At 38.8% G+C, this 72,089-nt stretch overlaps 2 protein-coding genes across 3 annotated transcripts; one reads left to right on the top strand and one right to left on the bottom strand.

Moving 5' to 3' along the window:
- Positions 1 to 19,683: 19,683 nt before the first annotated feature.
- LOC137738080 (beta-galactosidase 9) lies at positions 19,684 to 33,290 on the top strand. Of its 2 annotated transcripts, none has more exons than XM_068477683.1 (19): positions 19,684 to 19,962; positions 20,468 to 20,563; positions 20,675 to 20,787; positions 20,922 to 20,988; positions 21,971 to 22,063; positions 22,612 to 22,755; positions 23,006 to 23,094; positions 23,666 to 23,771; positions 24,270 to 24,357; positions 24,584 to 24,705; positions 25,305 to 25,508; positions 26,511 to 26,743; positions 27,153 to 27,268; positions 28,048 to 28,145; positions 28,897 to 29,007; positions 29,766 to 29,876; positions 31,934 to 32,142; positions 32,365 to 32,713; positions 32,839 to 33,290. In XM_068477683.1, exons 1-19 carry the CDS (start codon positions 19,768 to 19,770, stop codon positions 32,977 to 32,979), a joined length of 2,685 nt encoding a protein of 894 aa, XP_068333784.1. In that variant the 5' UTR covers positions 19,684 to 19,767; the 3' UTR covers positions 32,980 to 33,290. The 2 variants fall into 2 exon arrangements, with proteins under 2 accessions (XP_068333784.1, XP_068333783.1); XM_068477682.1 differs by having other exon boundaries at positions 28,045 to 28,145.
- A 3,746-nt stretch (positions 33,291 to 37,036) lies between these two features.
- On the bottom strand, positions 37,037 to 42,080 carry LOC137735961 (uncharacterized). Its single transcript, XM_068475312.1, has 7 exons — positions 41,591 to 42,080; positions 41,342 to 41,491; positions 40,848 to 41,249; positions 40,447 to 40,530; positions 38,945 to 39,043; positions 38,232 to 38,863; positions 37,037 to 37,734 (listed from the first exon to the last, which is right to left on the bottom strand). The coding sequence occupies exons 1-7, from the start codon at positions 42,078 to 42,080 to the stop codon at positions 37,123 to 37,125; spliced, it is 2,469 nt and encodes an 822-aa protein (XP_068331413.1). The 3' UTR covers positions 37,037 to 37,122.
- Positions 42,081 to 72,089: the final 30,009 nt, after the last annotated feature.

The following is a 72,089-nucleotide window of genomic DNA, read 5'->3' as shown; positions in this document are numbered from 1 at the left end:
TAGGGGGCTGATAACCCCTTGGCATCTTCAAAGCATCAATCTTCTTGGAGTAAGGCTTTGAGTACAGTACGGAGTCATGTGAGCTTCCTTCGTATTATGTCTTAATGGTGTTTGCGATCATCTCTTGTAGCTGCTGGATAGAGAGAGATCCCATGAACGCCGTTGTTTGGTCTATCTTCAGCTTCTCTTCGACTTTCTTCGCTGAAGGCTCCTCTTCTTCATCGACTTCTTTCTTTAATGGACCAACATTTGGGTCGACTTTCACGTCGAGCCGCGCATCTAGTTAGTTGATGAATGCGGCGATCTGCAAATCCTTCTCTTCCATAGTCGGTGTGAACTTTGCAATTGCTTCACTCACTTGAGCCAGTTGTTCTTCAATAGAGGTGACGCCGATGGTCATGACTTGTGCAACCAATAGACACGACTTTCCTTCAGACATCCAGGGTGCTGATTGATAGGAGCATATTCATGCGACTTAAAAGGCTTGTTCTCGTGCATTTACGTTATGTTTCTTTAGTTATTTTAGTACTTTAAGCTATTTTCGTGTATTTGTAGGTCCAAAGGGCTAAAGGAGCAAAAAGATGCATTTTGGAGACTTTTGGAGCACTTTTGGGCTAAGGATGGATAGCTTATGCTTGGAGCCAAAGTGTTGGACGAAATTGAAGACCTAATTGAAGACCAAAGTGTTGGAACCTTGTTCCCTTTAGTTTTAGGACATTTAAACCTTTCCTTTATCCTTAGCCGTGCATAACATTCCAACATTCCAATCCTTCATTTCAGCCACACTCCCACATATCATTACTTATCATCACCACTTATCACTTATCATTATCACTTATCACTTATCATCACCACTTATCACTTATCATAATCACATATCATACACTTATCATTATCACTTATCACTTAACATACACCCATCACCTAACACAAAACCTTGCAGCCACATGCATTCCCCTTTTGCACATGCTTTCCCATTTCATTATTCATTCACCTTAATCATTCCCTCACATGTTTTCCATAAACCATCAACACATGCACCCTAGATTCTAATCAGCCACTCCACATGCATTTCCAACCTAATTCACATGCATTCCATCCTTTAAAACATTGCACATGCACTCCCTTTAATTAGTTTAACCTAGCTGTCATTCCACTTCATTGCACTTGTTCCTCCATTAAATCAGCCACATGCATTCATCATCACAACCTAGCTGTCATTGCACATGCATTCATCATCATCCACACCTTGCAGCCACATTCATCACCCAACACCCATCATTGCCGTGCACATTCACCTTCACTTCCAGATTGTCCCCTTGCACATGCAGCCACATATTCATTGCACATGCATTTCCAACCCACATGCATCCTTTAATCATTCAAACATGCAGCCACATTCCCTCCTAGCTGTCATGTTCCCCCCATTTCACCTATAAATAAGCATCCATTGCAGCCACAATTCATACACACTCTTCCATACATTTTTCAGTCACAAACACCAACCATTTCCTTATTGCCGTGCATTCCATTCACAACACACACACTCATCCATTGCAGAAATTCATCCATACACACCAACAACATCCCCTTAGAATCCAAGGTGCCGTGCACATCCATATTCCAGCAACAAACCCCTTGTTGCCGTGCCTTCCCTATTAATCCAAACACCACTCCCCAAACCATTCACACCATCAAACTCACCTTAGACCTTGTGCTACAACAACGAGGAAGAGAAGAGTGCCTAAACGTTCATACAATTCAAGTTTGAGTTGTTGGAATGTTTAGGTGTTTCTTTGATTTCAATGTTTAAATTCAATTCTCTTTGTTTTGTACGTATGAGGAATGGAAGAGAAGAGTGCCTAAACGTTCATACAATTCAAGTTTGAGTTGTTGGAATGTTTAGGTGTTTCTTTGATTTCAAAGTTATGAGGAACTAAACCCCCCTTGGTTAGGGGGTGATTCGAAATATATGTTTATGCTTGCATTTTGATTTGATTACTTCTAATTGCGTTTCATAAGTTGTGGATTCAATTTGTTTAACCGTTTGATTGATAACTTATTTATGTATGTTTATTGAGAGTGTACGCTTAATTTTCATGCATGAATATGACGCTAGAATATAAGTGAGTTTCACCTAATAGTTACGAACTTATATTCACAAGTAGTGGAGGTTGCTTATAAACAATCGCGTTAAACGAATTCTTGGCATAAGTTTCATGCAATCATAGTAACGAATGCCTCGTCAACACTTATAATTTTCATAGAGCGTAATGATTCTTGCTTGTACCTCTTCTATGCATTCATGTTGAGGACTTGTGGGGAATGTTTTGAATTGTCGCATGCATCATCCAATTCAATAACGTTAGGAAGATTTGAAGGTTAATTAGTGCATCACGGTTAACTTGGGGTGTTGAGAATTCATGGTTTATTGAAATGCAATTGGAAATCATTTTATTATGCAAGTGTAACATGTATGGAGATGAACCCCTTAGCTAGGTTCCCATCCATTCAATTTCATCACATTCATCTTTACTATCTGTTTTAATTTAAATCTGTGCATTTTATTTAATTTCGTCACAAACCAAATCCCCCTTTACTTTATTGTCCAATTTAGTTAGAAAGTATCTTAGTTTGTGTTTATAAGTGTTTTAATTCATTTTGTTACACAAATTCGTCCAAATTCACCAAAGTGCTCAAAACTGCCCAGAAAGTGTTTTTAAGGCAGTTTTGAGTGTTTTGGGTGATGTTTGAGTCTTTTGGTTTGTTTTAGTGTTTTAAAGTTTAGTTTTGCATTCTTTGAGTCTAGTATAGTGTTTTATATTGTTATTTTACGTTTTTGAGTCAGTTTCCAAGTGATTAACAATCCCTCCTAATCCCCGGTCCAGAACGATCCCTACTTATACTTATACTACAATTGTCAAAAAGAGGGTTTAATTTATGTGCGTATAATTCACGCATCACTGATGAAGAACCCCATTGGCCATTTTGGGATGTCATCTTGTGTGCCTCAGCAACATGCTTCGGTGCCCCCAGGAAGGTCAGGTTGATGACCGACTCGCGCCTTTGATGCTCCTCTTGCTTGCTTAGCGGTATCAACTTTGCAACGACATGTTGAGGAGTGGTTGTGGCACCAATGGATGCTCCATTCGTGGCGGAAGTGCTCATGCTTCTTCCCTTAGTGCTTGCAAGAATGACTTGTCCCTTGCTTGATGCCATTGATTTTGGAGGTGTGCTTTGGTTTTCTTGAACGGAGAAAGAGATGAGAGGTAGAGATTGTCCCACCGGGCGTGCCAAATTTGTAAATACAAAAAATTCCTGAAACAAGAACATGTGTACAAAATATATTTTGTATTAATTAATGATTTTGGGGTTAAAATCTCTTTGTAATTTGATCCTCTGATTCGATCTCTGTAAGGTGTTGATTTGTGGATGTGCGATTAATCCAAGGGCCGTCGAGGCTTGATCTTGGATGAACAGTTTGAAGTTTCTTCAAGGGACCTTGGGGCTTGATCTTGAAGGTTGAGGGAAGTTTCTTCAAGGGGCCTTCAGGGCTTGATCTTTGAAGGTTGATGAACGGGTCTTCAAGGGGGCTTTTGGGCTTGATCTTGAATAATGGTTGTGTTGATTTCTTCAAGGTCTTTTGGCCTTGATCTTGAAGGTTGATGGATGAGCGGATCTTCAAAGGCTTTTGGGCTTAATCTTGAAGAACGATTGGATGTGTGGATTTGTTGAGGTTGTTGATCCAAAGGGTCGTTGGGGCTTGATCTTAGGATAAACGGATGATGAACGATGAACACTTTCTTCAAGGACCGTTGGGACTTGATCTTGAAGGAGGATTTGAGGAAGAACGAAGAGTGCTTTCTTGATCCTTTAGGATTTGCTTGAGCGCTTTAGAGTTTCAAGGCTTCAAGGTTTTGGTGTGATGTAAATTCCCCTTTTCTTCTTGATGGAGAAACTATTTATAGGCCAAGAGAGTGAATCACCACCATCCATTTTTTAGTGAATTGAGTGGATGTTGTAGGTGAAATAAATGGAGTTGATAGGTGAAGTAAGTGTGTGATGTAGGTGAAATAAGTGTGTGAGGTTGGTGAAGTAAGTGGAAGTTGTAGGTGAAATGAGTGTGTGATGTAGGTGAAATAAATAAAGGTTGTAATTTCAATACATTGGTCAACATTTATTTCACTGAAATTTCAATGTCTACAGTGGGTGTGTGGTCTTTTAGACTACTTTGTGTCTATTGGTAGTTTGGTACACTGAAGTGTGTCCAATTGACTGTAAGGAATTAGGATAAAGAAATGCGTGCATCGGTCTTTCTGGAGACAACCATTACATTACTGTAGTATTCTTAGCTAGGCTTACGATATCGGTCCTAGTGGGATCATGTGCAATCTTCTTGCATTGTAAATGCTACCTAACAGAAGCTAAAATTCTTTTATTTTTTTTTTTTATTTTTTTTTTATTTTTTATTTTTTTTTTCGTTCAATAAGATATGAACCTAAAATGTACTGTTTGATCTAAAAAATTAGAATGTTTAGTCTTCTTATGCTTTGGAGGTTAGATATAGAGATCGTTTAGCTGTTGGGAAAATTTACACATATTGGCTTACTCAATATATACAAAACATCTGTTATATAGACCATTGGAGGCTTATTTGGTTTATCAATTTAGCATTTCCTTTCCCAGTTTTGCAGTTGGCTCAACATTTTCTTTGATTAAACTTAGTTTGTGCATATGTTGTTTGATTCTTGCGAAATAATAATCTGCATTGCACATCTTCAAAGATGAAAAAACAAGTGACGTATGATTTCCAATATGAATGGCGACCGAAATTAAAGCAAGTCACACAAATTAATACACTTGTTTGGGCTGATAATTGTTTTTGGGCTTAAGTCAAAGAAAGCCCAGACATGCAAAAGAGGATTTAAAACTTGGGTTGATGGCTACTTTGGTGAAGGCGGTGGCCCACTAATTATTTAAATATTATTGCATGGTAGCTAATAGGCAACAACCCTACAATTGAGGTGACAAGCAGTATAGGGCAGTTAGACCTTGGCTGAAAAGTACTTTTCCATGGCAGAAATGGGTAAATAACCGAAAATCAAGAGGTAACTCACTCCTTACCGAAGGCAATCACGTGGGAGAGAAATGCACTAGAAAGGGGAAGCTTGGACACTTGAGCTAAGGGACTATAAAAGCAGCGAGAAAAGCAAGTGAGGACTCTCAACACTTTGACCAAAACAGCAAAAAATCCTAGAAAACCCTATTATTTTATGTCATTTCCCTTGTATCCCTTTCACAGCTAAGCTATCCTTTGTCATTTTTAGAAGCTCTGCTATATGCTTTTGTGTAGTACCGATTCCCTTTTGTAAACCTTTAGTATTATAGAAATATTAATGAAGCAATCCCAAAAGATGAATACCCTATGCCTATGGCTGACACGTCCATTGATGCAGTTGCAAAGCACAAAGTATTGTCCTTCATGCATGGAAATGTTGGCTATAATCAGATTAAAATGGCTAAAGAAGACATACACAAGGCAATATTTAGGCATCCAGGGCACATAGGAGCTTATGAGTATGTGGTAATGCCCTTCAGGCTAAAGAACGTTCGTGCACATGCCAAAGGGCTATGAATGCTATTTTTCATGATCTGATCGGGCATAATATGGAGGTGTACATTGATGACATTATGGTTAAATCTAAGTCCTAGGAATAACGCTTGGAAGATCTCAGGCAAGCCTTGCTGAAATAAGGACCCATAAACTAAAAATGAATCCCAGAAAGTGTGTTTTCAGGGTGAGGTTAGGCAACTTTTTAGGATTCTTGGTCCATCAAAGAGGTGTAGAAGTGGACAAAAACAAAGCCAAAGCTAAAATGGAATCGTCTATGCCCACTAACAAAGTGCAGTTGCGAAGACTGTTGGGAAAAATTAACTTCTTGAGAAGGTTTATTGCCAACCTGATGACAAAATCCAATCTTTAACCCATCTATTGAGGTTGAAAAATCAAGACAAGTTCAAGTGGAGACTGGAACACTAGGAAGCTTTTGATAAAGTTAAGGCATACCTAGCCTTTCCTCCAATACTCATGCCTCCCCAAAGAGGAAAGCCCTTGAAGCTCTACATTTCAACATCTGAGAGATTTATAGGGAGTTTGCTGGCTTAGAATAATGAAGGGGGAAAAAACAAGCATGATACTACCTCTGTAGAATCCTTTTTGATGTGGAGACAAGATACACCCTAATTGAGAAGTTGTGTCTAACCTTATATTTCACTACTAGCAAATTATGGCATTACATGTTGCCCTGCCACATCCACATAATTGCCAAGACTAATGTAATCAAATATACGATGTCTGATGTAATCAAATATATGATGTCTATACCAATGTTAACTGGAAGGATTAGGAAATGGATACTAGCACTATCAGAATTTAGCTTCCATATATGCCCCAAAAGGCAATGAAGGGACAAGTAATTGCAGACTTTTTGGCCGAGCACCAGGAATCCCAAGAGGAATTAATCAGCATCCCTGTTTCATTAGAGGTAGCTAACATATGGATCTCATCCAGTAAAACGCAGTCGGGCAAAGAAGAATGGATACAACAAGAAGTAAAGATGATAGCTAGCCTATGGATCATCCCCTGGAGTTATACTTCAATGGATCCTGCACACAACAGGCTATAGGGGCTTAGATAGTCATTATTGATCCACAAGGAGTCCAGCATTGTTACTCATTTTAGGAGATACCACAAACAACAAGGGCATAGTATGAGGCATTGATTATTGGCTTAGAAATCTTAATGGAGTTGGGAGCAGCTGAAGTGGAAGTGTATAGTGACTCCAAGTTGGTGTTAACCAATTAAATGGGGAATACAATTGTAGGCATATCACAATGCCAAGGTATTATATGGCTGCTACTCAACTATTAGGATATTGGGGAAATGAAATTTCAATTAACCATATTCATAAAGAATCAAACTTGGCTGCAAATGAGATGGGACAATTGGCTTTTGGAGCACAAATCCAAGAAGGAATGCGTAAATTATAAGTAGAAGTACAGAGGACAAGTCTCCCTACCATCCTTAAGAGAGGATTTAGCTTGGATGTGATGACCGAAGAGCCTGAAATGGAGCACTAGAGGACACTTATCATCCAGTACTTGAAAAACCCTTCTCTCCTCACTAGAAATAGGCTCAGATGATAAGCATCTAAATTTGTTATGTGCGATAGAACTTTGTTGAGAAAAACTCCAAATGGACTCTTATTAAAATGCATGGGTTTGGAAGAGTCAATGAGGGTAATGGCTGAAGTACATGAAGGCATTTGTGGAGCACACCAAGTAAGAACAAAGATGAGGTGGTTACTAAGAAGATATGAGTACTTCTGGCCAAAAATGGAAGAAGATATTAAGGCTTATGCTAAAGGATGTGAAGAGTGCCAGAGACATGGACCTCTTCAGCACATACTATCCATGCCTTTTAATCCAACGGTGAAACCTTGGCCTTTCCAAAGATGAGCTATGGATTTTATTGGGTGGATAAATCTAGCTTCTAGCAAAGAGCACACCTTCATAATTGTGGTAATTGACTACTTTACCAAGTGGGTAAAAGCTTCAGCTGTGAGGACCATCAATTCAGCTACTATGAAAAAATTCATTAAGACCAAGATCTTACACATGTATGGTGTTCTTGAAACAATTGTCACAGATAGAGAACCACCATTCATTTCAAGGGAGGTGGAGCAATTTGCGGCCAAGTTCAAGATAAATCTGATCCAATCTAGCCCTTATTATCCTAGTCTGATGGTCAAGTAGAAGCTAGCAACAAGATATTGGTAAATATCATAAAAAGAATGGTCGCAGAGAGCCTAGAAAGTTGGCATGAGAAGTTGGGAGACACTCTTTAGGCCTACAGAATTTCAAAAAGAACAGGGATTGGAACTACCCCTTATGCATTGACATTCGGGAAAGATGTTGTACTTCCTATAGAGATCAATGTGATTTATGTAAGACTCCAAAACCAATTCAGCCTACAATATAGTGATGAATATATTCAGGGTTTGTTAAGGGATTGAAGATCTAGATGTTGCCCGAATGGAGACCTTGAACAAGATCCAAGAAGGGAAAGAGGCAGTGGCCTGAGCTTACAATAAATAGTGAGGTTGAGATCATTTAAGGAAGGAGAATTGGTGTAGAAGGCAATATTGCCCTTGGTGGCACAAGTAAGAGGATTTGGGAAATGAAGCCCCACTTGGGAGGGTCCTTTTACAATTACCAAAGTTATGGACAAGGGAGCATATTACTTAGTAGAAAGAGATTTTAGAAACATCCAATCAATAGCAAGTACTTGAGGAAGTATCACCTAACTCTGTGGGATACTAGAGATTGCGATTTGATGTAATCTAGATTGATGAATTGCTGAACTGATAGTTGTATTCAAAGTAGTTTCATTTGTTCTCTTTTGTTTGGTTGAGATTTTAGTAGAAATAAGAATGTAAATAAATAAAAGTATTAGCTAGAGGATGGCAGCGAATCAAAAGAAGCTTTAATTAAAATTGGGAAGTGCAAGAGATCTTTATTGTAGGACTACATCCTTAGCTAAAGCATCTATCCTAGAGTGATAAGTCTGGATGATAGTAAAGATGTGGCCAGGCTCCTCCATGACAATATTGTTGTTGGCAAGATGGGATTCAAAATCCTCCACTTCTTGATACACGTTCTTGACCTTTTCAATCTTCTTGTAAAGCTTGTTAAAAAGGTGCATCTGCTTAGCCTTCAGTGTAGACAGTTATTGCTCTAGCTTATTAATCTTTAAAGCTACCACCATGATCCTATCCTCCATTGCTACTCCTCTGCCAATTGTTGTAGGTTGGTTGAGGATTGAGTGTGTTTTTCCTTGTGACATTTCACCCTCTAAGCCTGTCTCTCAACATTTTGATGTTGGCCCCTCAGAGACCTTAGGTTCTCAAAGAAGGATTAGAAGGATTCATACTACACCTTTGTCATTTGTTTGAGCTGATATAGCTCAATCAAGGCACGTTCGGCCTCTTGGAGGGATTTTAGGCTAAAGGTAGCAGAGAAGTCATGTTGGGAGCGAGGCCAAGGGAGAAGGCATCTTTGAAGAGCCTGAAGCTAAAGAAGATCTAGTAGATGTAGCCCTCCTTGGGTGAGGAATGGGAAAACCAGTGACCCCAGCAGCCCGAACAAGTTTGGAAAAAGCAACTTCACCAATGTTTGACTGATGAGTGTTGCCCGAATCACCACTGGAGACTCGAAAACCATAAACAGAACAAATCAGGATATAACTCTAATCAATAGTAAAGAAAACAAAGGTGTAGGAAGATCTCTTTACCTTAGGCTGATCCTGATCTTTGGTTGGAAGGATAGGTGATGTTGCTTCTATAGGTACAGACTTGTCCGGAGCTCCTGGGTTGATAGGGACCCTTCGAACTACTGTGGCCTTTGAGGTCACTGAATCTTGAGCACTCTTAGGACATCAACAACTGGAGTTTTGGGTCTAGTGACTTCAAGGAGAGGGGAAGACTAGCAAAGGTAGTAGATAAAAGATTAGTTTAGAAAAATGAACAACTCAAAACTGCACAAGAAAACAAGGCACTTATAGAGGTTATGCTTTCATCTTCTACACAGTGCACCATATCTCGTGTTGTAGGGTTGAATTAAGAGGTAAGAGTTGTTGAGATAATCAGGGGGACTAAGAAGAAGTAGTTAGTACTTGCCTGACCTTCGGGGGTATGGTGTTCTTCCCTGCCTGGGAAAGACAACATCATCAAAGTCAATATTTAAAACAAACATCAAGTTATCGGGCTACTAGGAAGAATGACTTACCTATGAAGGCTTAGTCCTAGGAGAAAAAGTGTGCATCGGCCGGGCAGGAGATAAGATGAGCTTAGCTTGGGGGGACCTTTCTATTTTAGAAGCCTGTTAAAAGAACAAGTAACTCATGTTTATAAAAGAATCAGAGCTTAGAAGGAATGTAGCAACAGTATCTAAAACAGAAGTTACCTTTAAATCCCTTAAGACTTTTAAGAGGACCTCTCTATCACTCTGACTTTCCTCTAATCTAGTCATTGTTTCTTTCGGAGGAGAATCAAGCTTCTTGCTGGCAGTAGGTCCTGTCACATAAATAACACAGTAAACTAACTGGTCATAATAAAAAGAAAGAGGTTGGATAGGGTTAAGATTGCTTATTGGCTGACTTCAGCTTTTTCATGCCCGCCTCTGCTTGATGAGGAACTGTTGTTTGGGAAGTTTGAGACTTGGTCATTTTCCTAGAATGGGAAGCCTTTGAAGTAGGGACATCATGTTTGGCCTTTGATCGTCTCTTGGACTTAGAATCGGAAGAAACCATAACAGAATAACTTGCTTGAGGAGAAGTTCTAGTCTTTGGTCTAGGCCCAGCCTTAGACTCTGATTCACTGGATATCTCATAGATGTTCTCAGTGTCACCGGGAGCATGGCTAGAGTTTGCTTCTTTCCTGGCTGCTGTCGTAACAACTTCTCTAAAGACCAGTTTATCTGCATCATCCTCTTCTGGCCCAACAGCTGTTTCCTTGGGATTGTCTTAAGCTGCAAAGAGAAAAAATAGTTAGTGTGCTGAGTTTTATGAGATTAATGCAGAAAGATATCAATAGTGTATACCTATCAGCAAGAGTTAATTCTTTTGGTTGATAGTTTCCTTTCAGCTGTCAAACTCCTTCTTCTTAGGAAAAGACCTGAAGAAGACTTGCCCAAAGATCCAGTCATGGTCTTCTCTGATATCTTGACCATATTTTAGAGTCCATTTGTCTCCCACCAAGTGGTGAATGTGAGGATGCACTCAAAATTTAGGGTAGTAGGTTTATGAGCTATCTTGGTCATAACCTTAAGACTTCACCAACTAGGCCGAATGGTGACTTCTAAGGGAGAGTGAAGATGGTAGGAGGTCCCACAATGAACACTGTAAAAGAAAAGGACATGGATGGCTTGCCTAAACCCTAGTTGCCTGCCATAAAAGTTGGGATGGCAAACTTCCAAGCCTCGTTCATAGTTGGAGCGGTCACCTCTTGCTACCCAAGACAAGTCTTTTGGTTAAATGCAACTGATGAAGTTTTCCTTGCATTGATTGCTGACATTTTCCCCAAATGAGTCTTAAAATAGGTTGTTTGAAAACAAAGGGTACCTCTTAAGAACAGAGGCACCTCACTCCAAAACGGTCATGGTCCTACAAATCTTAAAGAAATATAGGGAGGCCAAGGTAGAATGATTGGTGCCAAGGGTCTCTGTGAGAATTCAGGCATGAGCTGCTCCTTTTGGAAATTCTAAGTTAGGAGCCCTAAACTCTGGAAAGTACCATTATAGTTAAAGTTGGATCATCGTTGTGGCTCCATTAAGGTTGGTTTCAAAGGGCTGACCTATGGTCATCCCATAAAGAAGATGGTAGAGATGTGCCAGGATGAAGGGCCTAGCAGCAACGTCATTAAAAGAATGCAGGGCCTCCACCAAAGGGATCCATTCCAGCTTTACTCCCTTAGATTTGTTGGGAACACATGTTTGTTCAATCAATATAAAAGGAAGTACATGTGCAACTGAACTCTATCAGTAGTGGGAGATGGCGGGTTATACTTGTTCTTGGCAAATGAGATGAAGCCCGCAAATGAGGTCTCATAGCTTTTAAAGGTAATGGAGTTATGCTCCAAGCTGGTGATGGCTAAAGAGGCCACTGAAGCTTCAACGGTGGTGTGAGATCTACACATCTGCCCAACGACCTCAAACCAAAAACTTGGGCCATGTCCAGAATAGTAGAAGATATGAGACCCATCCTGAAGTCGAAAATGTTGGTCCCTATGTTCCAAAAAAACAGTGTTGTAGAGAAAAGTTCATGCTTGATAGGAATGGTGGTCTTAGTCATCATGATGAGCTCATAAATGCCATTTGACAACCATTTCTTCTTGAAGATGGGCTCTAACTCATCCACCCATTTGGACCATGTTGTATCCCTCATGGAATGAAAACCCATTTTGAAATTGGACGACTTGGATGCTGAGATTCTTGCCTCAGCGGTATAGGGGTTTGGGGCGAACCAATTTGCAACGAGCATGTTGTTCTCCACTACAACTAGTACTTTGGAAGTCCAGGCATGCTCGAATGAATGAACCCATCTTCTAAGAAGATGATGGGCAAATTGAGACCAGCTCGGGGGCAGTGAAGGCCATTTAGTAGGTGGCAGAGGTTGACAATACCTTCATAAGATTCATATGCAGGACACAATTTAGGGGCCATGGAGAAAATTGGTTAGTAAGGAATCAACTAAGATGAGAGAAAATAGAAGAAATTGAGTAAAAGAAAGCCTAAACATGCAAAAAGGATTTAAAACTTATGCTGATGGCTACTTTGGTGAAGGCAGGGACCTACTAATTATTTAAATATTATTGCATGGTAGCTAATAGGTAATAACCCTACAATTGAAGTAACAAGGAGTACATGGCAATCAGGCCTTGGCTAAAAGGTACTTTTCCATGGTAGAAATGGGTAAATAACGGAAAATTAAGCGGTGACTCACTCCTTACCGAAGGTAATCACATGGGAGAGAAATGCACTAGAAAGAGGAAGTTTAGACACTCGGGCTAAAAGCCTATAAAAGCAGCGAGAAAAGTAAGTGAAAAAGACTCTCAACACTTTGAACAAAATAGCAAGAACCCAGAAAATCTTGTTATTTTCTTTCATTTCCCTTGTATCTCTTTCACAGCAAAGCTATCCTTTATCATTTTTAGAAGCTCTGCTACATGCTTTTGTGTAGTCCCTTTTGTAAACATTTAGTATTATTTCCCTTAAAGAAAGTGTTTATTTTGTAAACACAAGAAGAGGTGCTCAGCAAGGTGACAAACCTTGCTTACCAATTTTAAACCTTGCCCGAACTTCCTTTATTTACATTTTGGTGAAGTAGATCTGCCTTTTATATACTTTCTATACTCTTTATAATGGTTTTCAATGCTTATTTCAAAGTTTCACATGTTTAGATACTCTAAACTAATTGTTTTCCTTTATCTTGTTGTTAATCAAGTTGGTTCCAAGAAAGTCGACAAACTTAATAAACATAGATCTTCCTATAACTGAGTATATGATATTTTGACCAAAAATCCTTGTTTACAAGTTAGAGAAAATAACTTTTTACAGGTTGAACCCATCTGTAAACAATCCATTTGAACTAAGAAGTCTATGTAACTTGTAGTCCAAGTAATCAACTTATTTAAATACTAAAAACTCAATCTATTATACAAAGCTAACAATGGCACACTTAGCATTTCTTTAGCTTTGATTGAGAGCCTAAGGGCTTGCCAGAGGCCTTGCAAATGCACCTTTCATACTAATTCCAAACTTATAATGCAGAAAATCAGGCAGTAAACCTTGCCTGACGCTCGACAAGCAAGACAGAGGGAGTTATGCGAGGGATATTCTAGCTTGAACAACACCATTGAGTGTTTACAAAAACAAAGGATGACACATCGAAAAAGAACCTATGCAACTTCACGATTAAAGTAACAACCACCACCTCCAACCAATAACCCACTCTTGTAATCCCTCAGGTTGCAATAAATAAGATAAAACCTATGCATCAGAACATTATATATCACATTCAAAACAACATTGCAACAACAACAACAAAGCCATATCCCACTAAGTGGGATCCGCCATATGAATCCTAGAATGCCATTGAACTCGATTTTGTGCCATGGTTTCCGTTAGATTCAAGTAGTTTAATCTTTTCCTAAGGTCTTGTTCCAAGTCTTCATAGGTCTTCCTCTACCTTTTTGACTTTGAGTCTCTGTCTCGTAATTACAACTTCTAATCGAAGTATTTGTAGGTTTTCGTTTCACATGTCCACACCATCTAAACCGATTTTCTCTCATATTATCTTCAATTTCGGCTACTCCTAGTTTACCTCAGATATCCTCATTCCTAATCTTGTCCTTTATCGTTTGCCCACACATCCAAAGAAGCATCCTCATTCCAGATAAGCTAAGAAGCCCGTGTGAGTGACCATAATACAACATATGTGAAAATAAGTACAATCAAATGATTAAACGTAAAAGTAGTGATATGTCCATGCATGACTTTTCTTTTGAATACTGTATAAACCGTCAATGTGATCATCGTCTATATTATTATGTCATTCTATTTAGATTGTGACTCATTACTCGCCTATCATCAATTCCACGTAATCACAAGGGTCCAGTTGCCATATATTTCATAATTTAACCACCATCCACCTCAATAACACGTATAGGACTGGTTATTCAATTTTGAATCTCACCACAAGTCTTTCGAGATGATTATTATTCATCACATAACCCGAAGTTGTGTAGGAATGACAGACCATCAATAATATAATCACGTGTAGGAATGAGATTGGTATCTTTTTCATCATTGCATCTCTTCACTACGAGTAGGAATGAGTCACATCTGAATTCATTCTCTTTTAGGCAACACTATCATGTAAACTATTTGATTCAAATGTCCCTTTCTAGATTGAGCCACATAGGCTTTTAATATCATCCTTTATATATGTAATAAATACGAAGTCTATGGCTATAGAGAGACACAACTCGGCCGAAGCCTACAATAGGTAACTGAATAGGATGTAGTCCCCATTGAGGATTAACCAACCAAAACCATTACCGAGAACATTGATAGGCAATGATCACCCAATGCGGATTAATTAGGCGTGATCACCCATATACTACATATGGCCATACCTAGGTAACGAGGATCGCCCAATGCGGAATAACCAGGAGCGATCCTAGGGTTGCCTAATAGGGGTAGGTGCGGTTCGGTTTGGTACGGTTTTGAGGCTAAAACCGAAATGAAACTAAACCATTTGGTTCGGTTTGATTTGGTTTTAAACGGTTTTGGTTTGGTTTCATTGTTTGAAAAAACTATTATGGTTATCTAGCTGTATCTCATTTCATTTTCCTTTGATATACACTTCTATTACTGCATTGTTCAAGTATGCATACAATATTAAAATTCAATCATGCCCTTCAATACAACATTCATCCAATTCAATAAAATAGTTTTGGTGTTTCAACTTTCTTGAATCAGAGAAGTAACCACTGTCTTTCATCAGCATTCACTTAAAGACTCGCAGGCAGTCTCAGTTGTCTATCTTTCCCTATCACTTTACTTGGATCTTTGCTTTCCCTTTCGCTTTTATCTTTCCTTGTCTTTGATCTGCACTGCAATTCTCCTTTTTTCTTCCATTTCCCATTTTCCATTTACAATTGGGAATGGGAATGGCATTGGGATCACATCCTTGATTGATTGTTTCATCCTTCACTTTGATACTTCATCTTTTCCTTATATTTATCCAATTTTAAAGAGACGAGAAATTGGTCACTAGAGAGTGAGAGTAGGAGTGAAACAAACAGAAGCAGTGTTGGTGGGTGGTGGGTGGTTCCTGGTGGCAGTCAGCGGCGTCTGCTACTCCTAATTTGCTGGCATAAGGAATGCTGGAGTAACGCAAGATTAATGAGCATGTAGTTGAAAGAGCTCAACACACACTGCTTTGATGGGGTTCGAGCAGCACAGATTCCCTCAGCAGGAGCTCAACACATACTATATGTATGGACTCAATGAAATAACCAATTAAAATTTAACATTTAATAAAGGTATGTGGTTTTAGTTTCGGTTTTCTTTCAAAAGGCCGGAATTGCAACCAAACCATTTTTACTTCACTCGGTTTGGTTTCAAACTGAAATCATTTTGAAACTGCAAAACCAAACCGTTTGGTGCGTTTCGATTTGGTTCGTGTTTCGATTTCGGTTTTTTGGTTCAAGTGCCCACCCCTATTGCATGCGGATTAACAAGGAACAACCCGTAAATTGTATGGTCCCCCTATGCAAATTAACTAGGTGGGATCATCAATGTATCACTGCTACATGGTGCACATTGCGATTCAATGCCATCACCCTATGATAATGGGTTAGCGATTCAATCCCACATGGCACACAACCAAGACCACATGTGTTCCAAATAATGAAAATGACCAAAATGCCCTCGGTGTTCAAAGCTTCGTATAGTCTTTGTTACAGCTCTAAATTACATTCCACTTCCCCCCCCCCCATGCTTTCGTATCGACTCATACTATCCAAACATGCCAAGAAATATGACGAAACATAGAAGGATCAAATACGTCCTTGTAGATTTCAAAAAAAATTCAACACCATAAATATAAATGCATCGTAACTACAATATATGAAATGTAAATTATGAAATTCAGGGATGGGATATCACATTTATTGTTATAATAAATATCTATTAAGAAATTAAATAATTAAGTTTATGTAATTACTTCTACAATTTAAAGCACGATGATAAACATAAACAATACTAAGCACATCCATTATGGATTAAAAAAAAAACTGAAAAATTGAGTTGAGGCAAACATTCAAACGTTTTGACATTAAGATAAAATACACCTCATACTAGTTCATATAGTTACATGCAAGCCACCCCAATGCTTGCATTTCCTTACGAAAACAACGAGTAAACTTCCATTTCCCCTTGAACCATCACTTCATTGTCAATTTCCCCCCAAATTAGTTTTTCAGCCAATTTCCTCTACATTACATAAAATTGGCCAATGAAACCTCTTACTGTTAAATTTGTTGAGTCCTATTCAATTTATTGTTAAAAAAGTGAGTAATCTGTTATGGATAGCGCTATCACACACCCATTTTTACCTTCCACACACCCTTGTTAATTTTTTGTCATTTGATGTTCTTCAATTCATTTTATCCGAAGACTGAAAATTGAAAGGCGTATGTGAGAAGCAAAAATGGTGTGTGGAGAACACTACCCTTCTGTTATTTACAAGGTAAAATAGTATGAATAAAAAAAAATCAAAGAATTTAAGGAAAAAAAACCCCTTGTAGGTAGCAAATAGCAAACAAAGGATTAGTTCATATATATGTAGAGAGAGAGAGAGAGAGAGAGAGAGAGAGAGAGAGAGGACATCCTCCCAGTGATTGTAGTGGAAATTAGTGACATGAATTCTAAAGCACAAACGATAAGCAGTGGTGGCATGGCAGAAAGGGAAATGAATGACGAACCTACAATTCATGTTTATGTACTTCCAAAAAAAAGAAAATGTCATTGATGAGACACATGCCCCTGAAGAGGTAGAAGTACATGAAAGCAAAGAAATCTCCATAAATTATGCGTGTACTAATGAATTGTGGGATAGAAATCAAATAATCATCGATGATATTCTCATTTGCATTAGCCATTAAAATAATATTAAGCAAAAATATTGAGCCAAACTCTATTGATGAGTGCAAATAGAGACAAGATTGTCCTAAACAGAAAGATGCAATCCAGGTGGAATTAAATTCTTTGAAAAAGAGAAGTGTTTTAGACCAGTAGTCCAACCCCCTCATGGTGTGAACGCCATAGGTTACAATTGGGCGTTCACAAGAAAGCGTAATGAGTAAAACAAGATTGCAAGATAAAAAGCACGACTCGTTGTGCAAGGTTTCTTTACATTGGGTTAAGGTCAGTACCAATGGTACAGCTCGTGGATCACCAGGATTAGCTGGTTCTGGCGGTATCTTTTGTGATCATTTTGGTTCATGCCTGGGATGTTTGCTATTTCTTTAGGGGTGACTACCTCTTTATAAGCTGAATTGCATGTTGTAATTCATTTGGTAAACTTAGCTTGTAATTCATTTCTACTTCTCATAATCGTGTTCCCTAGCATTTGAGGGTTCATTAGTTAAACTGTCGAGTGTTGCTCTCTTCTAATTACTATCAAGTACAAGATGAAATAAGCACAAAAATCAAAATTTACCAATAAACCCACATTCAATAATCACACCCTTACAATCACATAATAATTCTTTTACGTTCTGTTTTGGTTAAAACCCTAAGATGATGTCAAAGAGAAAAATAAACTCTTTTTGACGGATGGATGATGATTTTGAAGTTTTAAATTCTCCAAATAAAGGATGAATCAATTTTTTTTTTAAAATTTTTTATTTGATTTCAATTCTTTATTTTTAGGCTTTAGTAGCATTTTTATTGTGACATCCCACATCGCCCAGGGAAGTGATCCTTAAATGTATATTCCCATCCCTACCTTGTACGAGGCATTTTGGGAGCTCACTGGCTTCGGGTTCCTTAGGAACTCTGAAGTTAAGCGAGAAGGGGGCTAGAGCAATCCCATGATGGGTGACCCACTGGGAAGTTGCTCGTGAGTTCCCAAAAACAAAACCGTGAGGGAATGGTAAGCCCAAAACGGACAATATCGTGTTACGGTGGTGGAGCGGGCCGGGGAAGTGATCCAAAGTTAAGCAAGAAGGGGGCTTGAGCAATCCCATGATGGGTGACCCATTGGGAAGTTGCTCGTGAGTTCCCAAAAACAAAACCGTGAGGGAATGGTAAGCCCAAAACGGACAATATCGTGCTACGGTGGTGGAGCGGGCCCGGGAAGTAATCCGCCTCGGGCCGGGATGTGACAATTTGGTATCAGAGCCAATCCCTGGCCGGAAATGTGCCGACGAGGACGTCGGGCCCCTAAGGGGGGTGGATTGTGACATCCCACATCGCCCAGGGAAGTGATCCTTAAATGTATATTCCTATCCCTACCTAGCACGAGGCCTTTTGGGAGCTCACTGGCTTCGGGTTCCATAGGAACTCCGAAGTTAAGCGAGAAGGGGGCTTGAGCAATCCCATGATGGGTGACCCACTGGGAAGTTGCTCGTGAGTTCCCAAAAACAAAATCGTGAGGGAATGGTAAGCCCAAAGCGGACAATATCGTGCTACGGTGGTGGAGCGGGCCCGGGAAGTAATCCGCCCAGGGCCGGGATGTGACATTATACTGCCTGCAAATAGGCTTGAAATCAAGGATCATAAAGGTGGATGATGTATTTTATGGTATTTTGTTTCTCTGCCACCACTTGTTTTAGTTTTTTCAAAGATCCATATATATGGCTAATCATCTTTACCAAGGATCACCTTGGAGACAGGTATTAGTGGTATTGTCCTAGTAAATATATGTCAAAACTGAATCTTTCTTGTTAAGAGGGAATAGCCATCACTCGAAGAGAGAATTAAAATCAAATAATTGAATTGGATAATTATACTTGGTAAAATCTCATTGAAACAATAACTTGCTCAGAGCATCAGGTGTGAAAGAAACTCACACGATAAATCATCACACTCTGTACGATTGGAAAATGTTAAATTTCTTCAAACTAAAAAATATTTTGAATACCTCAAGACTAGGGTTGGTTAGGTGAAGAAAACGAGCAATGCGAAATATGCAACAAAAGAATGATTAAACATGAGACAAATATGTAAGATATATTTTATCAATGGATGCAAAGATAAACTTACACATTGAACTGAGTTTGTGAGGATAGTTTAGGTAGTAAATTTGAATTTAGAGAGATATTAATGATTTAATTAAAATTAATATGAATGTAAAGAGTAAATTAAATGTAAAAATAAATCATATGTGTTCAAATAAAATTTCTCATAAAAAATACATTACAATTCCTTGTTTGCCCAATATTTTGGCACTTGGTTAGAAATTTTCTGTTTCCCTTTTGTTGGAGCTGACACGTGTCAACATATTTGGTAGGCGACAAATATGGTACAACGACTTCTTTGCTTCCTCCGATAATACAGTCAGTCTTCTTCCCCAACTCTCTCTCCTCCATCTCTTTTCCGCGCACAGAGAGAAAGCACAGCGGAGGCAGTGAGTAGCAAATGGTTGCCCAAAGAGGCAGCCCATGGGGGCTCCGATGTCTCTTCCTCTGCCTGGCAGTTCAATTTGCTCTGGAGGCGGCCGCCGATTACTTCAAGCCATTCAACGTCAGCTACGACCACCGAGCTCTAATCATCGACGGCAAGCGCCGCATGCTCGTCTCCGCCGGAATCCACTACCCCCGCGCCACTCCTGAGGTACTACGCTCTCTCGATTCCGCCATAGCTTCTCTGCTTCTGCATGCTAATGGTTTAACACCACTGACAATTTCAATGATTGTGAGGAAGTAGGGTTCTAAATTAAAGATATTTCATTTTTTTGGATGAAATTAGTAATGATAATTTCACTAATCTGTGATTAGTTACTAATTAATTGGAACAGAAAACTAATGATCGGCGACTTACTGCATTCAACAACCTTAAGTAAACTTCCAGAATTTCCCTTACAAACACTGGAATGCTGGCGTGGCACTTTGACTAAGAGTAATTAATTGCTCTTGGGTCACTTTGAAGTGACAGAAAGACGAAATCAACAAAATTTTTCTTATTGGTTTATTGCATCATTCGCATAACCATATGGGAATTTTGGTAAAATGTGGTATCTGGCGAGCGGAAATCTTAATACGCTGCTGTAGAGCCAGACTATAGTGCTGTGTAATTATTTGTTTTGAACAAATTTTAAGCCTTTGGGATTTGATGTCAGATGTGGCCTGATCTGATCGCAAAAAGCAAGGAAGGCGGGGTGGATGTGATCCAAACTTATGCATTTTGGAGCGGCCATGAGCCAGTGAGAGGACAGGTGCCATAACGTTTTCTACGGCTAGTTTGGGGTGATTGGCTTCTGGTTGGCTTAAATAAGATCATTTATTTTTTGCTGAAAACTAATATGTGTTCTGGATAAATTGCTTAGTACAACTTTGAAGGGAGATATGATATCGTCAAGTTTGCAAATTTAGTGGGAGCCAGTGGACTCTATCTCCATCTACGCATAGGGCCTTATGTCTGCGCTGAGTGGAACTTCGGGTCTCATTGTCTCAACCATTCTTTTCTTCTGTTTTTACAAGTTCCCCTACTTTTAACATGGTGCTTTGTTTTTCTGTCTCTATTTATGCATTGCATATCATACAATAGTTATTATTCTACTGGTTACATTGCAGTGGCTTCCCCGTGTGGTTGCGTGACATCCCTGGAATAGAGTTTCGAACAAACAATGCGCTTTTTAAGGTTCAATGCCCCTAAGCTTCTACAATTGCACATATATTTAAATTTTGGAATTTTGCAGGTTTTTTTTTTCTGTTGTAATCATTTTATTTAAATATTTCAAACTGCCCTGTGTATCCAAAACTCCATCCAGCGACGTTATGCAACAAGGAATTAAATGTCTAGATTTCTTTTTCCGTCCCCTAATTGTTAAATCATTTGTACATATACAGGTGCATCCATATATATTCTAATCCACAGCATACTCCTGAGTAATACTGTAACACAGATTTGGTTGCAGCAGATAACCAATATTTTGATGTGGGCAGTTGTATGTAATGTTTTTTAGAATTGTGAATTTTCCCATTGAATCTCTTAGAGGTAAAAGCAATCCTTCCGCTTTCTCATATGCAGTCCTATTGCTCTTTTTGTAGTACATTTCCCATACTTACGATAACATGGGTGACAATGGCAGTGATAAGTTTACTTCGGTAACACCATACTAGCTGCTGCCTACCCCTTTAAGGGATACTAAACCCTTAGCACTTAAAAGTTTCTCTTTCAGTGAAGCAAACAATTTTTGTAAACTCACTAAACTTTTTTCTTCTTGAGGAAGGTATCATATTCTTGAAGCTGATAACATAGTGCTTTGAATTTCCCATCAGGTCTATTTTTTTTTTTTTTTTTTTTTACCTTCTTTTTTACCTTTATACAAAGCAAAAATGTTCCATGATAACTTTTGAAGTCGCATTTCTATAGTGATTTTGGCGTGTAATTTTCTCTTCAGTATCTTTTATGTGTTCTGTTTAATTTTAGTCTCTTAGATTTGGGTTTTCTACAGCTGAAGTTTCTTTGAGTTTCTCTAGTGTTGTAGGGGTTTATATAAATATAGCATTACAACTGGCCTTTCTTGACCAGTTAAATTTTCAAATTGAGTTACCCAGTCTGTAAACTGCAGTTTAAAGTGGTGGCTTTGACATCTTTACGTTGCTTTGATTTTCTACAGGAGGAGATGCAGCGGTTTGTTAAAAAGATGGTGGATCTGATGCAAGAGGAAGAACTATTATCTTGGCAAGGTGGTCCGATTATCATGATGCAGGTTGTAAGCAAATTTTTTAGTTGATTCGGAATATTACATAGATTGGCCATTTGAGCTTGTTTCTAGATGAGATCTTAGGGCCCTGTTTGGATCATGAGAATTGAAAGTGAAAAGATGCATCATAGAAATTATAGAATTGTTATAATTTGTGGGTATTGTATTCTGTATATCATGCATTATTCTCAGTTGGGGACCTGGGGTCATGCATATGTCTGGTCTGAAGGCCATTCTATAAGCATGACTTATATGCATGTACCTTTAAAAAAATTCAGGCAATATTTCCCACTTTTGCACACTGCGTACACGCTTCCATTACCATTTCAGTTGTTTAATTATGTCATTTCTCGATTTCTGGTTGCGCAGTATGACTGCAGATTGAGTATTTGTTTAAGTTAGCTCATCGGTGATCAGACATTCAGCCTTAATAATGTGTTTATTTTCTTACCATTTCTGTGTCTTTACTAGTATGTTCTTTTAACAGGCTGTATTTTCCCTGATATATGTGCTCTTAGCCATGTATACTGATGCTGCTAAGAAATTTTTATCAGATTGAAAATGAATATGGAAATATTGAAGGGCAATTTGGTCAGAAAGGGAAAGAATATATTAAGTGGGCTGCTGAGATGGCTTTAGGTCTCGGTGCTGGGGTTCCATGGGTCATGTGCAAGCAAGTTGATGCTCCAGGAAGTATTGTAAGGCCCTTAGCTTGTCTTATGCCTCCGTTTGTCATGCATGCATATCTAAGTTTCTGAACCAGTTTTTATGAATATTATATTGCACGGGAAAATGCAAAATGGCAAGTAGTAAAAGTCAACAGGATGCAATGGCTAGGACGACATATTAAATGCAGTTCATTTCATGGGAAGGTCCTAACGTTTAAACATTTCACCATATCATTTCATTGCAGTCATGTATATATAAATAGCGTTTGTTTTCTTACAGATAGATGCATGCAATGGCTACTATTGTGATGGTTACAAGCCAAATTCCTATAACAAACCAACAATGTGGACAGAAGATTGGGATGGATGGTATGCTGAATCCCCTTGAATTTGTCCGCCTTACTCTCTGCACATCTATGTATCCTATTAACATTTTTTTACTGGAGAGAGAAAAAAAATTCTATTATTATGCTATAACTAGACTCTAAAGGTACTACAAACATTGTGGAGAAGCTGTATTCGAAAACCAACCATCCATCTACTACTAGAGTCATAAACAAGAGAAAGCTTATGAATTTCCAGTTTACCACCTTCCAGTCCTCATGAATTACCAGTTTATCACCTTCCGCCCATGCACAAGTAAGCCCTTTTCCAACTGTCCAATCCTTTAATAATTTCCAAAACAGACATTCTGGGGTTCAAGAATTTTGAAAGCCTCTTCCACCCTAATTGTTTGAGCTAGTTTTGATGTTCTAAGGGTTGAAGAAAGAATAAGTAGTTAAGAAAACCAGTAAAGTGTGAAAGAATCTTATGTCAAATTTTGTGGCTTTAGGATTTTCGATTTTATTTTATTTAAAGGGAGATAATTGCAGATTTACTTGTGATTTTGCAAATTTTGCTGCTTGAAATGGTAGTCTAATCTTTTACATGACTTTCTGAGGTATGCATCATGGGGTGGAAGATTGCCTCACAGGCCTGTTGAAGATCTTGCATTTGCAGTAGCACGCTTTTACCAACGTGGAGGGAGCTTTCAGAATTATTATATGGTACAAAGACAACCCATATGTGCACTGCTGATTTAGTTCATAAATAGTATGGTATTGCGTGGTGTACACCAAATAAAAAAAAATCATACATAGATTGGTTTGACATGTCTTCAGTGGTGTCATTATGTGCTAAAACTTTAATTTTCATTTCTTTGCTGTTTCTTCTAAAAAACAAATTTCTTTAATGTGACTACATTGTTCTGTTTCCTTTTGGGCCAAATTTGTTTCCATAATTCTCTTCAGTGCTTTTGATTTTGGCAAGAGAAATTCAAAGTTTCGGTTTCTATAGCTTGATAAATGTGGAACAACTAGTATCACCATGGGACAACAGCCAAAAGTTACATTTTACAGTTTATTATTTTTTTGGCAATATAGATAATATGTAAAGATAAATTATTACTCATTTCACTGATTTGTTCACTGTCAGAAAACATGCCAATGTGTTATGTCTTATTTATGTCCCTTATAAATCTTAACAAACTTGCTGCTTGTGTGCAGTATTTTGGTGGAACAAACTTTGGGCGGACTTCTGGGGGCCCGTTTTATATTACTAGTTATGATTATGATGCTCCAATTGATGAATATGGTAGGTTAATGGGTCTAAATGATAACTTTGTTATATTTATTTTTTTATTTTTTGTCGGAGATAACTTTATTATATGGCTGGTTCATTTTCTTGCTTTTTGTGTCCAAGTCCCTGTGATCGAGTTGTAATGAGTTAATGAGTTTCGTATGGATATCTTCTATGGAAAAGTTAGCATGAGTGTCACATTACTGAATCCAATCAATAAATGTACTGATTTATTAACTAGGTCTGCTGAGTGAGCCAAAATGGGGACATTTGAAGGATCTACATGCTGCTATAAAGCTCTGCGAACCTGCTCTTGTTGCTGCTGATTCTCCGAATTATATAAAGTTAGGACCAAAGCAAGAGGTTTGAGCCAAACCTTGAGTTATGTTTGTTCACACTTTTAATATGTGTTCTCACCAACAGGATTTTCTGGTCTTGATAATATTATATAATAAATGTTTTTTTCTTCCTTTGGGAATAACTATTAATATAATGATCCAGCTCTTAACCGCTTGTATTTGCAATAGTGTCCCAAAACTTGCATGCACTTGCAAGCAAAAAGAATAACAATTCAACTAGTCCTTTATGTCTATGATTTTAATAGTTTACGTTTTCATTGTAGTCTCAGTTTATTGTGTCTTTCATAGGTTGGATCTTCTTCGAGCACTTGTGTTCCTGAATCCTATTTGAAATGAAATAAGTAATTGGAGATTATATTGTCTGTTAAAACTGTCCTTTACTCTTTAATGTTTTATCCCTTTTGGACAATTGCCCATCTAGAGTGACACAAGTCCACAAGTCCCTATAGAAGTTACCAAATAATTTACTATTCCATCCTCAGTTGAATATCTCTTACATGTGACTAGTGTTAGAAACAATTATGTATATTGGAATCATTTTTCTATTGCTCTTTTTGGAGTTTATTAGTTCTACCTGCAAACTAATTTCTGTTATGTATTCAGGCACACGTGTACCGCATGAATTCTCACACCGAAGGCCTGAACATTACTTCGTATGGAAGTCAAATCAGTTGCTCCGCATTCCTTGCAAACATTGATGAACATAAAGCAGCTTCTGTAACATTCCTTGGGCAAAAGTATAATCTACCACCATGGTCAGTCAGTATTTTGCCAGACTGCTGGAACGTGGTATACAACACTGCCAAGGTATGGTTGAATCATTTGACATTGCACATGTTAATGACTGCAACATTAAGAACTTTCTGGCAACATATATCACAGAATATGAGCTGGATCAATTGTGTATATGTCTCAACTTGCTATTATTCTGTTCGCATATGTGAAAGCCAAATTTAATTTGTATATTATTTTTCAGACTCGGTAAGCTTACTCTTTACTTGTTAGCTGGTAGTTTATGACCAATCTTAAATAATCTGTATTTTAAGGTTATTCTCTTTGGTTTTTACATATAAACACTTGAACCAAAATCTTACATTATGCATTGTAACTCTCTGTGGTTCTTACATAGAAACACTCACACCAAATGCTTAAATTATAGGTTTAGCTCTCTGTGGTTCGTACCAAAGACTTGAATTATAAATTTTAACTCTCTGGGGTTTTTACTTCTTTCTTATATAAATCATAGCAAAAAATTATTTTGTAAATTATATCTTGTGCTATCTATATTGTAACTGAATACTCTACATAACCATTGCCACTCTGAAATCTTACCGGAGCTGCCATAATTGATGGTGAACGTAAATAACAATAGAATTCTTAGGAAAATGTATTGTTCCCTCCACAAATTCCTGAAACTAATTATTAATGAGAGAGATTTAATAATTTTGTTGATGCTTGAAATTGAGCTCAACAGCCAGGCAGTCATGACAAGCCGAAGCGAAACCATAAACAACTTTAGCCTAATGGTTCCAGATCTGTACTGGAAATATGATAACATACAATTATACAGGTAGTGGTCGGTTTCATGTCTCCTTTTATCAGTCAGATACTTCAATGAAGTTTAATTCTGTGTATCTCTAAATAATTCTGCATATCTCTAAGTGAGGATTTTATCACAGTTGTCCTCATCTCAAACTTCAATGAGCTTTTACGTGGTTCTTCGTCGGAATCTGAACTTGTGAAAATGTGAAACAATTTTCCAATCTGAAGTGTTTTGTCTGAGTCTACTGTTTTCCAATGCTTGGGCAGGTTGGTGCACAAACTTCCATCAAAACAGTAGAGTTTGATTTGCCCCTTTATTCAGGTATTTCTTCACAGCAACAGTTCATTACCAAGAATGATGATTTGTTTATCACCAAATCATGGATGACTGTAAAAGAGCCAGTTGGTGTTTGGAGTGAAAACAATTTTACGGTCCAAGGAATATTGGAGCATTTGAATGTGACAAAAGACCAGTCTGATTACTTATGGCATATAACCAGGTATATTTATTTTATTGAATAGAGCTACTGCTGGATGAGATTGTTTTGATAAGAGTTATATGTGCCGCACAACATAACTGTCGTATTTCTAGTCAGTTGACTATTATCTTCAAATAGTTCAATTTTTTACTTAGTAGAGGTCCTTTGATATACAAAAAATGAGACTTTGGAAAAAAAGATTAATAAAAAAAGGACCTCTCATTGGTTTTTATTACTATCTTTGAAAAGTTCAGTTTTTTAATCCGGAGTTGTATGTGGCATAACAAACAATCATTTTGTTGAATTTCATGTCTCTGATGGGACGACTATTAGGGTTTAATGTACTTACTGTTTTAAATCAATGCATGTCAATTTTTAAAACTATATTTGATATCATTCAATACCTATTTGATGCCTTTTTGGAATATAGGATTTTTGTTTCAGAGGATGACATATCTTTTTGGGAGAAAAACAATATTAGCGCAGCAGTCTCAATTGATAGCATGCGCGATGTGTTGCGCGTATTTGTTAATGGCCAGCTTACAGGTGATGGAAGTTAATAATTTGACTATTATGCATCCCATATAAATATAGGTATATCTATTGGTGAGCGAGATAAATATGTTCTTTATGGAATGGATGGAATGAACTATGAAAGATATGTAATATAATTACTGAAAAGTCCATAGCTTTGTGGAATCATTTTTAAGGGCTTTTCTGGTGATGCTTATTTCTCATCATGACTTCAGCACCATTTTTATGAACATCCAGGAAAGAGGATATTAGCAGACAATGTAAAGCAATAGAATTATGAAACAAAGGGAATGTATGCGCAATATTTGTTATCTTTCTCAAAACAAGGGAATATAAGTACCACTTCATTTCTGTTGAGTATGAACTACGTTGGCGTTGTGAAGTCCTACTTTCTATGCTGAGTTGATCGGGGTTATTTGAGCGGTCATGGGTAGACCTATTAGTGACTAATCTTTTGGGGTATTTGCGTTTATGCGGTGAGCGAGAACTTCTGTCATAACAATATACTAGTTCAAGTTATACCGAATAATAGGTAGTTGGAGTTGTTTGTTTGTTGAGGTTGTTTTCTTGGCACCACGAAGATGTAGTTGACCCACATTAATCTACTTTCTGCTTGGAGTTTCATGCTTCCAAACTACTGCAGATATTTCTTCTTCAATGTTTTAGAGCCAGAGGGGTTGTAATGATTGATTTCAATATACAACCAGTGCATACTTTTCCTTCATATTCTCTATAACATATTCTTTTGTGTTCTCTAATCTACGTGTTATTGCCCCCATTTTTTATTGAAGGCAGTGTCATCGGTCACTGGGTCAAGGTGGAGCAGCCTGTTAAGTTTCTGAAGGGATACAATGATTTGGTGTTGTTAACTCAGACAGTGGGCTTGCAGGTAAAATGTTAAGCTTTACGTCCAAAGCCCTTTCTCTGCATGCGGGCTTTGCATTGATTTCAAAACAGTTCTTACATTTCCCCTCTCCCCTCCCTTTTTTCTCTCTGTTTTTGTAGTCGATCTTTTCCCCCTCTCAGGTCATTCGATGGAGGTGGCCTTTTTTTTATTGTGTATTTCTTCATTCGTGCACTCTGGATAAAGGGGCTTCAGAGGGCTTTCATATCTCTTCTTTATTGTCCTGTAGTTTGACAATGTGGTATAATTTTTTTCATTTAACTATATTGAGTTGGGTTCTTCTTGCCACTCTGTAAGGGAAGAAAAATGTTTTGCAGAGGTGCAGTAAGTCAGCAACTTTTTAAGCTGTTTGGACGGTAAAAATAGCTTAGTTTTTGAGAAAAAAGCTGGGGAAGAGAGTTGTTAGATGGATAAGCCCATATTCTAGGCCTTGGTTTAGGCTTCATTTTTTTATGGTTTTGTTACTGCGTTTGTTTCCTTCTGAATTCTTTATTTTGGTAACACATTCCATTGAAGTGTATTATTCTGTTTTCTTTGTTTTTGTTTTTTGGGTTTAGAAGTAGTGTATAAAACTCTGCAAGTTTTATCTTAAATATTTTTGCTTGCTTATCGTTGATAGCGGTGCCTTCCATTCAGACAATTTTGATCACACTTTCTACCATCAGGCTTATATACTCCTAGGGGGATGGTGTTACTGATTCCATTCAATGTTCTGTGATTTGAAAATATTATACAGAACTATGGTGCTTTCCTGGAGAAAGATGGGGCAGGATTTAGAGGACAGATTAAACTGACTGGCTTTAAAAATGGTGATATTGACTTTTCAAAGTTGCTATGGACTTACCAGGTATACGTTTATAATTTTGAATCTTCCACCCTCTCCATTTTGAGTGTAATAGTAAATCCATTGTCCAAGTTATTCTTGTATGTTGAAGTATTTGGTTAATTTTCTACTGTTCGTATGCTGCAAAATTATAACATTTATCCAAGCTTTTGCCCAAAAATAAATACCTGTGTAGGTAGCAAATTTCTATATATTCAGGCATTTCAGTATCAGCACTTCCTTTTAATTCTTTAAATGTATTGTAAACATTTATCAGGCAGAATATGAATCTGAATGGACAGAGTGTCCATGATCTAATCCTTCAATACTTCGTATATTAGTATATTGAAGTTGCGTTCTTAAGTTTAATAAAGTTGAGGGAAAGTTCAGCTTCTGGTTTTGTAATTGCAATGGTAACAATTACATTTGTATGGAATAAATTCAATGTCAAATAGCTATTTGAAATTCAGGATTGGCTACGGTACACACATTTACTTAATACATTCACCCCCTTGACCGTCAAATACATCCAATGGTTGGGAAAAAAGGTTTTGAGAGGGGCAAGAGAACTAAATGTGAATGTATCAAGTAAATGCATGTACCCTAGACAAGTCTGTTTACAAAATTGGAAACGGTTTGATGCTTATTCGCATACACATTTATCTTCTCTTGTTTAAAATAGCATGGCTAACACCATTTGTAAATTATAAATTTTCTCCTAGTCTGTTGCCAATCAAAAGTGTTAAAGTCATCAGGTGGATGTTGATTTGTTTTGATTATAGGTTGGGCTTAAGGGCGAGTTTTTGAAAATATACACCATAGAAGAAAATGAAAAGGCAAGTTGGGCTGAGTTATCGCCAGATGATGATCCATCCACATTTATATGGTACAAGGTAAATAATCTCATTCGCATGTGTGAGGCATATATTACCATCTATTTTGCTGTAAATTTTCATTGCTTATGTAACGATTGCAAATTACCCATGCTTTCCACCGATCTTGTCGTATCTATGAGTCTCCATTTTATAATCTTATTTGGGCTATAGTATAACTCAATGTGTATTCATGTGTCACAACAAGTCCTTTTATTCTTGTTAAAGAAAATGATAACAATTCTCCTACCTCATTCGTAGATACCAATCAATATATGATTCACTAGAGTAATGTGAAAAACGTATGAGTGCATGTATGAAGAATTTACAGACTTGCCACCTCTTAAGGAGGTGAAAGAGGAATATTTGGATGGGATGGAATTTTCCAATCCCAATCTCTATAGTCTACAGGGTTAATTTGTTCTAGGTCACGAAATAATCTCTATATTAGGATGGGGTAAATCAACTTTTTTGTGCTTTTCAGGAGAGGTCAATAAAGGGAAATTTTATCAAGTGGTATTAAGTTTATTGACCATAGTTGAAGGGGAGAATTATTTTTGTTGACCTATGCTATAAAATGAAATGACCTATGGCGAAATATAATATTATTTATTGACCTAAACCAAATTTCATATTTTAGGTAGAGGACTTAATTCCTTGGGTTTAAAGATAGGAATGTAAATTTCCATTCCTTGTTCAAACGGACCCTAGGAAAGGTAGGAAAAACATGTGGCTTTATTTCACATGAGCACCAAGTGGTGTAGCTACTTTTCGAGTGGAAATAAAAGGTTCAAGTTGTAGTTAGTGTTTTAAAAAACCCGAGGCGGCTTTGGAGGTGGTGCAGTGGTGGAAACGCCTCCGCCCAATGGTAGAAGGCTTAAACTCGCCTAGACATGGTTGTGGCACGCTTAGGTGGTTGAGGCATGCCTGAGGCAGCTGATTGGGCATTCCCAAGACCCTTCATCGCTCCGAATCCTTGCTTGAAGTCGAACACTCTAAGTCGAACACTGGGCTGTCTGTGTATGATGCGGCAGCATCTTCATGAAGAAGACGACTGCGAAGAAGAAATATAGGAGCCTTTTTTTTTTTTTTTTCTTTCTAAGACTTGGCTCACAAAGAAGACGACCGCGAAGAATAAGAGATATAGGGGTTTTATTTTTAGGACTTTGGCCCAAAACGGCATCATTTTGGCCAACTCTTTTAATTTTTTTTAAATGACTTGGCCCAAAGCGAGGTCGTTTTGGCCAAGTCTAATTTTTTTTGTTTTTCTATAAACCTCAGCAGCTCCCCCGATTCTCTCATTCACATTCAGCCAATCCCCAATCCCCAATTCCCAAATTCCCAATTCCCCAATTCCCCAATTCCCCAATTCCTCAAACCCTAAATTCTCCCCAATCCCATATTTCAATTTTATCCCAATCTCATACCTCACCACAATTTGTTTCAAAATTCAAGTAAGGTTTTTAGTATTCCAATTTTAATTTGGTCACTAGTAATTTGATTGCTTGTTTGATTGTTGGTTAATTTGTTTTACGAAGTATTTTATATATATATATATATATGTATGTATGTATATATATATATATATATGTATGTATATATGCATATAAATTTGTGTATATATATGTGTGTGTGTGTGTGTGTGTGTGTACATATATGGATATGTATATATATTTATAATATATGTGTGTGCTCAGGGTGATTATTGATTAGTAATCTTTTTTTTTAATATAATATATGTGTACGCTCAGTGTATATATTAAAAAATTTAGGTCTTGTGAGGCTTTGCCTCATGCCTAGGTTGGGCTATCCCTAGGATGCGTCGCCCACGCCTCACACTTTTAATACATTGATATATATATATATATATATATATATATATATATATATATATATAACAAAATATATTATTAAAAAATTTTAGATCGCCTCAAGGCTTTTATCTAGGCAGTGCTATCCATGAAATGCCTCACCTACGCCTTCACCTTTTAAAACATTGGTAGTAGTGCATAACATATCACTCTTTTATTTCTTAAAGTATAATTTATTTACAGATATTTGTCGTTTCTATTAAGCAGACATACTTTGATAGCCCTGCTGGCACAGATCCAGTTGCTCTTGATTTAGGAAGCATGGGTAAGGGCCAGGCTTGGGTCAACGGCCACCATATAGGAAGATATTGGACACTTGTTGCTCCAGAAGATGGATGTCCAGAAATATGTGATTACCGTGGGGCGTACAACTCCGATAAGTGCTCATTTAATTGTGGGAAGCCTACTCAAACCTTGTAAGTTTCTATCCCAGTATCATGAGATAAGTGAAGTGAACTAGCTGCATCTGTTGTTTTTCCCGGCTAAAGAAAGTATTCCTTTTAAAATCTGATTGCAAACTTGCAAGTCATGCATTCAGATGTATTTTTATACTTTTGGTGATCTTTGTAATTTACACTTGAAATTAAATAGGAAATGAGTTTAGTTGTTTAATATAGCCAGTATTGGTTATTCTCCAGGTACCATGTACCGAGGTCATGGTTACAGTCTTCAAGTAATTTACTTGTTATTTTGGAGGAAACTGGCGGGAATCCATTTAATATTTCAATCAAGTTGCGATCAGCCGGAGTCCTCTGTGCTCAAGTGTCAGAGTCTCACTACCCACCTGTCCAGAAGTGGTTCAATCCAGACTCTGTGGATGAAAAAATTACAGTAAACGATCTGACACCAGAAATGCACTTGCAATGTCAAGATGGGTTTACGATATCTTCCATAGAATTTGCCAGCTATGGAACACCTCAAGGTAGCTGCCAGAAGTTTTCTATGGGAAATTGCCATGCAACCAATTCATCGTCCATTGTCTCCAAGGTGAATTTGGTTTTCGATAATTCCTAGTATTCTGCTAGAAAATTATGTGATTTTTTTCGGTGGTTGTTTCATGCCTGTTTTTGAGTGTGCTAGTCCTATTTTGATAATATTCCCCTCTTCTGCAGAGTTGCCTGGGAAAGAATAGCTGTTCAGTTGAAATATCAAATATCAGTTTTGGAGGTGACCCATGCCGAGGCGTTGTTAAGACGTTGGCAGTTGAGGCAAGATGCAGGTCATCATCAGATGTTGGTTTGTCTCAGTTCTGAACCATTAACAAGAAGCTGGGGGTGAAGAATGGAGTGGTCAAGCTTTGTATTTCTGAGGTAGAACGCGTGCATTGTGATTCATATGTTTGGCGTGCTTGTTATCATGCTGAATTTGCCAGTTATTATGCTTGTATAGACGCCGCATAATGGCAAGGGTTGTAAATAAGAGAAACAAGTTTGAGTATACTCCATGGACCATAACTTTGTTATGGCATTCTAAACTGCATACTACTACAGCTGGACATGTGCTTATGTATGTATATATTAGAAGGCAATGTTAATGAATAATTCTGCCCAAAGGCATTCAAATAGTGGGGAAATTCTAGATACCCTCATTCTTGCGTACACTTTTGAGCTTCAAGATTGAACAAATCAAGTGTGTAATTACAGCAGAACTTACTTGTTTCCATTGGGCCTGTCCTTCGAAGCGCATTAGAGTTAAGACTTGTTTGGAAGTTCTTTTAAAATGATTGAAAGCGCTTTTGGTGAGGGTTTTGAAAAACTTATAAAGTGTTTTTTGAAAGAAGCACCAGACATGTGCTACTTGCAAGAAGCACTTAAAAGTAGGGTTGGGCAAACGGGTCTTGGGCCCGCGGGTAGGGGCGGGTATAGGCGGGTCGGGGCGGGTACGGGGCGGGTCCTGTTTTTAAATAGGGGAAACGGGGCGGGGCGGGCCTAGGTAATGGCATTCTAGGGTCGGGCCGGTTCCAGATTTATAGAAAAACGGGGCCCCGAACCGGCCCGTTTGTAATTGAAATGGACGGCCCAGATTGAAAATAAACATACCTTCCAATCATGACCGTTGGTTTTAGGTTTTAGTCTAAACTCCAACCCGTCTCTCTCTCCCTCCCTCTCTCTCGCTCTCCGTCGGTGAGAAGCAGCTGCAGCCATGGCGCAGTACAGCAAGGTCGCCCCGACCCCTCTGCTGAAGGACGAGCTCGACATCGTCATCCCCACCATCCGAAACCTCGATTTCCTCGAGATGTGGAGGCCCTTCTTCCAGCAGTACCACCTCACCATCGTCCAGGACGGCGACCCGTCGAAGGTGATCAAGGTCCCGGAGGGCTTCGACTACGAGCTCTACAACCGCAACGATATCAACCGGATTCTGGGTCCCAAGGCGTCCTGCATCTCCTTCAAGGACTCTGCTTGCAGATGCTTCGGCTACATGGTCTCCAAGAAGAAGTACATCTTCACCATCGACGATGATTGCTTTGTAAGTATCGCTTTTGGGTTTCGAAAACTTGGGATCTTAATTGGGGCTGTTTTGGATGTGGGATTTGATTTTTGAGTTGAAAAGGTTGGATCTTGGTGGGTTTTGGGAAGTGGGTTTTGTTGGGGTTTTCGAAATCTTGTTGTTCAATTGAATTTCGATTCGACTCGAATTGATTAGTTTGTGATGAAATTCTGTTGCTTTTGTTGTTTAGATCTGTTTCTGCTGCTAATGTTTGACTTACCCTCATCGTTTACTTTTGTTAATGAACTTTACTTGCTTTGATCTCTGTTTCTTTCGAGTCATATTTTAATATCATAGTTGCCTTTGGTTTGATCCGTTTCTTACCATGAGTTCTTTCCGTTAGTGTACTTAAAGTCTTGTGTAGAGATGTTGTTTGTTAGTCATTGTCTTCTGATCCGGTTTCGGTGATAGCATGAATTATATAATTGCAATTCTATGATATCGAAGCTTTTGAAAGATTTGTATTGTTTTCGTAAATCTTAGGTTCAGCACTAAGCTAATTGATATACTGTTTACTACATTCACAGATCTCCACCTTGCACTCGAGTCTGTTCGAATTATTGTTAGATTTACACCTAAAAGTTTCGGCCCGTAAATATTGATTAAGATTAAAACGTTTAATTTCGGTTTCGTGTATTCGTAGTTTGAGTAGCTGGTGTTGTGTATTTGGAACTGTTGCTGGAATTAGCAATGTTATGGTGCTGCTAATGTGTTTCAGATTTGATCGATATCCTTAAAATTCTTGTGAAATTGAGGTGTTATAACTTAAGTATGGTACTCTTTGTGAAAATGCAGGTTGCCAAAGATCCTTCTGGCAAAGATATCAATGCACTTGAGCAGCATATCAAGAACCTTCTGTCTCCGTCAACTCCATTTTTCGTCAGCAGGTGTGTGGTGCAGGGGAACCTTGAGATTGGAAGTCTCAGAGAAGTTGATGTTAAGTCTGGGCTTCCTGCCACTACAAGTACTGAAAGATTGGAACTTCTTGACGATGACGAGCATATTCTTAGCATTAAAATAATTGGTGGGGATCACAGACTTAGGGTATGAAGACTTTGATATGAAGTTCTGTGTTCACCGGAGTCTTTGCATATCCTTTTATAATTCAGCACATACTTCTCTTTTCCTTTTATTTGGTTGCACATTTCTCAGCATACAAGCTAAAAGGTTAACTAGTTCACAAGATTTTGATATGAAGTTCTGTGTTCACCGGAGTCTTTGCATATTAGTCTACAGTTTTTTGTGCAGATTGCAATCTGTGCAGTTTGCAATCTGTGAATATGTACAATTTTTTTTTTTTCTTTCAAACAACCAAAAAAAAAAAAAAAAAAAGGACCCGTGGACCCGGCCCGAACCGGCCCGTTTCAACCGGGCCGGGTAATGTCCGGTTCTTATATTAAAAAATGTAATCCCCGGCCCGGCCCGCCCCGTTCCCTTTGAACCTAGGTCCGGTCCGGTCCCTTCAAAATTGGGCCCGGCCCGGCCCGTGCCCAGCCCTACTTAAAAGTGTTTTTTAAGGATCCATTTGGATTTTTACTAAAGATTGGTTTCAAAAATATTTTCATAAAAAGCGCTCTTAATCATTTTAAAAGTATTTTCAAATGAGTCCTTAGAGAGTTGCACAAGATTTGGAAGTCGGATTGCGTTTGTTAGCCTTGTAGAGGTAGCACGCAATAGTTTTGAGAGAAATATTCTGAGTCAATCCTCAATCAAATTGGTTCATTCATTTGCCCTAGGAACCAGGTTGCCTTGTTCAACTGGTGTTACATGGCAAGGTTATTTTGGTCATTTTGTTTCTTTTCTTGCCCTTTAGAGAGAGAGAGAGAGAGAAGAGGAGGAGGTGGTGGCTGCGGCAGCGGATGGATAGGAAGGAGGGACAACAATATTAGGCTGTAATTTGTTGTGATTATGAAGTTATTGAATCAATGCTGTATTAGTGAAGGCAGCAACAAAACACTCATTTGATTTAACAGCTTTAGAAATACTTATGTTGTTAAACTCTTATTTAGTTTAATGGAAGGACAATGTTTATTGTCATCCACTATTCTTACGTATTATGTATAAAATCAATAATCGAATTCAATGAATGTAATTAACCTAAGAGACAAATGATCTAAGATAGTTAGATCAATGAGACTGATGCATAACGTTACATGGGATGCATTTTCTTTTGGAAATCTTCTCAACTATTATATACATTGAAGAATTGCAATGTGTCATTATGAAGTTAACCCACTCCTTCAACTCATTGTAGATAATATCATATGTGTTATATAAAGGTGCCACTATTGACACTAAATATTAATATTTACATCCAAGAACATTCCACAAGTACCATATTAAATCCTAAACTAATTTGTTAAACAATTCTGTACGTAAACCAAACTCACCACGCACACGTTGAGTTTTTTTTTTTTTAATTTTTTTTTTTTAATTTATTATTTTATTAGGAGGGAGAAGGATTCAAAGTTGTTACATTAATTTAGGTGAGGGGGGAGTCATGTTTGGACCCAAGATTGGTTGAAAAGTTAGAATTCGGATTGCAACTTTGATCCATGAACTTCAATTGAATAAAAAGACAAGTAAATGAGGAGAAATGATCCCTGAACTTTAATTGAATTGTAACTTTAATCCATGAATTAAAATCTATTAAATTTGGTCCTCGAACTTGACAAAATGTGGAGCATTAGTCTTTCTCCAAACCCAGCCGCCATTATAGCACTGCACTCTTCCAACAACCAAACGAAAGAACGTTTCAAATCTAAATTTGTAACACAATCTCCTTGAATGGTTCACATACAAGTAATAATTCCACATAATTAAACCTCACCCTGAAACCAAACATACTTAAGCACTCAAGATCATCACTGCATAACACCGACCTTGGTACCGTAACTGATGAAGACCTAGTGTGTAAAGACCTCGTAGCTGCGCTGTGGTACCTTCTTGATAATGGCCCTCATGAGATCAAAGTAGAGGGGCAGCTGTGCAATTGCGAAAAAGGTGACTGGCAAGCAAGTTGCTGCATATAATGGATATGCCACAAATTTCAGTTGATGTTTGAGGACAAAGATATGCCCTGCGCAGAATGAGACTATAATGGAAGCTATAGATGCGAAGAGTGATGTTAGACCCATCAAAAGTTTCCGAGGCAAGTCCATCGAAAAATCACTTTCTTCGTATCTAGAAGTGAGAATTGAAAGAAAGAAGACCAGGGATGTTACTGAGAAGCAGAGCGCAACTAGTGATGAGATGGTGAAGGCACCGAAGGCTGGCTTGTCCTTAAGAATTGGTTCGCCTGTAGTCTGATCAAGTCCACCTGGTACAGTCGCCGATGTTGCGAAGGCAACCGTTGCAATGAGCGCTGCAACAACAGAGCATGACTCCGAGGTTTTGATGAGCCATTTGCTGCCTTCTTTCATAAGATCTCGGTGTGTATGTATGAAGATCTCCTTTGGGGTCTGGCCTTTTTTGTTGTAGCGAACAAAGAAATGATGAGGCATTGAGCTTTTGACAAACTGTGCAATCAGTTAACATAACAGTACTCTTAAAAGATGTAGTTCAGATACTTCAAAACCTTGAGCTTGAAGTTTAGCATAAAAGATTAACCAAATGCTGGTAATCTCTATTAATTAATGAAACCCTCTTTGTCCATCAAAAGAGGATGAAAAGACTACTTAGTCTTCTATCACAAGAAAAAATTAATGGGCAATAATGTAATTTCACAGGTCCAAATTTTATTATTTTTTATCGAAGCCTCACCTACAGGTGATGTTAAAATCCCTCTAATATTTAAAATAAAATAAAAACTAAAAAAAAAAAAAAAAAACCTCCCACTCCCTCACGTCCTCTCTCCCTCTCTCCTTCTCATTTTCTATTAACATGATTCTCACCTGAATGTGCAGTCTACATTTATAGTTTGACAACATATACTTCTATATTGCAATATATACTACCAAAGTGAAGAGTTGTAAAATACTGTAGTATATGCGGGAGATCAATAATAGTAACCCACCTTGTACCACTTGATTTCCCATTGCATTTGCAATGCGGCGCCCGGAATAAACCAAGGTCGGTACTGTCCACATGTAGCGGCAAGATGTAATGCGCTGTTACCTTGATTGTCCAACTGACGCAACAAGCTTTCTTTTAGTAGCTTTCTCTTCTGCAGGAGATTGTAAACATGGGGTTGCCTGTTCTCAACAGCTAAGAGCACAACATTCTTTTGATCGGAATCGACGTCCTGGACAGCCACTGGAAATTTGTCGAGGATTTTTTCTACTATTTCGGTCACTCCCATCTTTGCTGCAATTAATATAGGTGTCTGCTTTTTATCTGCTTCATCATGAGTTACTTTCTTCTTGTCTCTCGAGAGCTTTTTGTGCTTTCTATCATTATCGTTGTTGCGCTCAGGCTCGTGATCATGTACATGATCGGGTGATGAGGACGAGGAGGGGTTTTGCTCTAGCAAGGTGGGATTAGGAACTTCATACTCTTCTGTATGTTTGCTTGGGTGAGTTTCGTTGGGATTTTGGCCGGTATTTTGATACTTGTATAAAGAAGTGCACTGGACGAGTTCATTCATGACCTGATTAGCCCATACATGTCGCTCTTTCTTCTCTTGGATTTTCTTTATCTTCCAAATTCCTGGATTCTCCATTCAAGAAACAAACGTTACGATCGACGAAACAAATATGTAATTAAAGGAAGCGTAAGTTTGATACTGACCAATTCCCAGAATGATGAGCAAGGCCTTCATCATAAGCTTCCAAAACAAAACAAAGGAGGCATAATTCGGTGGAAATGCCTTCACTCCCTCGTTTGCATCTGCAACAGAAAGGTTATGATCAACTCCGGAGTGCTGTACAATTCATGAAACTCTCTACAAAAGTAGAGCTAAATTCGGGGGTACATTAGTTCAAACACAAATATATGTTTGCATATATGACTGTTCTGTTTCATTCTAAATAACTTTTTGTGGTAAATGTCGGATACAGACGGAATGCTAATCATATATGAGATTCTATGGTTAATTGTAAATGAAAAGTTGCAAAAGGGATATTAGGAGAGTTTAAGAGTTTTGCCCCACATCAAAAGAAAGTTTGGTGGTCGAAGGGAGGAGGTATAGGAAAAGGTTAAGGTTAAGTAGGAATGTAAAGCCTTATACAAGATAGAACCAATGAAACTATGAGAGGTATAAAATAGTGAAGAAGGCGAGTTGGATGTCTATAACTTTCTAGAGCAAGGGAAAGGAAGACAAGAGACTTGAACTAGGTAAGGTGCATCAATGATGAGAATGAAAATGTTTTAGTTGCAGAGAACATGGTTAAAGACATCTGGAGACCTTATTTCCATAATCTTTTTAATGAAAGACACGAAATGATTACTTCTTTGGGGGAGTTGAATAACTCAGAAAAGTATTACTCATTCTATAAATTGGAGTTCGTAGTTGACATTTAGGTGTATTTTTTTCTTTGTTTTCAAATTCTATCATGTTTTTATTTAAATTTTCATGAATTAATTAAATTCATTTTGCTAGGGCTTAAGATGTAGCCTAGCCATGAATACTCCAAGTTTATAATTATATTAATTTCTTATTTGTTCAGTATTTGTTACTGTTTTTAATGCTTGCAATTAATTATTTGATTAGAAGAATTAAGTTGAGATCTGAATGAGATATCTAATATATAGCTTCTTGTAATGAATGTCATGTCTTGAATGAGTGCAAAGAATGGACTAACATAATTCATGCAGTTTTTCTTGAGGATTTTCCATAGTACTTAATTGGTTCTTGGTCTTTCTATATTCGTTGGTTGGAAAAAGAATTGGTTGTTAGTCAAGAATACTTTTGGAGGAGCCTGTAAAGGTATTATCAAAGAAATTAGAAAAAATCAACTGTCAACATGTCTAAGTTAATATGCAATAGATTTCGAGTGGGATTGGTTAATTAGGTTAAGTCGGCGTCTTAATAATTTATATACCATGCTTTATTTTCATTCATCTTTATTTGTATTTTGTTTCTTTTCATATCTAATTTGTCATCATAATTTTTGTCTTATTTATTTTTAATTTGTAATTATCATGATAGTAAATTTAAATTAGTCAGACTTTTGCGGGAAGAACACTCTACTCATTATTATATTACTTAGACAATATTATGCACTTACAATTATCATAACAAATTTACACTGTATATAATATATAGACCTCATCTAGGTAAGGAAGTTTACCATCAGTTGATCTTGAACTCGTTGTATCCAATATTTCTTTGGATTCTGACTTGATATCAGAAGATGATGCTCCTGAACTTGCCTCTGCAATTATTGGGATAACTAATCAGATGAAAGCAATTAGCTTATTTGTATATTGGCAGAGTCGCTGACGGAAGATTCACAAGGATGGATTGTGTTTGGCAGAAAACGTTAAAAGCGTTTTGGATCGTAGAAGTAGTTTCAAGACAGATGCTTCTTCAGAAAGCACTTTAATAAAATTTGAACGTGTTTCTAGTGAGCAAAAGTAATTCCTACATAAGTTTTTCCAAAAAAAATAAAAAATAAAAATAAAAAAGGAAAATGAAAAGGTAAGTCCTGCATAAGCAATCCCAAAACGTGCCCTCAAGTAGGATGCTTACCTATTACTAAGCTGCTCACTGGTCGAGGATTCTCTTCATCTCCAGCTGCATTGATACCATTTCTGTTTCTGTTTCCTCCATTAGCTTGAGGGAGTGACCCGCGCAGTTTATTCCAGTATAAGCACAAAGCTTGGGTACAATTCTTATTTCCCCGTGATTTCGCTACAATTTGAGAAACTGAATTAGACCTGTAGTGCAAACGTTCGGTGAAGAGAATTAATGTAACATAAATATTTGACAAGATCCACCCACTTAACACTTTGAACAGACTTCTCAAAAGCCGGAAGAAGTTCATGCACGTTTCGTAGTTTGCCGGATGCTTGGAACTGTTTTGATCTCCTGCCTTGTGCAGACAAGCTTCATGATTATATGCTTCAATTTTGAGATCATCAACGATCAAACCTGACAAATGGAATCGAAAAGTTCGGTTTAAATCTAAGATCATGCAACGATGAACAAAAAGATAATTTACATCTTTTGTTAGAATATCTTACAGCGGTGTATAATCTCATCAGCTAGTCCAAGGCGAGTACTGCTTTTGAATGCATTAGGCTTTCCGGCCAGAATATGCAGCGGAGATAAACCGTTTTCATTCATAGAGTTAGCAAGTTCCGGGTACAATCGAATTATCTGAAACGCCAAACCTATCAAAACAAAAGTACAGAATGAATGGCATTTTTATTTTTAGGATAGTTAGTTGCGGTCAGTCTGGAGCGCAGATGGCTAAAAGGGAGTGTACTTACAGAAGTATTCACCAGAGATAGCAGCATGGAGAATGGTATCACCATTGTTGTCTCTAAAGGAATGGAACTTTTCTTGGCAGTGAGAATGAAGGCAAAGGAAAGACTTTATGTTGCCATTATGAGCTGCCAAGAAGAGAGGGGTCTCACCGTCCAGGTTGCGAACGGAGACAAGGTTTTGATCCTTCGTAGCCATGATTTCGCAAAGTTGCACGTAACCAAGCCTGGCAGCCAGATGGAGTGCTGTGTTGCCTTTCTCGTTTCCTAAGTTGAATATTTTGGATGCATTTCCTCCGAGGGAAATGATGTTGAGCAACTCGATTGCGATTTCTGTTTGGCCATCTGCAATTGCAATGTGGAGAGCAGTCTCGTTAGATTTGGTTATCTTGGCCTCTTGAGCCTTGGAACTGTTTCTGTAGGCTTCCACCACCTTTCCCCACTGCCCTTTCATGGCGCTTTCGAACAAGCTATCTACTTCCTCCTCTAAGGCCATGGCTTAATTGATGGCTTGTTTCTCTAGTTTTGCAGCTTATTTATACTGCCATGAGATGCAATATCTGATACCATTGTTGGTGGAAGTTGGATCGATACAAGAAGGATCTGAAGCGAGTGGCACATCAAAGAAGTACAACAGTAATATGATAAAGTTCAAATGTAGGTGGTTTACTTCTTGTTGTATTCTGAAAACCTCTCAATTAAGGTCTATTGGGACTCTGGGTATTGGGCTGTAAATGGTTAAGTTAGGGACAATATCGGTGCATGTTTTGACTTAATGCTGGACACTTGCTGAGCGGTTCGAACGATATTTACTTGCAGATCCCGTGACACAGCAATCATATATAGTTTGAAGTGTTGCCAATTGAACCATATTTACTAACATGAATATGAATGTCACACACGGCATAATTAGTAACTGTGGCGCAAATAGTTTTGTTAGTATATGGAGACTTCTTCTAGATGGAATATGCTTAAAAATGAGGGGTTTGGATTTGTATTTGTAGTGTAAAGTGCTTTATTACACCAAAATAAAACATGACACTATCTATTTAATCATGCCATCACGTTCAACTAATGTAAGTGATTATTGTCATTACTCTACTATTCATAGTTTTAAAAAGGAGTAAAAAGAACATATATAGTAAAATATGTTTAAGAATTAAGATACATGTTTCGTCTTTAATTCTTTGCCATTTTTTAACCAAAGTGTTCTAATTTCGGTGTGCAAAAGTAAAAGGTAATTAGTCTCGAGGAAAAACAAGAAAGCTTGATATTTACTGAAAGTTTGTCGGATTACTTCTCCGTCGCCGTCCTATTTAACCTAATTTCTTCTCCTTCAAGTCATCCTTTTGTTCTCGATCAACCCTCGTAAGTTGCGAACAACCCACACTCCCTTTACTTTTGTTAATCATAATTTAATACAGGCTTTAAACTGGATTAAGAAAATAAAAAGAAAGGTTATCAAAGGTAACTGGGCATTGGATGCCGCAAATATCATTTAGTTTTCTATTGGAAAAGTGCCAAATTAGTTATTCTTTGTCCGTCCAACAAGTAAGTAGTCGAATTTTGTATACCTAGAGATTTGCCAACCTTGATTCAACGAGGGGTCAAAAGAGCGCGGTTGCGCTCAAGAGTGGGACAAGACTGTTTATATCCAAGAAAAGAGTTAATAATGTTGTTTGTCCCACTTTTACCGACCACAAAACTGTGTTCCTCCCAATCTGTCATATATCAACTTCGAGGTTTCAACCAAAGATAACATTATATTGAAGCTGGCAATGAAAGAAAATAAACGTAGTAACTATGGAACAATCTCGATCTCTATCAACTGTAAAGTATACTTAATTCCAATTTATACTCATTAAAGAAAATCCTACAACAAATTGAGTAGTTTGTGAAAAGTTTCATTGCAACAGACTTATCCTTGTAACCAAATTTTGTAAAATAATTTTGCGAACTTTCTGACGCAATATCCTTCAAGAAACGATAATTTGGAATCCACAGTTTTTGAGGGAAATCCCAAATAATATTTGATTACTTGATTGAAAGATTGAAAGATGATTACAATGATTAACAAACATGATTTATATAAACCATTTACAACCTCTTTGGACAACTCAAAAGGCTTGGGAAATTATCTATTCTAAAATTGAGGAGGCATTTAACTGTAGCTTAGCTACAGTCAAATGATTGACCCTTGATTTTGCCTTATTTACATCACAGCCACCAAATTTGTGTCTAGGTTGGAGGGTAATTATTAAAAGTTAAGAGGGTAATTGTGTCCATAGGTTTTGGGTTTAGGGTTGCGCCATTGTTGCCTGATTTGGGCAGGTGGGGTTTGGGCTCGAAGTGGGTTGCCTAGTTGGTAGACAAAATTACCCTTTTTCCTGCTTTAATCAAGATCCAACGGATAGAATTTTGGGGCAGATTGGTCAATTTACACTAAGGATGGGGTTCTGGTGTTCGTGGGTTGTGACACGCCCCAACCCCGATATCCCCCAATATCAGGATAGGCACATACTGGCTGACACCTGAGGGTGACAAAGCCATTTTAAACATGCATACGAATAAAAAAAATGTCAATAGAATATAAAACACCAATGCCATATCGTGTTCAAAGCATACAACCAACCAAGAAAAACAGCAAAGATCCGAAACAAAGGAATGAGACTTACATTGACAGGACTCGAGGACACCTATGCGGAAATGCCCTGACGCTGGGATCGAATGCCTCGCTTACAACTCCTGAGGGGGCGCAAAAGCAAAAGGTGAGTGGACCATAGTTTATATTAATACTAATAATACGAAAACCGATTTCTTCTGAACATACTAACCCCTTGTTTTGAAAACATATATAATACTACATATAATAAGTTTTTTGAAAACTCTAGCATGCCATGAAATCATTTGTAAAACAAGTACGCGTAAAACAAAGCTCAATAATGGTGTTGTCGTCACCCGAAGGTGAAGTTATACGACTCTGGGTGACACATATACATATAACATCACACACCAACACTAGCTGTGGCTAGTGAAGCTGTCCGACACTGGTTTCGCCAGTGAAGCTGGGGGTATAACATAAGTATCCTCAACTATGTCCCATGGCCATAAACGTCTACATACCCGTGTTGTGTGGATGTGCTGTATGATAATCCACCAGATATTACTGAAAATTTATCTAAAAAAAATCCTACAACAAATTGAGTAGTTCGTCAAAAGTTTCATTGCAACAGGCTTATCCTTGTAACCAAATTTTGTAAAATAATTTCGCTAACTTTCTGACGCAATATCCTTCAGGAAACGATAATCTGGAATGCACCAGTTATTGAGGGAAATCCCAAACAATAAAAAGGTTTAATTTTGTGACTATTCATTACTAATACATATAAATTAAAGACTAAAAAACATCATTATTTTTTTAGTCCCATATTGACATGGTTAGTAAATAAGAAAAAACGCCTCACGATTTATACAAAAATACTTTTAAAGTTCAGATGGAAGATAAAAGTCATCATCTATCTACTTGTAAGCTCGGAGTTTTTTGGTTTCCTTCTCTCGATACAAAATAAATTAGTCCTTTTGTGTTTTTCTAAGTATAATTTTATTGATGCCTTACGTGTGAAAATAAATAATTTTCTTATATAAAGTTAGGGCACTTTTTTTGGCGTCGCCGTGGGCCTCAAAAATCTTTGGACCGGCCTTGTCTGATATTGGTTTCGCTAGTGAAGCTGGGGGTATAACACAAGTATTTCGTACATATAAAAACAATAATTCATAACCTTTAGAAAAATGTAAATTCAATAATCATAAATATTTCCTAAAAGCAATTTAAATAAATCCCCAAATCTCCGTAACCATAAATATAGAAATCCATAAGGCATAATATAAAACATGTTCAAATCCTAAAATATGAAATGCATGCTAGACTGATAGTTATAAAATATTCAATTGGAGAAGGGGACACTCACAGTTATTCCGCTACTGGGTTGTAGCTCGAATGAGGGAAGACAGGGTAACTTCCTACCAATGCACTTAACCACAATTAGAGACAAATTAATAAAACTCTCATAGAATGATAGAATTTGGAAAAACGGACAGCTGATTCAGATTTGGCATGTTGAAAAACCTAAGGAGGAACCTCGGGTTCCCCCATGCGTTGCCACGGCGTGGCAGCCCTGAAGGCCACGCACCACCTCACACGTTGTTATACGTTGAGATGGGTCGCCGAAAAGTTGGCCGGAAAAGTTGTCAGCGCTGTCGTGGACGGCGACGGAGCACAGTACCTCAGGCGGAGGTTCGTATATGGGCTTCAGACTCGGGTCGGGTCGGATATGGGCTTAGGTGGTTGGGTTGGGTTTGTTATTGGGTTGGATCCGGGTTGAGTTAATGGGTTTGGGTCTGGCTAATGGGTTAATAGATTTGGGCTAGATAATTGGTTGGGCTCAGTTTGGGTTGCGGGTCGGGTCGACCCGATTGGACTCGTGGGTCGCCAGAGTCTCCTCAGAAACTACAGAATTGCACCGAGAGTTTGCAAGGGTGATCTCATTCCAAAATTCATGAGTTACAAGTCAAAACTTAAAGAAAACATCACTGCAAGGTTCAGGGACTTACTCATATTAGATTTAGGAGAAATGAGTGTCAAATCCACCTTGGATTCGAGCGATTTTCCTCAGAGACCATTTGCCGGATTCTGAAAACGAAGACCACATAATACACAGAGGTTAGAAACCTTGTATTTCAGCTCAAAATTCATATGCAGAGCAAGATAACGATACATGGGTTCCTTTTGGATTAATCTTAGTTCTAATCGGACTTAAACTCAAAGAGTTTTCAGTTGGAGTTCACCGAAATAACTGCACCAGAGAAGTAGCTTAAGTTCTCCTTCTTCCTTGGCTTGATTCTCACATGCAAGGCCAACAAAAGATTCTTTAGGCTGTGTTGATTCCAAATATGGTGATTTCGAATTTCTATTTGATTGTAAAAGGAGGTGGTGGTTGGCTTCGGTGGTTTCAAAGATAGTTAGAGAGGCAGGGTTCACAGATTTTGCAAGAAACCATGTCGAGAAAGCTATCAGAACACTCGAAAGTTCAAGGGTCAAGACAAGTCCATTAACTCTAGAGTACAGGATATCTGTATTTGAATATACAACTCTATTGCTTGAATGCGTGTAACTTCTTAACTTGATTACGTGCTAGCAATGAAAATGGTGGAACGATAACTCAACTTGAATGATAGTCAAATGAAAGCTGACGGACTGAAAGTTAGAATTTTCCCAATGGTGAAGATTCGTTACAACGATAGCTTCAGGAATATTAAATCACCAATGGTGAAGATTTGTTCGTTAGGATGCTAATTGGGCAATTCAAGGACTAATGATTTCAACTAAAAACTTCAACGTCTGGTGGTCCTCCAGGTCGATCTATCTACTTTAGAATGATACGAAGAACAGAAGAGTGACCCAATATTGACTAGAATATCTTTTAGTACCAAGGGGGTGAATCTAGGATTACAAACAAAGCTGGTGCAGACCAAAACGTCTAAGAGTCCGACAAATTCGATAATGAAGAATTATGCCAAAGGACTAAACAATTCCTTGTCATCTGAGGCCAAAGGTAGAAGGGTAGAACTTGAAAATTAGCTAACAAGGTTTCTTGATAATCAAAAAGCAGCGTCACTAAAGTATTCAAGAGTTCCACAAAAGTTGAAAAAAGAACTGATTGAAGAGCATTCGGTACCTATATGTTTTTCTATTGCGGTCGTCAGTAACTACAATTGCATAATCGGGGTGGTACGCGATGTTTCAATCGTAGTCATTGATATATCCTACCATTGCTGTTGTTTGAGATTTTGTTGTTTTCGAGTGAAAATAAATGGGAAGTTTGCGAGGTTGGTAAAGATCTAACACATTTCTCCACGGAGAGTTTTCATCAAGTTTTCAAGTAAGAATGATAACCGTAGACTCTAGGTCGTAGATAGGATGGTTCACTTCATGTAGTTCCAACGTCAAGGCATGAGCATTACACAATCATGTTGCATCATCGCACAGTTACAAGTTCGATAAAACATCATTGTAGGATTTGAAATTGATCGATATCATCGAAAGGTGTAGGAACAATAGTCGGGTGAGACAACACTTCAGTTGTTGAAGATTTCGTTCACAACCAACATCTTAACAAAACTGACTTCTTTTTAGCCAAAGAAAATGGAAATAGGCATATGGTCAAGGAATCGTTTGCAACTGTCGATAGAATCAACAAGACCAATGATATTTTGGAATTCACGCCACTCGAGAGAATTTTCAATTTCCAACTATCACAACCTTGGATTTGGTAAGAATATTTTCTACTATGCTCACATCTCCCAAGAAAGGTACGAAATCTAAGTAAGGTCGATATTTGATAAATTTGGTATAAAGTTGGTTGTTGATGTTTACTAAACTAACCTCATTGCTGGAGTAAGCAAGAATGTTATCACTAAAACAATTACCGGGAAATTTTCCTAAGGGTCCATACCAATTCCCTTAGCGAAATCAACAAGCCTGAGGAAACAGATTTGGTATACCCCACATATACTTACTAACTTCGCCTACAACTGGTGCTTCCATAATTTTCTCTAACACAGACTTCAGATGTTTTGAGTAATCTCCCAACAAGTATGCCTCTGGCTGCCATTCCTAAGGAATGCAAATCGTAGAGGACCATCATAATCTCCGATCTTCAATTGGTCTTAACTAGACTTCATCCCACTAAGATTTCCTCTAATTCCCGTCACTTCAATGTAGAGCTGACTCTGCGCGCCATTCCTAGGGAACGTATGATGCAGAGTATCGATCCGATGCTAAAAGTCATTCACCACTCAGTGATAACTCATATATTTCATACATTTATACCATCCATTCCTAGTCCCTTTGTGATATTTTTGAGTTAAACTAGTTGCATTTTACCCTCTTTTGTGTTAGTGTGTAGCTAATCGTAATTTGGAGCTCAGTTGAGGATAAATAAGGCAAAATGGTGCTAAAAGTGAGAATTGAATAAGGATGCTGATGTAGACAAAAAATTAAAAATGGAAACTGAATATGGTGATGAATATGGCTCTTTATAAGACCAATAACAACAAAAAACGTGGGAATTAAATTCCTAATTACTAGGATGTATTGGCAATCTATAACAGCCTTTTTAACCTTATAAAATTGAGAATTCCAGCCACTTTTACAAAAGCTTCCCCTTAGAGACGCCCATAGCGCTCTCTCTTCTCTTTCTTTGGCATTTCTTCCAGAAACAAAATTTTTTCTCCATCACCATCCCCAGCCACTAAAGAAACCACGCAGCCGCGCTGTTCTTGGAGAAGTTCAACATCAAAATTGCTTTAAGGGGGTTTCTTCTATGAACTTTAATTTCACTCATGTTGTTCTTGATATTAATATATTTTGTAATCATGTTGTGTAATTAAGTACATAGCTGGGGATTTCGATGTAGCCTTGCAGACCTATTCTACGTTATTAAATTAAAGTATTCAAATTCATCAATTTGTTTTCATGTTTCATTCACAGATTTTATAGTATAAATTGTTTGTTAATCTTAATGTTTGATCACCATTAGGGCTACTTATGAATTATTTGATCAAGGTTATAGTACACATCATGCTTAATCTTGGTGGACATGTGAATGAATGAAGAAACTGCTATACATACATCCTGCCATGTGATTTCTTTGGTTCTTTGAAGTTTTCTTGTTCTTAATGGATTCTTAATTGGTAATCTAAATTGAACATCACAACTAGGTTGCAGATTAGGAGTATTTGATCACAACATCACATCAAATGGATGATCATAAATAAGTAAAACGAATCCTAGTTGCAGATTGGAGAGTTGAATGCGTTTTGACTTAATTTCATGGATTTGGCGTGTAATGGTGAAATCGGTATCCCTAGTTCCATTTCCATTGTTTCTGAATCATTCTATTTTTCATATTTACATTCTCTTGCATTTTAAGTTACTTTACTTCTCAAAACAAGAAAAATCTAAATTCAGTTTTCATTTTCATTGCGTAGTTAGGGTTCACATAAAGCTAGTAATTTATAGAGTTCTAATCAGTCCCGGTTCGACACCCTTACTTGTGCCATTATACTATCCTTATATTTGCACTTGAAAGGAACACAATACTCAATTACATCAAACTTGAGGCATAACAACCCGTTTTTTAAAATTGTGTATAAAATTACGAATATACCCTTGTGTTGGGTAATGCCTCCCGGGACACCTCTTTCTCTTTGTGACACATTCCACTCTCTAGAACCCTCTTTCTCTCTCTCTCTTTTCTCAACAATACTTTGTAGCTTTCTCTTTAGTAACCGAGAGCACCATCATCACTACTCTTGAACCTAGGCCTGTCACACCCCACTTTCCTCCTTCCCCGTGCTCTTTCCCTCCAATATCTCAAACTCTCTCCCTCACCTCTCTTCTCTGAAACAACCTATTTCTTTAACTGTCTTTGAAACCACTGAAGCCAACCACCACCTCCTTTTACAATCAAACAGAAATTCGAAATCACCATATTTGGAATCATCACAGTCTGAAGAATCTTTTACTCGGCTTGCGTGTGAGAATCAAGCCAAGGAAGAAGGAGAACTTAAGCTGCTCCTCTCGGTGCAGTTTTTCCAGTGAAGTCCAAGTGAAAACTCTTTGAGTTTGAGTCCAATTAGAACTAAGATTAATCCAAAATGAACCTAGGTATTGTTATCTTGCTCTGCATGTGAATTTTGCGCTGAAATATGAGGTTTCTAACCTTTGTGTAATCTGTGGTCTTTGTTTCCATTAAATGGTGTCTGAGGAAAATTCGTCGAATCCAAGGTGGATTTAACCCTCATTTCTCCTAAATCTACTATAAGTAAGTCCCCGAACCTTGCTAAGATGTTTTCTATAAGTTTTGACTTGTAATTCATGAATTTTGGATTTAGATCACCTCCTACAAACTCTCAGTGCAATTCTGCAGTTTCCGGTGAGACTCCAACGGCCTGGGAGTCCAATTGGGTATATCTGACTCGCAAACCAAACTGAGCCCAACATAATTACATCATTGACCCATGCAATTAAGGCCGTTGAATGAGCATAGCTCCTAACCGTCAGATGATTAGAGATTTTTCTTGACATTACTATTGTTTTTTTATCGTAGTAAGTATCTTGAAAATATCCTTAAAGCATAAAGAGTTGTGATACGTGTAAAGCTCCATACAGAGGAGGTTATGTGAAATGTTGTGTAGCATTAGAGTTCTATCCAAATGCTATTTAATCAGTTGCAAGAGTTGCATATTTAGCTTGCATGCAGAACCAGGTGGAAAAATACCACAAGGATTCAATTAATATTGAATGACCAGCATGTGGATATGCCATTCGTATCCATCTGGAGTAATCAAAATAAGGTGATATGATGGGATAAGGATGGTTTTGCGGATAATGCAAAACTTTTTTTTTTATCTGGTATTTTTCATTTTTATTTTTTATGCATGCATGGGATGTAAGGATAATGAAGTGATGGTGGGATAATGATTACACTTTGCGATTGGTTGTCAGAGATGGTAATTTAATTTGCCATTTGCAATTAGGTGGCTGAGTGCGTTTGGACGAATAACGCAGAGAAAGAGTCTCCTCGTTGGAGTGGGATTAGCGTTCAGAGTCTCGATTTGTCGACCAGATATGCATGTGGTCATGACTTTTCTCAGAATATTCCATTACAGAGTCTTCAGGTGCAATCAAAATTGCTCTGCTTATTATCCAAGCCGTGCCAAATAGAAAATATGTTCCTATAAATACAAACACAGTGGCAACGGAAAAGTCCTCTCTCCAATTCAACACATAAATTGCCCTGCACTAACTCTCGTTCTACGCGAAACCTCGCAACAACCTTGAGATTTTTATTTTCTTTTTTCCGCCAACACATCTTCAATTTGGATAAACAACACTGTGAAGGCAACCGGCGAACATCTTCAGTTTGGATAAACAACATTGTTGTCGTAGAATCAGCCGACAATATTGTTGACAAATGTCATCTTTTTAGCCTTCTCGGCGAAGTGAGGTGTTACAAATTACTGGGCTCGGCACATTGAATGCCGAGTTATTTTATGATTAGGTATTCATAAGTAAGTTTTAGAGTTCGGCATTCTGAAGGCCGAACCACATTCAACATCAAGACATACATCTCTTTTGAGTACTTATGTCCGTATAGTCTGGTACCAATTCAGCATGCTTATACTTTTACGAATATAATCACCGTGACTGAACTCGACGCTGGCGATCCGTGAACTTCGCAAGACTAGCAGCCTTGTCTTCAAGCTCTAGAACTTGAAGGCCGAGACACGTTCCTTCCTCTGCCACAATCACAAGGTCAAAAATTCAGCAGCATGCCCAATGCGGCATCAACACATTTTACTCTCTGGCTGAACTCGGCCGACGAGTTGGCACGCCCAACACACAACCGAAGGACGTAGTTAGCTTATTAATTACTCGGCCTGTGTGCCACGTAGGCTTGGTAGTTTTAAGGGTCAATAGTAGTATTATATATGTTTTCAAAACAGGGGGTTAGTATGTTCAGAAGAAATTGGTTTCCGTATTATTAGTATTAGTATAAATTGTGGTCCACTTACCTTTTGTTTTTGCGCCCCTTCAAGAGTTGGAAGCGAGGCATTCAATCCCATCATCAGGGAATTTGCACATAGGTATCGTTTTCTCAATGTAGGTCTCATTCCTTTGTTCGGATCTTCGGTGTTTTTCTTGGTTAATTGTATGCTCTGAATACAATTCGGCATTGGTTTTTATAATCTATTGACATATTTTTTTTTTAATTGTATGCATGTTTAAAATGGCTTCGTCACCCTAGGGTGTCGGCCAGCATGCGCCTATCTTGCTATTGAGAGATATCAGGGTTGGGCATGTCAGGTTGGGTGCATGAATTTGGGGAGAGAGGACTTCACGACACGATTTGGGGGAGAGAAAGAGAGGGGGTTGGGTGCATGATTTGTGGGTAGATTGAGGGAATGGGTTTCTGGATCGCACTTTCTTTTCCGTTTTTTCTTCCTTCTAACATCCGACAACACTGATATAGCATTGGGTGTAATTTTTCGTCTTTTGGTTTTCTTTTTTCCCAATTTGTTGAATTTGAATTTTATTGTTGCCTATTACCCTTTGACGACAGGTAGCGATCGTGACGGCTTCCACTCAGGGCATCGGCTTTTTCAATTTGATGATTGTTGTTGTGTATAAGAACAAACGACCAGAGTTCACAGCATGGTTATTGGAAGGTAAAACTAGTAATTCATTTTCCCGCTATTTTACTACCACATGGAACCATTAACTTGCAGAGTGTTTTATCTTATTCATAAAGTTTCTAAGGTTGTAGAGTTTACCTTTTGATTTTTATGTGTTTCGAAGCCTGTGTTGATCCCTTTCCGAATTGTAGCCGTCGATAAGATAGTTCTAATGGTAATTGTTTTATCTTTCATTAGGTGAACCTAGAACATTTGGCAAATTGGGAAGAGAAGAAGATGTTCAAACAGTAAGTGGGTGTGTGTGTTTATGGATGTATTTGGATGCATTTAGATTATCTTCTCCAAAAGCATCTTTTTAATGAAGATATCAAGAATTTGCTAGTTTTTTTTTTTTAATTTTTTTTTTTTACACAAATCTAAGTAGAAATTTGTTTCCATTTTAATAGGTTCATGGAAGATCACAATACAACTAGCTTCCCAACGGAAAAGTAAGCTTCTATTATTCTATTAGTTTGGGGCAGTTCAATTTACTTGCTGAAAAGAAAAAGTTATAAAGCTTTGTTCCTGCTGTTGTGGTCTCTCCTTTTAGGATGAAATTTTATATTAATGTGCTTAAGCACCTGAATTAAGATAGGCCTAATGAAATGATATGATATAATTTATAGATCAGTCGCAATGTTTTTGAACCTAAGGTTGTGGTGTTTGCACTTTTTCTCTTGGGATTTAGAGGAGAATGCAATGTGTGTATGATCTAATTTGAGTGAAATATTCTTCTTGATTTGCCTAATTCTTTAAAGTGTTGTTATCATCACTTTGTGTGTGATTGATCATTGTGTATAACGAATATACCAGACAGCCATAACTGAAGGCCATGCCTGCAGATACGGAACCATAACTGAAGCCATGCTTGCATCAATTGATTGAAAAGGTAAAAATCATTTCCAAATCTTTTGTGCGATTCAATTAGGTTTGCACGATCTATTTATGCATTTTATTTTTGGCCTGAAATTGTGCTGATGTTTTCTAGGTTGTTTGAAATTTCACTAATTCAAATATGAAATCATCTAAATTTTCATGGCCTTATCGATATTGGCCCCGATTCGTTTGTGAATGAAGCTTGGAAATTGGACTATAGGGTCGTGGTTATGTGAAATGTTTGGCTAAGGTTTTGTATTGTTCCATTAAACAAATAAGAGAGGTTAGTTTTTTGCATTTGCATCTCTCTGATTTTTTTTCTTATGCTGAGTCCTCAACAATATTTCTGTTATCGAAGTAACGTTTACAATTACCTTGGATAGTTCTGCACTAAACTGGAGGAAAAGATACATCTAGAGGAGGTGGAGAAGAATAATTTGCAAGCCAAGTCTGAGGTGGTTTTCAATCAATGGTGTCAACTGAAGGTGTGAATCCTGTTCTTACTATGAATGTTATGAATGTTGTCCGTTCTTTTACAGAAAACTCTAGAAGCTGAGATTAGGATGCTCAGGAAGAAATTGACTTTTAGAGAAACTACAATGCCAAGCTTCTATCAGGAGCCTCCGCCTCCTAAAATGGAGCTGAAGAAGGTTTATCTTTTTTCTTTCAAAATCATAAATGGCATGATGTATTTTCTTTTGTTCATATGTAATTTCTAGTTTTATAGTGAATGTGATTTGATGCTTTATTTTGAAAAGCATTTTTTTTTTTGTTGTACATAGGAAAGTGGTGGGGTGTGCGAGTACATTATTAATGGACTTCTAAATGGTGGTTAGTTTATAAATTGTAATGCATGCGCTCTTTAACCTTGAGCATTTCTCCATCATTACCACAAAAGGCTCCAGATCGTTCCAAATTTCTCCATTTTTCTCACGTGCCTCCCATTCTTGACACCTTCATATTTTTTCTTCAAATGGGTGTTGTTTTAATGTTCGGAGACCAAATGCCCATTGTCAAGGTAACAATTTTTGCCTCTAAGTTACACAAATTTTCGTTGGTTCTTTGTTGTTTTAGGGAGAATTCATTAATCTGTGAGTGTGTTTGGGAATTGAATTGAATTGAATTGTGAATCATGGTTCGTTCTTTTTGCTTGAAATTTTAGTAATTTGTGTGTAATTTTGGGAGTTGAAATGGATTCTGAAACTGGGTAATGGCTATATATATTGTATTATTATTAGTAAAAAAAAAAAAAAAAAAAAAAAAAAAAAAAAAAAAATCCATTTCAAGTCCTTCAAATAAGGTGAATACAATTGTATTGAATGATTTCCTTCATTATATCAGCTTCTACAGGTTGGAAAAGTTGTCTGATAGAGATTTTGGCATATGTGTGCAAGAGGACGAAGTACTTCATCCCGAAGGCAAGTCTTTTTACACAAATCCGTGTGGAATATATAGTTGTATGCTGGGTTTTTTTTTTGTAAGTGAAGCTAAAAGTACAACTTTCTTTGTGCGCTTTTATTTTTAAATGTTATTTAAGTCCTAAAAATAGGAATGAAGGTCTGAAATTGCTGAAAATATGCATATTTATGTCGATTTATTTTGATTTTATATTTATAATAAATTTTATCAGAACCTTTATTGCAATCTTGGTTGGTTCGCAAGAAACTGCCGGGTTGATTCCTTGGTTGTTTTATTGAGGATGCAACTTAGTAATTTGATTTGTGTTTGTTGCTATGTCCACACTACTTGAAGGATATGAACCATTGTCTTCCAATTGTGGTTGGTTAGCTATAAACTGTCAGAGTGGATTCCTTGGTTTCTTAATTGAGGATGCAACTTAAGAATTAGATAATGGCATAAATGTTCAAGATTATGCTAACATTCTTTTGGTTCTTTTATGATTGTATTTTGTTGTTTTCAAATTTTTGCTTCCATTTTGTTGTTCTTGCCTAATTGTTATTCTATTTTCTTTTTGTTTTCTTTGCATAGGTCCTGTTGTCGAGATTTTGTGCATCATCTTTTGGAAGTGAAACATAAGCTCTTAATGTAAATTCAATATAATATAGATAAAACTGAAAGACTTATTTTATCATGTGGATTTAGTTTGATTGATTTTTGAATAATTGATAAATGAGTGTTAAATTGTGGGTTCTGATTTTATAACCCACAGCAGAGTGCAGACACATTTGGTAGTTAAAAACGAAAATAAATGACATTATATCATACAAAAACCAAAAGGTTTGATTTTTTAGAGAAATTAAAACGTAATTTTTTTTCTTACTTTTTCTCGTAGAAATTCACCCCAATCTTGTCCTACATCACCTCCGTACAGGCAGCATGGATCATTCTTGCAAGATCTTAATGGCAGAGTAACCCGAACAAGCATTCAAGAAGCTCAACAAGAGAACCCTCCAGCACGCATTCTTAACGAGTATCCTCTCAGCATTTTATTTGCACCTGAACACCGTTCTTACGATTGGTTGAGTTGTAGGTGCCACTGATTTGATTTAGAGGCCTCGCCACTGAAATACTACAATCAATTGGAGTCACTTCAAATGTCTCAACTTCTTTGCAGTATTTATAATGCTTTGGCTTATCTCCTGGTGTTCTAATTTTAATAATTTCTCAGGTTGATGAGCTGCTTCAGAGAAGCAATCCTCCTTGATACAAGAAGCAGAACAATGACCAGAGATAACTTCATTGACGTCTTCTACGAGCTCCAGGCAGAAGAGATGGCTAAACACCTGAAGATAAAAATTAAATTTGAGATCAGAAATACGCGAGTATAATTCAAGGGCAATATTATGTAGACAATGTTGGGAAAATTAGAAGAAAATTGTAATATTCTTCTAAGAAAGCATGTAGACAATTAGGTTGAGGTGCAGGTATCAACCTCTCTTTAAGGAGATTCAAGCCCACTGCGGTTTTACAAAAGCTCACGAACCGATGCAGCAGTATATCTCTTGACTTGTCCCCTCCAGGATACAACAACCCAACTAAATTGTGTTTAACTCAAACCTTTCTGCACAAAAAGAGGAGTCCAAAGCTCCACAACAAGAACACCCTTCTTTCGCCAATATAAGTAAAAGATACAAAGTATGGAGGAACAAAGTTGTAGTTATTAGGAAATTGGTAGTGGAATCATAAATAAAATGACAACAGGAAAATGCTAGTATTTATATGTTTATTATCACCCTTAGAGCATCTCCAATGGGAGTCCCTAAGTAGGGTCTCCCACCACCACCTTTGATGACTAATTTAGGAGCTTTAGAGGAATATTCATGTCCCTAAAAGAATATTATCTACAATGAAAATATCCTTATAGTATAATCCCTAAATATAGGGACTAAAATATTAAAAAACTACTATTTATTTCATTGAAATGTTGTAACCATTGATAAAAATAAAAAACTATCTCTACCATTGATTTTTCAAGAATTAAAAAAAAAAGAGGCAAATGAGAAGTTGCCCCACTTGGGTGGGTTCAAAAAAGAGTAATGTTATTCATACCATATTTTTATACCACATTTTCATACCACCTTAGGTGGCATCTGATGTGGACAGCCACATCATTTGAAAAATTTGCAAAACCCAAGGAAAGGAAGGAGAAAGACTCCTCGTATACCACAATCATCATTTAATTAACTAGTTTTTCTTAATTATTAGTTTATTAAATAATGAACTAAATTTAAAAATCTGATTAATTCAAATGATGTGGCTATCCACATCAAATGCCACCTAAGGTGATATGAAAATGTGGTACAAGAACATTGTATGAATAACATTACTCTTCAAAAAATAAGGAAAAAAATAAACATAAAGAGCAGCACCATTCCTACTTAAAATTAATATGGAGTCCACTATTTGAGTCCCTATATGCAGTCCTCATATTTGAGAATTCTTTGAGGTATATGGCGAGTCTCTATGTATTGAGATACTTTGAGGACTTCAATTCCAGCCCATTGCAAGTCATTCGTCCCTATATTTCGGGATTATATGGTTGTAGGGACTCCACTTAGGGTCTCCATTGGAGATGCTCTTGGTGAATAGGGTAATAAACACAAATTAACAAAGAAAAAAGGTTACAAAAGATGAATAACTAAAGACTCCATCTTAATTTCCACTAACCACATATAATGACAAATAAACTTACTTTCCCACTAACGACTAAATAATGACAATTATAATTTATTTAATATTAAAAATGAACCAACATTGCCCCACTCATTTTTAATATTAGTTATGAAGAAAAGAAGGAAAATAATTGTAACATCCCACATCGCCCAGGGGAGTGGATCCTGTAAGCCTTATATGTATATTCTAGCCATCCCAGGATAGGTGACCCACTGGGAAGTTCTTGTGTGAGTTCCCAGAAACAAAACCGTGAGGGTATGGTAGGGGCCCAAATCTGACAATATTGTGTTACGGTGGAGGCGGAGCCTGGGATATGGTGGGGGCCTGGGCTGGGATGTGTTAGTTGGTATCAGAGCCTAGGTTTCGTAGTCCTGCATATTTTGTGAATATTATAATCATTTGATGTCTTATGCCAGAACCATGTCGCCTCGTAAAGAGCCACGTGTTCCGTCTGAGTCTAATTTCCTTGATATTACCCAACTTGGGGAGGCTATTGCTAGTGCCATTCGGTCCTCATTTCGTCCTCACCAGAGGACTCCCTTGGAAACAGTATATAATTTGAAATTGAATCACTTTATTGGTAATGAGGGGCTTGAGGGAGCTGAGTAATGGCTCAATCATGTGGAGAAAACTTTTCGATTGATGTAGCGACAGGCAAATCTCCCTGATGATAAGTGGGTCAAGACGACTATTTTAGTTTTTGGGTGAGGAACCTGCATCCTGGTGGAGGAGGCAGAAATCTTTTCAGTTGTCACCAGAGGAAGCTGTTAACTGGGAGATTTTTAAGCAGTTATTCCAGAAGAGATTTGTACCCCCAACGTATATAGACAATAAGAAGCAAGAATTCATGCGTTTAAAGCAAGGGAAGTCATGCGTTTAAAGCAAGGGAAGATGTCAACTAATGAGTATTATCGGAAGTTTACTGATTTGTCTTGTTATTGTCCGGAGATTGCTGAGAATCCCGTAGAGATGCTTCGACGATTTAAGTTGGGTACTAGAAAGAAATGGCGCTATATGGCGACTACGACTCCTTGTTTGATGTACCAGGAGTTTTATGAGATTTTACTAAGGATTGAGGATTCTGAAAATATGCTCAGTGATAGTGATGTAGAGGAAGAAAAATGATAGTCAAGATAAAGATCAGTCATCTTGGGGACCTCGCAAGAGAGTTTTAAGAGAGGTGGTACTAGTTCTAGTTCTTCAAGTAGGGGTTTGAGTTCCATTGCACAACGGAGAGGTGGTAGATTTTCAGGTGGTTCTTGCTTCTAGGGACATAGAGGTTCTAGTGGTTCTGGTGGTCCATTTTGCCATGTAATAGTCAACATTTTGGAAAGTGTAGACAAGGTAGTAGAGGATGTTTTGTTTGTCACCATATGGGACATCGGGCTATTCAGTGCCCACAAAATCAATAGAAGCCTCAGTTATCCACCTTACCACCACCAGTTCCTATCTAGCAGATTCTAGGGTCTAGTGGTTATACCCAGACAAGTTATGGTGAAGCATATCATTATCAGGGGGATGTAGCCCCATATTCTGGAGGATAGTATCCGTACCCACACGATCCGTATCAGCAGAGTGGTTACACTTAGTATTCAGGAGGTTACACACCATATCCGCCATACCTAGCTGGTGGATCACAGTGGTATTCCGAAAGACAAACCCAGAACGTGGAGGTTGCTTCTAGCATTGCAGGATCATCGAGGCAGCCTAATCAGTCTGGCCAAGGACGTAGCTCACAAGGACGTGGGAATCAGGCTAACAGAGGTCATGGAGGATGACAACAAGCTCAGGGTTGCATCCATCATATCACCCTGCATGAGGCATAGAACAATCCTGATCTTATTAAGGGTACGTTGAACATTCTTGGTTATTTTGCTAGGGTATTAATTGATTCTGGTGCCACACACTCTGTTATTTCTCATACGTTTGCTCAGAAGACAAACCTTACCCTACACCTCTTGGTTATGAATTAAAGTTTTTTATGCCTAGGGGTGAGACATGCTATGTTAGCTGGACATATCAAGGATGTCCTGTCTTAGTGGAGGATGTTGTCATGCCAACTAACCTAGTTCCGCTAGATATTTGTGGATTTTGATGTGATTTTGGGCATGGATTGGTTGCATTACAATTGTGCTCAGTTGGATCGTTATGAGAAAACGGTTACTTTCCATCGTCCAGGCTTGCTTGTGGTTACATTCATGGGCGAGTGTGGCGGATTGAGACACGACATTATCTCTGCCTTGAGGGCTAGAAGGTTGTTGAGGAAAGGTTGTCAGGGGTATTTGGCTCATGTAGTATTGAATGATGATACTTCTGTCCAAGTAGAGGATGTTCAAGTAGTTAGGCATTTCCCTGATGTATTTCCTGAAGATTTACCTAGATTACCGACAAATTGAGCAGTAGAATTCACTATTGATTTACTTCCAGGTACTAATCCTATTTCCTTAACTCCTTATCGAATGGCTCCTGCTGAGTTGAGGGAATTAAAAGCCCAGTTGTAGGAATTGGTTGATAAAGGTTTTATTCAGCCTAGTGCTTCAACTTGGGGAGCTCCAGTTTTATTTGTACGAAAGAAAGACGGGACATTGAGGTTGTGTATAGATTATCGATAGCTGAATCAGGTAACAATTAAAAATAGTTATCCATTACCGTGTATAGATAATTTATTTGATCAATTTCGAGTTGCCTGCATATTTTCCAAGATTGATTTGAGGTCTGGATATCATCAATTAAAGATCAAAAGTGAGGATGTTCTTAAGACGGCTTTTAAGACTCAATATGGTCATTACGAGTACTTCGTGATGCCATTCGAGTTAACTCATGCACCCTTAGTCAAAACACGAGACAACTACTGGACGATGCACTTTGATGTTTCTAGCACCTCAGCCTCGACTGGTGTTGGCATCGTCATTCAATTTCCCGACCACTACCGTTAATATCTCTCTCTCAAGTTAGACTTCAGCTGTATGAATAATCAGGCCGAATATAAAGCTCTTATCATCGGCCTTCACATCGAGCAGCCTGTGTCCTCGTCCTTGGTGATTTCGAATTGGATTAACCAACGAAACGACATTTTTTGTTGCATGAGTTGTACTTTGGCGCCCTATCACGTGGTTGCCACCTATTTGGGGGAGTCGTTTGAAGGAATTACATTTGAGCACATTTTGCGTGTTTGAAACACTGACGCAGACAAACTCGCCCAAATAGCCTACAGAGCATAACTCCTGGGGGGCGAGCTAAGCCGGGCAACACCTATAGGACGGCGGTCTTACCCAGCCTTAGTTAATCAGCAAGTTCTTTAGCACAATCACGTGATACGCACATGAGTGATGTCTTTACCATCGTTGCTAGAATGAGGAAATTTTGTAGAAGTATGTGCTGTCGAGACATTGCCAGACGATTGGAGAAGGGCGATTATACGATATCTCGATAACCCCAGCGACAAACATGACCGGAAGATAAGAGTCCATGCCACAAACTACGTGTCATACCAGAATGAGTTATATCGAATGGGTGAGGATGGTTTATTGTTATTGTGCCTCGGTCCACAGGAGGCTGCCCAAGCAATCGCCGAAGTACACAAAGGGATTTGTAGGGCTCACCAATCCGAACGTAAAATGCGTTGGTTGCTTCGCCGACACAGCTACTTCTGGCCAAGTATATTGAAAGATTGCATTGAATACGCACGAGGATGCATACAGTGTTAGATTCATGGACCTATACAGAGAGTCCCGGCCGAATTACTTCACTCAGTTACTAAACCATGGCCGTTCAAAGGATGGGCAATGGACGTAATCGGCAAAATCACGCCGTCTTTTGGAGCAGCAAAACACGTGTGGATACTAGTGGCAACCGATTACTTCACTAAGTGGGTTGGAGCAAAATCATACGCCAAGTAAACAATCAAAGAAGTTTGCAATTTTGTAGAGGAAAATATTGTGACTAGATTCGGCATGCCAAAAACAATCATAACTGACAATGGCACAATCTTTACAGCCGACAGGTTTAAGGAGTACACGGCAAATGTAAATATTTGAATTGAGCAATATACGCCGTATTATCCACAGGCGAATGGGAAGGCCGAAGCAAGTAATAAGGTTTTGATCAGCATTCTTGAAAAAATGGTAAGAGAGAGACCTAGTATGTGGCATTTGAAGCTAAATGAAGTACTATGGGCTTATCGAACTTCACCCTGATCAGCCACCGGAACGACTCCGTACGTGTTAACCTATGGACACGACGCTATGTTACCGGTCGAGATGAGCATAAACTCATTGCAAGTGATCGAACAAAGCAGTTTGTTCAGTGTCGAATACAGTCAAGCCATGAGACAAGAGTTGGAAGACTTGGAAGAAATTCGGCTTGACACTTGTAACTTATTAGTGGCACAGAAAAAGATTGCTGAGCGAGCTTATAATCGGCGTGTCAGGCAAAAAAATGTTCGATGAAGGAGAGTTGGTATGGCAAACCATGCTACCAGTTGGAATTAAAGACCCTAGGTTCGGAAAACGGTCACCGAATTGGGAAAAACTACTTGTTATTCACAAAATTCTCAACAAGGGGGCATACTACCTCAAGGATCGGACTGGTTTAGTTCACAAGTTGCCAATCAATGGGAATTTTTTAAAGAAATACTACCCAGTCACTTGGGAGATGCGAGAATAAAAGATCATTTCATTAAATTTATAAAAGGACATACAAGAAAATTTATAAAAGATTCCTAAAATTCTAGGGGGTCGAAGGAAGAAAGGTTTCAAAAACGGCTTTCAACTTCAGTCACCTTACTTCGCTCAGTATGATTTCGACCTGCTTCGTCTTCTTGTTAAGTTGAAGTTGCTGGATCTGCTTTATGCCAGTTGCGAAATCCGTCAGTCGAGCCTTATTCATCTCAAAATCCCTTTTGACTTCTGAAGCAACAACCGACCTTTGTTGTTGAAGCTCAGTAATTTGACGTTGAAGCTTGGAAATTTGGCGATCAAAGACGGTCAGCTGCACCGTCTTTGCTTTTATAGCCTCAACATTCGACCGGCTTTCCTCATGAGCAATCTTTGCCGCTTTTAGGTTGTCCTCGACCATGAGAGCTTGTTCAAAAGTGATAAAGTGCTGCCGGGTCCGCTCTAGAAGGTCAGAAAAATAGACAACATTTTCGATGCTCAATAAGCCGCCGTCTGCAAGGTCGTTCAGGCACTTTTCTACGGAGTTGAGGCCTGTACATTGGAGGACCTAAGAGGCATAGAGGGATAGGATTTCTTGTAGCTTGGCAAAAGCACGGGATTCGGCCAAAGTCTTCGAAGGCTCGGCCGACGCGGCAGAAGAACCAGCTACTCCAAAAGTGCTCAAGAGTAAAGCGTCAAGCTCAACCTCCTATGAAGGCTGCACAGGAAAAGATTTTAAGCAGAAGGAAAAATTATAAGGAACATAGTAGAGGGAATTTGTTTTAAACCTACTGAGATGAGACTTCAACCATGTCCCCTGGTTCATTGCTCGAACCTAGAAAGCTTAATGGTCGAGCCCAGTATTTAAGATTGCTCGTCAATTCACGCGGCCGATGGAGGTTATCCAAGTTCGATGGCCACTGAGGTCGCCAGGAAATATAGATAACACCCTTCGGCACATAGAATAGTCGATGAAATGAATAGTCGAGCACCTGACATTTAATATTTTCTCGGTTCAGATTTGTTATAGTAAAACTAACAAGAGAAAAGGATCGAGCCTTACAAAAGCTGAAGTGACTTCTTGAGGAGGAACACCAAGGTTTTGATCCTGCGGATAGATCGACGTCTCCGCCGTCACTTCAGGCTCGACGATAGGCCTTTTCCCACGTTCTGCTGCATGAGGGTCGACTTAGTCGGCCGCCTCAACCACAAAAGGGGGATTAGTGGTAGGGGTTTTCGTTGGTCGAGGGCGACTCACCAACGGGATCTCGTCACTTTTGTCATCTTGAAATAAAAAGCTGTTAATACTTGTGAATTTAATGAGACGAAGGGAGTTACCAACAACATAATCATACTTCTTCCAAGATCATCGTTGCTTGTTTTTTGGGGAGATTTGTCCCGACGGATGGGGCCACCTCTTCCAAGAAAGGTGCAACAGTCGGCCCCGGAGCTACAGGTTCTTCGACCAGCAGAGCAGCAACTGGTTCAGCCACGACCCCAGGGACTGGTTGAATTTGGGCCGCTTGTCTAGTTGGTGTTGGCCGTTTCTCCATCGAGGCTTGAGTGATAGGAGCGAGAGGAGAGACACTGGGAGTGGTCGCTCCTGTAGTCTGGCTAGAGATAACGTGAATCTCCCGTTCTCTTTTCTTCGCCAATTTTTTAATGCACTTTGTGGGGCGAGGGGCTTCATCTGCCGTCTCGGCTCCTTGGCGAGGCCGTTTGCTTAGCAGGGCTTGTGCAACGGCTTTGGTTTTCTTGGAGGGGACTTTTTTTCCAGGCCGTGGCGATCACGTCCGTTTTTTTCAACACTTGACCGTCTGAGAAAGCGAGATCAAATTAGTGAAGTTTAGTAATAATAATAAAAAAAAAAGGAAATAAAGGTAATCGGCTGTGGACGAGCTCTGTGAGAAATACAAGTTGAAGCAGCACAAGTCTTCCATGTATCATGCTCCAGCCAACGGTCTCGCGGAAGCATTCAACAAGACGATGTGCAACCTCCTGAAGAAGGTAATTGGTCGAACAAAGAGAGACTGGCATGAAAGAATAAGTGAAGCACTTTGGGCATATAGAACTACACATAGGACTCCCACCTAAGCTATGCCTTATTCTCTCGTATATGGCATGGAAGCTATTCTACCGCTCGAAAGTTAAATCCCCTCACTAAGGATGGCTATACAAGAAGGCTTGACTGATGAAGAAAATGCAAAGTTGCGCCTTTAAGAGTTGGAAGCACTGGATGAAAGAAGGCTCGAAGCTCAACAACACTTGGAATGCTACCAAGCACAGCTATCCAAGGCATTCAACAAGAAGGTCCACCTAAGGTCTTTCCAAACAGGAGATCTTGTCCTTGCATTGTGTAGGCCTATCATCACAACTCACAAGACAAAAAGCAAGTTCACATCAAAGTGGGATAAACCTTATGTAGTACAAGAAGTTTACACCAATGGCGCCTACTTAATCATGGCGGAAGACGGATTGAAGGTCGGCCCCATCAATGGCAGATTCCTGAAGTGTTACTACTCCTAAAGCAAACACACAAAGCTCCTCGCCTGCATGGGCCTAAACTGCACACGGTACAACGCTCCTGGCCTGCAAGAGCATAAACTGTGTACGGCAAAATAAACAAAAAAAACCATCACTCCTTTGAACTACGTCATGACTTGATCCCTTCTCAACCGAGGGTACGTAGGCAACTTGAAACTTCAAAACTTCGAGTACAGTCACATCACCAACAAAAACACAAACACTTTGAAGAATAAAAAGGAAATTCAAAATATGAATACTTTATTTCTTTAAAGGAATGATTTGGTTACAAAGCCGTATTACAAGGGTGAGCATTACACCAACGTCACCACCGAGGAAAGTTGTGACCAAAAGGCACTACACAGCATAAACTTGCTACAATCTTTTGCACAACCCCACACGGTAAAAGTGACGCACTGGAACAAGCTCCAAGCAGCAACTGCAAAGAGCCCACGGCAACTAGCAAGGTCAGTGTGCACGGCAACGTCACCACTGAGGAAAGTTGTGACCAAAAGGCACTACACAGCATAAACTCGCTGCAGTCTCTTGCACAACCCCACATGATAAAAGTGACTCACTAGAACAAGCTTCAAGCAGCAGCGGCAAAGAGCACACGGCAAGCAGTAAGGTTAATGTGCACAACAACGTACACAACATAAACTTGCTACAATCTTTTGCACAACTCCACATGGTAAAAGTGACGCACTGGAACAAGCTCCAAGCAGCAACTGCAAAGAGCCCACGGCAAGTAGCAAGGTCAGTGTGCACGGCAACGTCACCACTGAGGAAAGTTGTGACCAAAAGGCACTATACAGCATAAACTCGCTGCAGTCTTTTGCACAACCCCACATGATAAAAGTGACTCACTGGAACAAGCTTCAAGCAGCAGCGGCAAAGAGCACACGGCAAGCAGTAAGGTTAATGTGCACAACAACGTCACCACCGAGGAAAGTTGTGACCAAAAGGCACTACACATCATAAACTCATTGAAGTCTTTTGCACAACCCACACGATAAAAGTGACGCACTAGAACAAGCTTCAAGCAGCAGTGACAAAGAGCCCAGGGCAAGCAGTAAGGTTAATGTGCACAACAACGTCACCACCGAGGGAAAACCGTGACCAAAAGGCACTACACAGCGAAATCCCGCTACAATCTTTTGCACAGCACCACACGGTAAGAAGTGACGCATTGCAACAATCACTAGGCAAAGAGTAAAGTTGCACCCACGTCCTACTCACTCCGTCACCAATTGCAAATTCACAAAAAGCTGCCACCAATTGTCAACATGGGTAATCCGTCAAATCCATAAATGTAGTGAGCACTTGTAAAAAAAAAAATAAAAAAATTTGCAATTTTCTGTGTATAAAAAAAAAAATTATAGTTTCTTCCTAATTAAATTAAAAAAAAAAAAATGTATACATGTTAGAGGGAGTCTTTCTACACTTAAGACCTGTGCCAAATAAAAGAAAACACAAGTTGAGATCCACAAAAAAAGGAGCCCAAATGCCAGGCCCATCCCTTCTCAAACACACAATTGTTTTGAGCTTGCTGTGCAAGGAGCCCTGCTTCTTCTCCCTTCAAGCCCGGGCCCGGCTCTCAAAGCCCAATCTGCGTTTTCTCCTTCATCCGTCCCTTCGACTTGCAGCTCTCTATAACACAGGTCACAACCCATTCTTCCAGTCCACGTTCCTCGTCAACGTCAGCACCGAAAATAAGACCTCCAAATAGCATCAAATGAAGAAACCCAGTCTCAGCAATCCTTTGGGTTGCGCAGCCAGCGGTAAATGAGCAGTTGCAAAGAGTAGCCATCGCCAGTCTCCTTCGTCCTCACTCAACCGTACACTCACCGGGGACCATTGCTGCTGAAGGTTTGGATAATGGTTTTAATTTGGAGGACTTCCTTCTCTGCAAAGTGGGAATTGGAATGCTCTTATACAATCTGCAATAGCATTGATGGTGGCATCACCTTCTCTGCACCTGATCGACTCCAACGACCGAGCCAGCGATGGCGAGTTCGTGCTGCTTCGCCCCTAGAACGCCTCCGATTTCTTCATCTTCGTGGAAACTTTGCGCTGCTCCGTTCTTGGAATATCTCCGATCTGTTCATCTTCAGCTTCGAAGGCGTTGCGTTCTCGTTTATCCCCCGCACAACTTTTGCCACACCTACATCCGACGTGATCCCTTCGATGGCTCCGATCAATTTAGCACGGGCTTCAGCAACGACGCTGACTTCTTCGACCGCTCATGGCAATGCGACAAGGGTTTCTGATCCACCAGTGACAAATCCACCAAACCCCGAGCCGTCTCCGTCCTCGTTGAGCTCTTCGTCCATCCTCTCCATTCTGCCCTTTTCCCTTAGTGAGATCTTCATACTGTTATATGGGCAGCTTGTCTCTCTCTAAGATTGAGCAGCATGGCCTTCTTCCTTCAATGATCAACCTCCTCACGGCTGTGCTCTATCTTCAAGCTCTCCAAACTCCGCTGCTCCAGCTCTTCAAACTCCATAGCCGCAGCAGCAGCATCCACTTACTACCTCAAGCTCGTCACTCCGACCACCGTGGTCAAAATCGACGAGGAACTTCAGTGATCACTGTCAAACTACTAGCCGGTTGTGAAGCTCGGTGCCTTACACTTTGCCTCAAGCTCCAGCTGCTTCTGCACCTCCGCCATGACTGCTCCCTTTGAATGTGATTAACAAAACCAAAGTTTGTAGACTCACACCTACTTGCCTCTGTTGCTCTGCACTACCTCAAGCTGCCGTGGCACTCCCCCTCGCCCAAGCTGCCATACCCTCTGCAAGCTTCTCCTATCCTGCTGCAGGTGGCTACCTTTCATCCTATACAGCGCGCGCGCGCACACACACACACACACATATATATATAATCATAAAAAATAAAAATAAAAATAAAACTATTGGTGCAGTGACTGTGCAAAGGAAGTAACACATCTTAATATGTTTTGTTTGTACTTAGCACAATACGCTGAATGAAATAAAGCATGTCTATTGATATCTTCAACAAATTACAAATGCGAATAAAAATAAAATAAAATAAAATAAAAAAAAAGAAAGAAAGAAAGAAAGAAAGAAAAAAAGAGGGAGCATTTACAAAGGTTGCTCACGTGAAGCCCCACTACTTGGCGAAACCCCAGGAGCGGGAGGCATTGAAGATAGATTATTCGAAGCCTCAATACTTGGTTGAACGCTAGATGATGAAGGCAAAATATGCCTCTGGAAGAAAGCCACAAACCTCTGATGGTCACTTTGAATCCGACCTTCTGATTCTTGCAACTAATCAAGCTTCCTTTTCATGGTCGTCGAATAATTATTTGCAAGCATGTGAAAATCTCTATTCTGACGCTTAAGTTGTCTGATCTCTTGTCTAAAATTTTCCACCTCGATCGTCAATGATTCAACTTGACAGCTTTGAGCAAGTAGGCGTTGGCCCATGTTGGATACAGAGCCCGCACACTGAACACTGAGAGCTAGGGACTCTTGAACGGCCAACTCATCGTACCGTCTTGAAAGCAGCCTATTATCTCTAGGAGTGAAGAGGTTCCTAGCTGTTACCATAGCCGTTGTTGCATTCGTCATCACGGAGTCTTTACCTGTAAGAGGGCCATTAGAAGATAAGAAGGACGAGCACCATATATTACCCTGACTCGGTGCACCTGTATCACCACTGAGACTCAAATCTAAACAAATGTTAGATGGGTTAGCCATTTTCAAAGATGTTAAAAGAAAAGGGTTGGATGAAGTAAAATCTCAAAAAAAAAATACACTGGAGATGATTTTCACGAGCGGGCAATCTTCAAAGTATGCATGTTGGATGTGATTGATACCTCTATAAAAGGAGAGGCAACACAGCCACCAATTCAAAAAAAATTGAAGAGACACCACTCTTCGAATTTTAAAAACTGGATTTTCCTGCGTAAAGTTCGTCAACACTTTTCAGACGTAATCTCAGCTTTTCTGATAACGCGTGCAACTTTGTCAAAGATCTCTGACAAAGTTGAAAACGCATGAAGTTCACTATTCCAACCACCACACTTTTGCCGACAAGCATGGGTGACAAAGCCGCACCTGCACCACTACCTGCTATTAAAATCCCTATATATGTCAACATTCATCCTCCATGGCAAGGCATACATCCAAAATGCATGACTCTTCTTCCTTGCTAAGAATGCAGCTGCAACCAAACCTCTCAATATGCTCAGTTTTCTTTTTCCCTGAAAACACCTCTTCAAACGAGTCTTCAAAAGCAAACGTATCTCATATTATCAGGGTCGAAAGTAAGAGTATCTCATAGCATGTCTTATCCCTGTCCTTTTCTTTGTTCTTGTTTTTCCCTGCAGGTTAAAGAAAAAGAGAGTAATCAGCTGGCACTTGGAATCAACCTTCTGACTTGGAACCGACTGCCTGGAAACCCCTTCCCTGATTGCTTACCTAGCATTGCTCGCAAGTACCAATCTTCAACCATTGATGTACTTCCAAAGAAGACACCACATTTGCCTGGAAAACAGATGAGGCAAGTGAAGATGACACATCGAAGCATGTGGAGACAAGCGCAACAAATACATGTGCTGATTCATCCGCTACTTCTTCAAAAGCAAATGTATCTCATATCATCGGGGTCAAAAGCAAAGGTATCTCATATCATGTTTTTCCCCTGTCTTTCCCTTTACCCTTGCTCTTGCCTTCAGAACCTGAAATTAAACTTATGATCTGGAACTGATTGCCCGAAATCTTTGCCTGGTTGCTTAACTAGCACCGCTCTCGAGTGCTCGTCTTCAACTGTTGATAGGTCTCGAATTCCCTCAGCCAATACTTCAGGATAGTTGACATGATGTCAGCTCTTTACATTGAAGCTGCCAAGCATGGATAAGTCACTGAGAAGTGATGCTCTGAAGGACCATTTAAAAGCAAAGGGTTGCGCACCACTTTGGCTATGCAAAAGAGACAAGCAGAGAAGAATGCAGCATAATGAGCTGGAACGAATCACTGTAGCACGATGCCTTCCCCTGCAAAACCGCATAATCCAGACGAAGGAGTTTAAGTCAAATCCGAGCTTGATATCGTTGTTCTAATCAAAAAGCTCGAGAAGCCTCAACAACCTTCCGCTGACACTGTCGCCAAAGAGCAAAGCCTCGCCGCGCGACGCCATCAAATCGCCAGTACTTCTTCAAAAGCAAAAGTATCTCATAACATCAAGGTCGAAAGCAAGAGTATCTCATATCATGCCTTCTCCATGTCATTTCCTTTGTCTTTGTTCTTATCTACAAGGCAAGGGCAAGGAGAAAGAGAGCAATCAGCCGGCACTTGGAATCAGCCTTCCGATCTGGAACCAACTGCCTGGAACCTCTTCCCTGATTGCTTACCTAGCGTTGCTCTCGAGTAGTTGTCTTCAACGATTGATACACTTCCAGAGAAGATACCACATCTACCTGGAGAATAGATAAGACAAGTGACAATGAAACATCAATCTTGTGGATCGTCAGCAAATACAACTGTACGTGCTGATTCATCCCCTAACCCTTTTCAATATGAATTGGAAAGATTGAACAAAGAAACAGGCCATCACCTCCACCTCGTGCTTGTCTGCCATGTGTCCGAATCTTGAAACCATTCGTGGTCCTATTTTCATTCAAGATCAAGCCTTAATGGACCTTGAAGAAATCACAAATCCGATTCAAAATCAAGTGTTCACCACCCTTGAATCAAATTCAACTTCAGATAAAAGGAGTAAGTTCAGACCTTTGGCAGAGAACAGAAAACCTTCCAGCCTAGTTCATGATTAAGCCTGTGGAAAATCTTCCAGTCGAATTCAAGATCAAGCCTCGACGGCACTTGAAGAAATTTCCAGCCCAATTCAAGATCAAGCCTCGATGGCCCTTAGATCGACATCTACATTAGTGGACTTCAAAACACATCTTCTACACGTGACAAGCACATGTATACGACGCGCCTTGAAGTGGGGGCATTTGTAGACATCAAAATTTCAGTAAAATAAATGTTGACCAATGCATTAAAATTACAACCTTTATTCATTTCACCTACATCACACACTCATTTCACCTACAAACTCCACTCATTTCACCTACAACATCCACTCACTTCACCAAAAAAAAATGGATGGTGGTGATTCATTCTCAAAGCCTATAAATAGGCTTCTCCATCAAGGGATAAAAAAAAAAAAGACCAATTCACAACACACCAAAACCTTGAAGTTTTGAAACTCTAAAGCTCTCAAGAAAATCTCGAAGGATCAAGAAAACCCTCTTTGTTCTTCGTCAAATCTTCCTTCAAGATCAAGCCCCGACGGCCCTTGAAGAAAGTGTTCATCGTTCATCATCAGTTCATCTTAAGATCAAGCCCCAACAGTCCTTTGGATCAACAACACCAACAAATCCACACACCCGTTCTTCAAGATCAAGCTCAAAAGCCCTTGAAGATCCGTTCATCAACTGTTCATCCTAAGATCAAGCCTCAACGGCCCTTTGAATTAACAACATTAACAAATCCGCACAACTGTTCATCCCTAGACCAAGCCCTGACGGCCCTTTGGATCAACAGCTCATTCACAAATCTACACCTTACAAAGATAGAATCAGAGGATTAAATTGTAAAAGAGATTGTAACTCTAAAATCAATACAAAAATATTATTTTGTACACGTGTTCTTGTTTTAGGGAAATTCGTGTTTACAGACATGTGGGCAAGGAGACAGGCAACTATGGAGGTTTTCATGGTGGCCATGGTTTTGGGGAGAGAAACGAGGATGGGGAAGCCATCTTGGATTTTGCAATGGTATACAATCTCTTCTTTGCCAACACCTTCTTTAAGAAAAGAGAAGAACTTGTGATCACCTACAAGAGTGGGTCGTCAAAAACACATAGATTTTCTTCTAGTGAGGAAGGGGCATCGTATAACTTGTAAGGATTGCAAAGTTATACTGGAAAAGAGCTTGGCAAATCAACATCACTTGTTGGTGATGGATGTACTTATCAAAAAAAAGAGAAAA

This window comes from Pyrus communis, chromosome 6 (genome assembly GCF_963583255.1).
Source record: "Pyrus communis chromosome 6, drPyrComm1.1, whole genome shotgun sequence".
In the NCBI taxonomy this organism is placed as follows: domain Eukaryota; kingdom Viridiplantae; phylum Streptophyta; class Magnoliopsida; order Rosales; family Rosaceae; genus Pyrus; species Pyrus communis.
Note: the sequence above shows the minus strand (reverse complement) of the source record. Positions and strands in the feature narration are given on the sequence as shown.

Bases quoted from the DNA above. Each gene is read 5' to 3' on its own strand.
- LOC137738080 (XM_068477682.1), top strand. From the start codon at position 19,768: ATGGTTGCCCAAAGAGGCAGCCCATGGGGGCTCCGATGTCTCTTCCTC. The intron at 26,744-27,152 runs GTATATTTATTT...TTTGGAATATAG, and splicing joins TACTTATGGCATATAACCAG to GATTTTTGTTTCAGAGGATG. The intron at 27,269-28,044 runs GTGATGGAAGTT...CATTTTTTATTG, and splicing joins TGTTAATGGCCAGCTTACAG to AAGGCAGTGTCATCGGTCAC.
- LOC137735961 (XM_068475312.1), bottom strand. From the start codon at position 42,080: ATGGCCTTAGAGGAGGAAGTAGATAGCTTGTTCGAAAGCGCCATGAAA. The intron at 39,044-40,446 runs GTAAACTTCCTT...TTTCTGTTGCAG, and splicing joins GAGTTCAAGATCAACTGATG to ATGCAAACGAGGGAGTGAAG. The intron at 37,735-38,231 runs GTGGGTTACTAT...CTGATTGCACAG, and splicing joins GGGAAATCAAGTGGTACAAG to TTTGTCAAAAGCTCAATGCC.